The sequence below is a fragment of the Rhododendron vialii genome, chromosome 1a, assembly GCF_030253575.1.
Source record: "Rhododendron vialii isolate Sample 1 chromosome 1a, ASM3025357v1".
In the NCBI taxonomy this organism is placed as follows: Eukaryota; Viridiplantae; Streptophyta; class Magnoliopsida; order Ericales; family Ericaceae; genus Rhododendron; species Rhododendron vialii.
Window position 1 is genome coordinate 39,248,133 of NC_080557.1, and position 72,089 is coordinate 39,320,221.

At 36.2% G+C, this 72,089-nt stretch overlaps 4 protein-coding genes and 1 pseudogene across 6 annotated transcripts in view; all 5 read left to right on the top strand.

Annotated features, from left to right (window-relative positions):
- Nucleotides 1–1,818: 1,818 nt before the first annotated feature.
- On the top strand, nt 1,819–12,770 carry LOC131329472 (T-complex protein 1 subunit zeta 1-like; annotated as a pseudogene).
- A 1,450-nt stretch (nt 12,771–14,220) lies between these two features.
- Nucleotides 14,221–24,745, top strand: LOC131329543 (protein SUPPRESSOR OF K(+) TRANSPORT GROWTH DEFECT 1). Of its 3 annotated transcripts, XR_009200802.1 has the most exons (9): nt 14,229–14,908; nt 18,157–18,262; nt 21,681–21,879; nt 23,215–23,283; nt 23,373–23,447; nt 23,562–23,660; nt 23,785–23,940; nt 24,329–24,580; nt 24,672–24,745. XR_009200802.1 is itself a non-coding variant. In XM_058362757.1 (8 exons), exons 1-8 carry the CDS (start codon nt 14,431–14,433, stop codon nt 24,452–24,454), a joined length of 1,308 nt encoding a protein of 435 aa, XP_058218740.1. In that variant the 5' UTR covers nt 14,229–14,430; the 3' UTR covers nt 24,455–24,745. The 3 variants fall into 3 exon arrangements, 2 of the variants coding, with proteins under 2 accessions (XP_058218848.1, XP_058218740.1); XM_058362757.1 differs by having other exon boundaries at nt 24,329–24,745; XM_058362865.1 differs by lacking the exons at nt 23,373–23,447; nt 23,562–23,660; nt 23,785–23,940; nt 24,329–24,580; nt 24,672–24,745 and having other exon boundaries at nt 14,221–14,908; nt 23,179–23,220.
- An 18,100-nt stretch (nt 24,746–42,845) lies between these two features.
- Nucleotides 42,846–51,552, top strand: LOC131329667 (alcohol-forming fatty acyl-CoA reductase-like). Its single transcript, XM_058362988.1, has 10 exons — nt 42,846–43,056; nt 43,156–43,259; nt 44,017–44,219; nt 44,363–44,463; nt 45,862–46,054; nt 48,989–49,150; nt 49,438–49,519; nt 50,156–50,428; nt 50,632–50,759; nt 51,161–51,552. Exons 1-10 carry the CDS (start codon nt 42,861–42,863, stop codon nt 51,312–51,314), a joined length of 1,596 nt encoding a protein of 531 aa, XP_058218971.1. The 5' UTR covers nt 42,846–42,860; the 3' UTR covers nt 51,315–51,552.
- An 8,929-nt stretch (nt 51,553–60,481) lies between these two features.
- On the top strand, nt 60,482–60,946 carry LOC131331470 (uncharacterized). The gene has a single exon (XM_058365435.1). It carries the CDS (start codon nt 60,482–60,484, stop codon nt 60,944–60,946), a length of 465 nt encoding a protein of 154 aa, XP_058221418.1.
- A 5,673-nt stretch (nt 60,947–66,619) lies between these two features.
- The window catches only part of LOC131329727 (alcohol-forming fatty acyl-CoA reductase-like), a 7,333-nt gene continuing 1,863 nt past the window's right edge, over nt 66,620–72,089 (top strand). Inside the window, exons 1-7 of the mRNA XM_058363116.1 lie at nt 66,620–66,965; nt 67,068–67,171; nt 68,119–68,321; nt 69,383–69,483; nt 70,331–70,523; nt 71,112–71,273; nt 71,963–72,044. Of these exons, the coding sequence (XP_058219099.1) occupies nt 66,887–66,965; nt 67,068–67,171; nt 68,119–68,321; nt 69,383–69,483; nt 70,331–70,523; nt 71,112–71,273; nt 71,963–72,044 (924 nt within the window). The 5' untranslated portion in view covers nt 66,620–66,886. The remainder of the gene's footprint in view (nt 66,966–67,067; nt 67,172–68,118; nt 68,322–69,382; nt 69,484–70,330; nt 70,524–71,111; nt 71,274–71,962; nt 72,045–72,089) is intronic.

Sequence of the window (72,089 nt, forward strand, 5' to 3'; positions counted from 1 at the left end):
CTATGATATACATATATTATGTTATATTGCTTTCCTAATTTAGTGGGATTGGATTTGATTGTTTTTCCAATTTAGTGGGATTGGATTGGATTGGATTATTTTCCTAATTCAATGGGACTTGGTAAATTTTAATATGATTCATTACTTATTTTTAGGAATATAACATGATAAGTTGACCACATATTTGCATTTTTTCTTCATTTTTCAAGTTGGCCAACCAGATAACAGAAAGTCATATTTTTCATTGCTCTTATTACATGGAACATGGCTAAATTACCGTAAAAAAAAATATAACATGATATATTCAAACCGTTACATGGTTAAATTACCATGACGATTACGACGTGGACACGATTAATATCTCATGATTCGAACAAATATTTCATGGTAAATGGTTCAAATAAACAAAAAACCATTCAATCTGTGTATCGTCATGGAAACCTTCATTAATAAGAATACCCAAACAAGCCATAAATAAAAAAAATCAACGAACAAGACGAGAAAATAAACAGGAATATTCAATCGCCGATTCATGGTTAATAAACCATGAATACCCAAACCATATAAACAAAAAAAAAACTTCAAATCACTACATCTTGAAGATTTGCTCCGGCGACAACGATAACGCCCACTTCTCCGTTAAACTTCATTGACGATAGAAGATGATTGATTGGCGAAAGGGAGGAGGGAATCGGTCGACAGCAACAGTACCGAAGGGAGATTTCTATCGGCTTCATTGATGACGACGGAGGATGATTGATCGGCGAGAGGGAGGAGGGAAACGACGGCGATAGAACGGAAGACGTCGGACGATGAGTGGATCGCCGCCCACCGGAGGACGTGTGAATGGCGACGGCTGTTTATGGAGGACGAATGGAGGACTTTGGAGAGAGAGAGAGAGAGAGAGAGAGAGAGAGAGAGAGAGAGAGAGAGAGAGAGATGCTTACTTATATATAATCCCACCCGAATTTTTGGGATTCATAATTTTAGGGATTGAACGGAAATCGTGGGACGGGATGAGAAAGATTATGTTTTGGTCTCATTTTCTGGTATATATATATATATATATATATAGGGCACTTTTGGTATAAAAAAAACAGGGATGAAATCATAACTGTTTAAAAAATGGAGGATGAATACTTAAGTTGGATGAGATTTGAGAATGGATAATTAAGCCTCCCAATAAAAAATTTACTGTTTTTTTTTTAAATTTTAAAAAATTAAAGTTCTGATTCGGATTGATAACGGATTTAATCCGATCCGAATTTGGATTACCGAATTCAGATTATTGGATCAACGTTATTAGATTCGGATCGGATCCAATCTATTGAGAGGCCAAGGTGCAATTGATATTTGGCTAAGTTTTACAAACTCCTTTCCATTGCAAATAATGGTTCTTAAAGGTGAGGAACAGAACCCAATTTCCATCACCCTACGATTTTGAAACTCCATGTAAATTTATTTTTTTTCTTCGTTTTGTGTATTTTGTTCTTCTTTTTTAAAATTTGGTTAAATTCGCGTGATATTTTTTGAATTAATTATCTATTTCGAAGAAAGGAGTTTAAAAAGTATAAAATTATGACCAGAAACAAAAAAATGTCCACAAATGACGAAAAAATATATTAAACAGTGCTATCTTATTTAAATTTTTTTAACATCAATCCACATTTTTAAATTTTTTTAATTTATGTTGTTGAGACGAATAATTAACATAAAAAATTACGATGAATAACTAAATAAAAAAAAAACTTAAAACTTTCTTCCCACCCTACTTCTCGCTTGAATCGCTTCTCTCCCGCTTCTCCCTCTCCTCCCTACTGACGCAGCCACCCATCCGCAGCCCACGATCTGCTTGCTCAGTTCAACTGTTCTCTGGTAATCACTCCCACTTGCTTCATTTACTTGATACAGATTAAACACTTCTGTATCAGCGTCGTTTCACACAAAATACGCTCCGAAAAAACACGATCTTGGCCTTCAAATTTGTTACCGTACAAACCCTAAATCTCCGAACACGCAAAAAGAGCTTCAATTTGTATCCGTCTTCTGGCCTCTCTGAGTGTATGTATTTACCTGTGAAAATGTATCTCTCTCTCTCTCTCTCTCTCTCTTTCTCGCTGCCTCTCTTAGTAGGATCTCTGAGAGATAGAATGTTTTGCATGGGCTACCTTACTGTGAAAGGAACGAAGGAGAAAGTCCTGGATTTCAAATTGCAGATTGACGAGTTTTTGACGGAGTAAAATCGACGCTGATACACACGTCTATCCAAGTACGTATATACATAGGCTCTGTTTGTCGGTTGTTCTGTTCTCATTTCTGTGCTTATTTTCTAGCAGCGAAAAAATGTCGGCTCTGAGTGTTGAACCCGAACGCCTGAACAGGTCTGCCGTGCTGCACATGAATATTAATGCCGCCAAGGGCTTGCAAGTCGTTCTCAAGACCAATCTCGGTCCCAAAGGCACCATCAAGATGTGAGTGTGAGCACTCATATGTCTTTTTGTTTTTAAAATGCCACATTTCATCTTATTTTTTAGCAACTTTTTACCTACTTATTAGTTAGATGCTCGTGATTGGTATCGTGTTGCGCAAAAACTTTGTGATAGAAATCTAGTTTGTCATTGGGAAAATGAAATAGAGGCTAAAATCGGTGATATATTAGTCTAAGATACCCTGGTCCGTAAAATGGTAACTTAGAAAGAATATATTTTTATTCGAATTCTTACCTTTTTAAAAAAATGAAAAGGACTTGTTGATATCTAGTATCTTGCGGGAAAAAAAAAGTTTGAAATCTTTTGAACCAAAATACATTTTTTAAAGTTCTTATTTTGTAGACCCGACAATTTTTCTGGGTCGGACGGAGTATTAGTTTTAGTAACCCTTGTCTTGCATTGTCTCATTTTCTCTCTTTTTTTAGGCATGTTGGTGGATCAGGGGACATTAAGCTCACTAAAGATGGTAACACACTCTTGAAAGAAATGGTTGGTTCTCTAATATCACTGTATCTCACAGGAAACCTAGATTTCCTGATCTGGTTAATTTTTAGCTGGTTTGCAACTTTCTGTTTGATGATACTTCTTTTCTACGCAACTGAGGGTAATACGAGTGATTTTTGTGTTCTTTCGGCATTGAGGTGTGGGATGGTCAAAATGAGTTCTTCATCTGTGAGAGGTTGTTATGGATTAGAAGTCGTAGTAATGAAGTGTCACTTGGGCTCCGTTCATTTGTTAAGAAATTAGTGCATGAAAATTATTTCCGAGAAAATTATAGCGAAATGAAACAAAGAAAATAAAACGTATTTTTCTTTATCCGTTCATTCAATATAACAAACGTAAGAGAAAGTTGAAAAGTATTAGTTTAATTATGTAGAAATCAGTTTAGCAACAAGATTCCTGCAGAATCTTGTGGTTTTTGCAGGACAAGTTAGAGGGAAAGGTGATCCTAATGGGATGTGAGTCCGACAACTTTCCTAATAACTGAACACATTAAAAATGCAGGATAGTTCAACATTCCCATGCTTTCATTTCCTTTCCTTGCAACTGATTGGGGCGTTAGGGAAATCAAATCATTACATGATAGTACAGTATTGTCCAAAGCCGGTGAATTAGTTGTTCAGTTGAAGAACAATATGGATGCAGTTCTATCGTTGTGCATACCAATAAGGTTTGCTCTTGTTTAATTACATTTTCATCCCTTTTAGTGTGTTAGAGCGTATCCTTAGAAATTTCCATAGTGAGCTATTTCAGCTTCATTTGAAGCATGAATAAATAGTTGAAGAGCAACGAAGGCAAAGAATCATGATGTCAAAACTTAGCTGAGATAGTGCTAGTTTTTTCTGCTTATTATTTTTATCAGCAAGCAATAAACAATTATCAATAATATGTGAAAAGCACAAATGGTAGGGGACAAGATAAAGAAACCCCTCGAAACTGCATATTACAAACTTCTCTCCAACCTCTAGAAATTAGGAACAGTGGAATTCCCTTTAAGGAGGAAAAGCCAACACCCAAAATGATGACAGATAGCAAATCCTACCCCATAAAGCTTCAATTACGTCATATTTTTCCTTTAACAATCCTTGCATTGCATTCCGACCAAACAACTGAAAATTTTGAGAAAAGGCACAATTCCAAAAAGATTTAGCTTTCTTGTTGTGTCCAAGCATTTGGACGCAAGGTACTGGAGCCACCCTACTAATATACAGCATTTCCATCTTATTTTTGGTGCTTTGGTACCATTGATTGAGTTTTGCAGCTTATTCTTGGGGTACAGGAAACTAAAAGCTTTTTTATGTTTGCAGCAAATCCAAAATCCAACTGCAATTATGATTGCAAGGACTGCAGTTGCCCAAGATGATATTAGTGGGGATGGAACAACTTCCACCGTCTTGTTCATTGGCAAACTTATGAAACAATCTAAACGTTATATTGATCAAGGTCAAAATTCTGCTTTGATATAGCTGTACTCTTACATTCAATGTGTCCTGTTTTTATGTTTTATCTTTGGTTTCAAAGATCATGGACCGATTACTAGAGTGTGCCAAAACTTTAACTAGTTGTTTTGCATGGGGGTGGAATGCAAACCTATTTTTTTCATTTCTATATGTTTCACTATAATTTTAGGTTGCACAACATAGATGCTTGATTGTCAGCTTTGTAGGGTGAAGCAATTGCTATAAGTATATTTATTCCCTTGCTTCATCTTGTTTGGTTTTTATATAACAGTAATTTTTTTCTGTAGGGATGCACCCTCGTGTACTGGTTGACGGTTTCAAAATTGCCAAGAGAGCAACACTGCAGTATCTTGAAAAATTCAAGACCCCCGTAGTGATGGGCGATAAACCTGATAAAGAGATACTGAAGATGGTAGCAAGGACAACCTTAAGAACAAAGGTTATTCATCTTTTTATCTTATTTTTCTTGTTTCACCCTCCCCTTTCTGGTTTAACATCATCAGTGTTCTGTTAGATTTTTTATTGTTTCATGTTGTATTCTCACGCAGTTGTATGAAGCACTAGCAGATCAATTGACGGACATAGTTGTAAATGCGGTGAGTGTTCCCGGTGATTTCGCTTTGCATTGTGGTAGAAAAAACTGATTTCTGGTTCAGGAGTATTAGGTCGACTTTGTACTACTCCAGTTATTTCTGCGTCTCGTGATGGCTATCTCTGTAGATCTCGTAATCTTGTGCGATTATTTACCATTTTTTGGTAGTCTTGAAATTATCGTCACCTTATCCGATTATGATGCAACTATCCGTGTGTTGACAGGTACTTCGCATTTGGAATCCTGAGGAAGCTATTGACCTGTTTATGGTTGAGATTATGCACATGCGCCATAAGTTTGATGTAGACACCCGTTTGGTAGGTCTAAATTTTCTTGTCGTCCAGTTACATCTGCATTTGTGTGTGCGTTTACAAAGTTGGATATCCTGTTATGCCAGCTATGGTTTCAGGTTGCAGCATATGTTACTTATTTTTAGAAAGGGTACTTCTATGTAGTAACAGAGTGTCAAGGGAAAAATATTGTTTAATTGCTCAACCGTTGAATCGTTGATCAGGAGTTGTCACAGATTTCACTTATGTTATCATTCACCATAAGCTTTGGTTGTTAATCAGTTTGTCGCTCTGCTTGGTGGGATTTAGTTCCTGAAGTAGTTAGCAACTTTGGGAAAACATATTGTAGGGAAGAATTTTAGTTCTGTTTTGACAAATATGCCTGGTGCGGTTCTCCGGTATTTGTGAAGATCCTGTCAATTTCTTTGATAGAGTGAAAACTGAGAGTATTTTCTTCCCTTTAAGGAACTACTGAACCTATTTGTATTTATGTTCAAACTTCCTATGTCCTATCCAAACAAAGTTACACAAAAGAGAACTGTTTATTTTAGAGCCTCCTTTTTTCATCATTTTAAGGCTGTGTGAGATTATTGCCTTTTCTTGATTGCATATTAAGTTGTTTGAGAAGTATCTCCAAAATGCATACTTTTTCAATTTTTCTCTTACAGAATAATCAGAGAATGCAGGTTAGTTGTTGAGTGCTCGATTCTAGCAGATATTTAAACTGCTGAATATCGTATGTTTTGTGGCAATTGTTGAAGAGAACAAAGCTTTTTTCGTGTTTAAGTGGTCTTAATTCTTAGAGATCAAAGTAGTAGATGCTTAGTAAATGCATGTTAGATGCGTTTGTTAGAGATCAATGCTGTAACAAGGACAAATGGTAAAATGATTTTCAGTCTCCTTTGTCTTCTGCTCTTCCGTTAGCTGCAAGTTGTCGAGAGAAAGTCCCTCTGGAAGAAATATCTTGTGTGTAACAAAGTGGGCAACCCATGGAAGGCTCTGCCCATTACAATTATGGTTAACAAGGAATACTAAATTTTTGGTGCCATATTGTGCATGTATGGACAGGCGTTTGTGTATGTGTTTGTGAGAGAAAGAGAGTTTTTACCATGAGGTCTCATTTTCTCACAATATGATTAAAATTTTCTAGGTTGAGGGTCTTGTCCTAGATCATGGTTCAAGACTTAGTGCACGGAGCGGCAGCAGGAGTGAGGGAATGCAGAAGCTCCCAAGATTGGGAGCGTGTGTACATATATTATTAAAATATTGTAGCATAGAGTATTTCCTTTAAAAGTACAATCATTTTAGGAAGTAAAATAAAGGCCAAGTCCTCCATAAGGGTTTTCTTTTCAAGATATCATGACTTGGGCTAGATATACGAGTTCATCAAAGACCAATAATAAAGCCAAGTGATAAATCCTTGTTTTTTCATACAAAGATCATACAAAAGCTCCCATCTTTGTAAGGAGCGAGTTCCCATCTCAATGGGAGAGGGATCCCGTCAAGCTCCTTAGTTGGGAGTGCAAAAACGAGCTCCCATGGTGGGGAGCGACACCACTTTAGGAGATCCCTACAACTAAGGTTCAAGACATCCTGACATGAAGAGGAGAACTGAGAACTGTCATATCTTGACGTGCAATGTAGGCCTGGAGTATGAGAAAAGGTAAATGCTTTTAAGCCATGTTGGTAGGAGAGGGGCAAGGTGAATTTACTTTTCTATATGCAAGTGTTTCTGTGTTAACATGAAGAAAAGTTTATTTGGAAAGGAAATTCAAGTTCTTGATTTATGGAACCCTGAGGAGCTTAAAATTGAGTTATGGTGCAAGTTTATGAAGGTATGACTGCATTTGAGGAGTTATGGGGGAGTATTGTAAGGTTTAGCCGTTTAGGTCATCTAGACAGGGAAGCATTCTTGCCTACCATCTCAAATTTTCCGTTGTGCTGAGTTTTGCAATTTTTCGAAGGGGAGGTGGGTTTGCATAAGTCAATGTTACTACGTAACAAACTTTGTTTGGGTCATTAACAACCTCGAACTACTTATTAACTTCACACTCTTTCTTTTTTCTATCAACCTGTTTACTTAACATGCTTGATTAACTGTGGGCATGTCAAGGCTGACATGTATTCATTTTCTATCTCAGTGAAGTAAATGCAGGATTTCTCTACTCAAGTGCAGAGCAGAGTTGCAGTAGAAAGGCATTCAGTTGATGAGAGGGTGAAGAAAATCATTGAGCTAAAGAACAAGTTGCTGACTTTAGCATGTAGAACTACTCTCATATTGTTGTTAAGGCTTTCTAAGTTTGATGCCTCTAAACAAGACTTTGCTTGATGTTTAGGTTTGCTCCGGTAATGATAACAACTTTGTCGTTATCAATCAGAAAGGGATTGATCCTCCATCTTTGGGACTTTCTTGCAAGGGAAGGGGTAAGCCATGCTTACTCCCAGTTTATTGTACTTGTTACACTAATGTTGCCAGTAGTTATTTTTAGAGTAGTTTACTTTTCCCTGAATTTTGTCAGGTCTCTTGACACTCTACCCTGTGTGCAAGTTCTGCTGCTTTTGACGTCATATTCTAACCTTTCAGGGGACTCCAAATCTCATTTATAGTGTTCTGTCAATTACCATTACTTTGTGTGAACTGATAATCAGATTGCCAAATTGGTTGTTATCTACCAATGGATGTTTTTTTTTTGTATAGTGGATAATTCATTTTCTCTTTTCCCAATCATGTATATAGAAAGTGATAAAATAATGAGTGAAAGATTGGAAATGACAACAGTGAAGAAGAGAAGGCAAGATTACCTAACCAAACCAAACCATACCGAGTTTTATGTCCCAATCACTTGGGATCGGCTACATGAATCGTTTTTCTCCATTGAGCTCTATCATGGGCCACTTGTTCACACAAACCTACTATACTCGTATTGTTGCGCACCACAACATCTAATGTCAATTTAGGTCTACCTCTTCCCGTAGCATTGCTACCCAAAGCTATCCTATCCGCTCTCTTAACTACTGCATCTCCTGGTCTACGGTAGACATGCCCAAACCACCTTAGTTTATTTTCCCTCAACTTCTCTTCTATGGGTGCTAGTCCTACTATCTCACGAACCGTTTCATTTCTAATCCTGTCTCGTCTAGTCTTACCACACATCCACCTCAACATTCTCATTTCCGCTATACTCATCTATACTCATCTTGTTCACCTATTATTTTTTAATAGGCCAACATTCTGTCTCGTAAAGCATTGTTGGTCTAATGGCAGTTCCATAGAATTTTTCCTCAATTTTATGGATACCTTTTTGTCACACAGTACACTAGTAGCGCTCCTCCACTTGAGCCACCCCACTTGGATCCTATAGGTCACATTATCGGCAATTTCTCCATCTCTACTAATAATTGAGCCTAAGTACTTAAAATGATCACTCTTAGGTATCTCTTGGTCTTGGATCATTACTCTTTCTTCGTGCGCACTACTGGTACCACTAAATTTGCACACCATATATTCAGTTTTACTGTTACTTATCCGAAAACCCTTTTGACTCTAATTTTTCCCTCCAAATTTCTAGTTTTGTATTAACACTTCTAGTGGTTTCATCTATGAGGACAATGTCATCTGCAAACATCATACACCATGGGATATCTTTCTGAAATTGTCTAGTCAATTCATCCATAACTAAGGCAAAAAGGTACGGGCTCAAGGCTGACCTTTGATGCAATCCTACAGTGATTGGAAATTCACTCGTTTCCCCTACTGGTGACGGCACCTTCATACATGTCTCTAATCACATCGATATGCCCTTTGGTCACTCCCTTTCTCTCCAGAACCCACCATATGATGTCTCTAAGAACCCTATCATAAGCCTTTTTTAAGTCTATGAAAACCATACGGAGATCCTTCCTTTTTGCTTTGTGTTTTTCTATCATTTTCTTTAATAGGTAGATAGCTTCCATGGTTGATCTTCCAGGCATGAACCCAAACTGTTTCTCTGACACGGTAGTCACCATCTTTAAGCGATGCTCAATAACTCTTTCCCACAACTTCATCGTCTGACTCATCAATCTAATACCTCTATAGCTGTTGTAGCTTTGAATATCCCCTTTATTCTTATAGATATGTACTAGAGTGCTCCTTCTCCTTTCGTCGGGCATCTTCCTAGTCATAATAATCTTGTTAAACAACTTCGTCAACCAAGTCACTCCCAGGTCATCTAGACTTTTCCACACTTCAATAGGGATACCATCTGGTCCTAAGGCCTTACCCAGTTTCATCCTTTTCAAAGCTTTAACCACTTCGAACTTTTGTATTCTCCAATAAAATTCATATTCTATGTTCTCGCCAGGTACATACTCTTCCTCCCCACCAATGCCTCCTTCATGTTTCTCATTTAACAACTTCTCGAAATACGACTTCCATCTATCCCTGATCCCCTCGTCTTTCACCAACACCACCAAATCAATACATTTTATACACTTAACTTGAGAAACGTCTCTAGCTCTCCTTTCTCGCAACTTGGCAGGTTTATAAATAATTTTTTCTCCATCTTTACTATCGAGTCTAGCGTAGAAATTCTCATGGGCTTTCAACTTAGCATCCTTAACGGCTTTCTTAGCTTCCTTGCTAGCTTGTTTATAACCTTGAAATTTTTTCTCATTTCGGTCCTTTTGCCACTTTTTAAAGCAATTGTTCTTGGCTTTTACTGTAGTTTGAACCTCGTCATTCCACCACCATGTCTCCTTAGAAATTGGGCCTTTTCCCTTCGACTCCCCAAGAACTTCTTTCGATATTTTTCTAATACCTTCAGCTATGGTATTCCACATATTTTCCTTAGAAGGCAAGATTACCTCACCTCACCTAAACAACTAACAAATTATTTGCCGCATAGGCTAAACTATATAAAACAAATGTTTTTAGTGAATTTTATATCTTGTCCTATCTGTGAAAAAAAAACATGGTAGGAGCACTAGAAGGGCTTCTCTTCAGCTACAGCAGCTACAAATTCTATATTTAAATCTTGCGATTTCCATTCGTTAATTAGGTGGGTCTTTGTGAATTTAATGTCAAAGATTAGGTTTGTACGAATACCCCTCTTATACCCTTTAAATGGAGATACAATTGGGTATAGTTTTTTTCCTTCCTGATTGGTGTTGAAACTGAGCAAGTTTTTTGGTTAACTTCCCTTCTTTTTTCAACTTGCTAAATGATTTGTTTCTCAGATAATAGTTCTTAGAAGGGCAAAGAGGAGAAATATGGAGCGTTTGGTCTTGGCTTGTGGTGGGGAGGCTGTCAACTCTGTCGATGACTTGACTCCTGATTGCCTTGGATGTGCGGGACTCGTGTATAAGCATGTTCTTGGAGAAGACAAGTACACATTTGTGGAAAATGTGAAGAATCCTCACTCTTGTACAATCTTAATAAAATGTACTTGAAATGCTTTCCTAGCTTTACTGAGTCTACGATATTTAATTATACCATTTGGTTGATTAGACAGTTTATTTCATTAAAATTGTCCATAAATGTTCAAAGTCCGATTGCTTTTTGTCAAATACAGTAGTGATTCAATTCATTGCCATGCTTGTCTGTGCAGGACCCAATGATCAAACAATTGCCCAAATTAAGGACGCTGTTTGTGATGGCCTGAGAGCAGTGAAAAATACAATTGAAGATGAATCTGTAGTCCTAGTGAGTTGAAATCTTAAATCTGTGTCTGCTATCAATGTTGCACATTTTTCAACATGTGAAGCATTTGACTCGCTTTGCAATTCATCAATTAGCAAACTCTACGGCATGGATGAGCATTCACAGATATATTGTACTTAGAATATGCAACAAATAGTCAACTAAAATTACATTCCTTCGGGGTTTTATTCTTTTGTTTTATTTTCTTCTCTCGCTTGTTTTTGTCACGAAAAAGTTTTGTTTCTTGGTTTTTTAAATTAGCGATTTCTGATACACTCTGAATGGATCTCGAAGCATTGCGGGTGTTCATTTTTGTAATGTGGTAGGTATCTTTGTGTTTGCTGCATAAGGATGATGTGCTATATGGACACATACGACGACACTCAGGCATATACATATACATTTATTTCTTTATTTAGTTTTTTTTTTTCATGTGGAAATGGAAATTGTAATATGATGGAGAAAAGGCTGTATAAGTTTTTCCTGAATATTTAATCTTTGGCATTTAGTCCTGCTTAGCCTTGTCATAAAAAGCAGTGACTAACTGATTGCTCGCTAATCGCTATTTACTACGGGGAACTGCAGAATTGAGGAATGTTCTTGTCAAAATTAAGCCCCTATTCTACAGTTCCGAAGCTCTTGTTTGCACTCACCCAAATCTTCACATTCTAGGTTTTTCGAATGATTTTTATTTCTTCCCTGTATTGTTTTTTCAACTATGATATTTCTTGCTTCTTGTTCAGGGAGCAGGGGCTTTTGAAGTTGCAGCCAGACAATATCTAGTGAATGAAGTAAAGAAAACTGTTCAAGGGGTAATTAAGAATTTTGTTAATACCACGAACAGTCCCATTCTTAACACATTTTACTAAGCCCTTATGTATACATATGTGACAATGGCTCGTTTTACAAACTTGGAGCAGCGTGCTCAACTTGGTGTTGAAGCTTTTGCTGATGCCCTTCTGGTGGTTCCCAAGACACTAGCTGAAAATTCTGGCCTTGACACTCAAGACGTCATAATTGCTCTAACAGTATTCAATTTGTGGCTGTAATGATCCTTTTTCTTAAAAATTCCCTATGAAATTGATTCAACCTTCTCATGCTATCTGGATATTTGTATAGGGAGAGCACGATGGAGGAAATATTGTGGGATTAAACCAACACACTAGAGAATCTATTGACCCTCAGATGGAGGGTATTTTTGACAACTACTCGGTCAAGTGCCAAATCATAAACTCAGGGTACTTAGTAAATCATTTCTTCCTCGTGTTGTACAAGCATATCATAACGATCATTCATTTGCATTTGTACATTCCGACACTGCTAGCATCTTGTGGCTTTCCATCAGATCACATGTTCATAAAAAGCCTATTTTGCTTTCTGTGCGTTCTTCGTTTCTTTGGTTATGGATCTCATACAGAAAGCCTGTTTTGACACTTCCACAGGCCTGTGATCACATCCCAGTTGCTTTTGGTGGATGAAGTAATTTGTGTAGGGCGTAACATGCGGAAGCCAACTTAGTTGTTTTACGTTTGCCTATACTTTTTTACCAGGTCTCGTCTTCTTTGTTGGAGGGCCTTTGAATTGCCTATGTATTGCTTTCAACTGTATCTGCACAAATGAGACTGGTCGCCGTTTTTTGAGGTTTGAGGGCTCCTTGGTTTTGTTTAGAATTGGTGAACCCTTGGTGTTACCATATTCTCATATTTTGTTCATGGGTGCTTATGTAGGTTGTTATCATTTTATTAAGTACTTTTCAGCCATTGCTTTACCATGGTTGTTGCTCAGAGCCTATTTTCCCCAAGTTTACTCTGTTTTGTTAGCCTAATAATGGCATGCGTCAGAAATCGATCTGGCACACTTGGTCAAGTGCATAATGGGACTTGGGTCCTTATGTGCCCCCACGACACGGCAGGGTGCTGTGCTCGTTGGATAATTCCCGTTCCAAGCCAATGAGTTATGGACTTCATTTTGTTCGGCCCATCGAGCTTGTTGTCCGTGCCCAAAAGAGAGATTGATTGGATATCGATTCTAACATGGGAAAAAGTGTTTGCTCCTTTGGGTTTCGATATTTAGTCTCATTTTTGGCATGTGAGACTAGCTTGACGAGCCGAACAAAATGAATGGTTCGAATTGCACTCATAGTTAGAGATGGACCCGTCCAAAGAGCTCACCACTATGCTGTGCATAGCAGAGTCCCTAGCTGTTGCATTATATATTGACAAAACTGGCTATTTATTTTTGAAGTACAAGGTAAATTTACATGACGTGCATGCTTGAGCTTGAGAATTTTTTTCCTGTCAATTATACATGGAAATTCAATTTTCAAATAAATCTGGTTATGTATTTTTAGAGCCACAAACATCTGAATCTTGCCCTACCACTTGTTCCTGGACTAGCTTAATACGTGTAAGGCCAATTTAGGCCAATATATAAAATTTCTTACGGCTTTCATGTAAACTGCTTTTTTTTTTTCTTTTTTTTTTTTTGGGAGTAGAAGGAAAACGGCAAATTTTTCGCTTATTTAACATTTCAAAGAAACAAGAAAATTGAATAACAAAAGAGAATTGGAGAAATATGAATTGGGGTTATGGAAATGGTTTTGGAAACCCAACCGAACTAGTTTTTGAAATGAAAATGTTGCTTCCGTAAGGAATAAGGACCATAAACTGTCATATTTGTCCACGCGTGACTTCTATAATGCCTTCCTCGTGTTCAAATTTGAACAGTATGGATCCAGTTGGAATCCGGATTCAAACGCAAGGATTAATTTTTGTGCTAAGTTAATCCTTCCTTAATTGTTTTCCAAGGCATTAGAATTTAAAAATTCACACACAAACCCCTACATATTCTTCACTCCTACCTGTGTACTAGAGCCGCTAAACGAATTAAGCTACTTGAGTCTGATATTATGTTTTGTTTGTCAAAAAGCTTGATTAAAATTAATTTGTTACATAAACAAATGAAGCCACTTGTTAAGATTTTAAATTAAACTTAAACAAAGCTATTACTCGGCTCGTTCAGCATGTTATTTATAAAAAATTCAAGCTACTTGAAGGCGGTTCGTGTTTGACTTAATTAAATCTCGTTTGAGATTGACTCATTTTACAAATAACAAATAAGATAAGCGCAAACATACTTTTGAAACTCATTAATTTTTCGAACTAAGCTTGATCTACTAGTATTTGGTAGGCTCGTTTGGCTCGTTTATCTCCCTTAACCCGACCATTCGTTTATGACCAACACGTACAGCCCAATCAAATTTGGTTGGAAAAAAAAAACCCAATTTGATTCAAGACTTCAAATCGAAGAATCCCCCATCGATCTCTGACCTCTTCTCCACCTCCGATCAATCTCTCCGATCAATCAACCCAGGGTTTCCCCATTCCAATCGCGCACACGCACTATACATGTGCGAAAGATGTACAGTAATTTCAAGGAGCAAGCGATCGAGTACGTGAAGCAAGCGGTGCAAGAGGACAACGCGGGCAACTACGCCAAGGCCTTCCCTCTGTACATGAACGCCCTGGAGTACTTCAGGACCCACCTGAAGTACGAGAAGAACCCCAAGATCAAGGAGGCGATAACGCAGAAATTCACCGAGTACCTGCGGCGGGCGGAGGAGATCAGGGCCGTGCTCGACGAGGGCGGTAGCGGGCCTGGGCCCGCTGCCAACGGGGACGCCGCAGTGGCGGCCCGGCCGAAGACGAAAGGGAAGGACGGGGGAGGAGGGGAGGGGGAGGACGGGGAGCAGGCGAAGCTGAGGGCCGGGTTGAACTCGGCCATTGTGAGGGAGAAGCCCAATGTGAAGTGGAATGACGTGGCGGGCCTCGAGAGCGCGAAGCAGGCGTTGCAGGAGGCGGTTATATTGCCGGTTAAATTCCCACAGTTCTTTGTTGGTTAGTTTCATTTATTTTGATAAAAACTACTGATTGAATTGAATTGTATTGTTTGGTTAATGGTTTGGGTTAGTTGCTGTGCATTTAGTTTAGATGGAATTTGGTTGGTTTTGGATGTATTATTTAATTACAAAGCGGTAGGAGAATACAAGTATCAAAATTACATCAAACTGGAAACAAGTTCACAATCACTATAAACCCAACCCAGCCAATAACCACATTCGAGAGAGAAATAATCCGGGAATTACAAGCACATCCAAGTTCGTTTTGGAATTGATTAATATGGACTTGGCTTGAAGGAAATGAGGTGTAAATAGGATAGATATAACCTCTTTTGGTAACATGCATGTGAATTGTTTCAAGTTCATTGGGAAGTTGCTAGAGCAAAAATCTTAGTTGATCCAGTAACATATGGTTGGAAGTTGTACCTAAGAAGATAAAAGGCTTTATTAAGTGTCGTTCTTTTACTGTTTTATGCTCCAATTACAGTGGGACATGCCTGGGATTTTCTATCATTTATTTTTTCATTCTTAGCTCTACAAATGTCCACTATTCCTGCAACTCTATCCATTGATTGTTTAAATTTTTTGGGACTTAGATATGGATGAGGCCAAAGTAGTTGAATATGATGGCGCTAATTTTTTTTAATCGGTCGTGTTCATATTTGTATTCTTGTATGTGGCATAACCTGTAGCTCCAATGGTTTCCAAACAATAGCATAACCTACTCGCGTTTGTGGAAGGACATGGATATCATTATGTATATGAGTACCCTGTGAATTGTTGTATCTGCTAAGTAATTATCTAAATGATGCATGTTCTTTATATCACGTTATATTACCAGCCAAAATGAACACATGTTCTTCAATTTTCATATATGATGCATAAATCTAAAACACTCTGATTTCTAAGTGTGTATTCGTTCGACATTAGCTTGTTCATGTGCTGGCCTTGGCATTTTTGTGATCATCATTGTAGCACTTAGACAAGCTAATGCCAAACAAAAACACACATAGAAATCGGAGTGTTTTAGATTTATGAATCATATATGAAATTGAAGAACATGCCTTCATTTTGTTTGGTAATATCACGTGTTATCAAGAACATGCATCATATAGATAATTACTTAGTAGATACAACAATTCACAGACTACTCATATTTGGGCTACATATACAAAATGATATCCTTGTTCTTCCCCCAATGCGGGTGGGTTATGCTATTGTTTGGAGACCACTGGAGCTACAGGTTATGCCACATACAAGAATCACAAATGTGAACGCGACTGATTAAAAAAAATCGGCGCCATCATATTTAACTGCTTTGGCCTTGTCCATATCTAAGTCCCAAGAAGTTTAAACAAGCAGGGCATAGAGTTGCAGGAATAGTGTACACTTGTAGAGTTGAGAATGAAAAAATAAATGATAGAAAATCTCAAGCATGTCCCATTGTAATTGGAGCTTCAAACATGCCAACGGCATGCATGACTCTTAAAGAATCATAGTTTGTGTGCCCTTTAGAGACCCGGCATACCAATGAGTAGCATACCCTCTTTCTTATTATTAGTAAGATAGGGTGAGCAGAGCGTACGGGCTTTCTTGGGCCCAGCTAGAGTACACATAGATATGTATATGCCAGTTTGATATCTTTATACGTGTCTTAGAGTTAGCTGTTTTGTTTAAAGTAGGAGGCTGTTACATTGTTGTTTCAGGATAGCTGTCATTTTACGCTTAATTCTATTCCTGGTAAATTCCCACAGTTCTTTGTTGGTTAGTTCAATTGTTTCCTAAATTGGAAATTGAATTGTTGTTTCTTTATGTTTTGGGTTGTGAGTTTGCTATGTATTGGTTTTGGCTGTGTTTGGCTAGTGGTTAGGTTGGTTGCTATGGTTTTAGTTTTGATAAAATTTGATTGGTTTTGGGATAAATAAATCTCAATTCTGGACCTTCTTGAAAGAAAGGAGGTAGAAATATTGTTAATATTAACTTCTTTGGGTGACGTGAGTGCGAACTTTTTGAATTGTGAGGTATTGCTGAAGGATAAGTATGTACATGAACAGTTCAATATTGTGAATGCTTTATCTGTACCAGGGTTGTTGATGTGTTAGAGTTACATATTTTCTGTAGCCTACGACTCTATTACACTGTTGTTTCAGGATAGCTGTCATCCAGTCATTTTCGATTAATGAGTCTATATATTATCAAGGTACAAGAACTCAAAATGAATTGTTCCTTTCTTGTAGATTGTGAGTTTGCTACGTGTTGTTTTTAGGTTCTATTTGTTTACTGATTGAGCTAGTTGCTTCATTTTGAGTTTGGATAGATTTGGTTGGTTTTGGAATTAAGTAATCAAACTGAATGGGTCTGTTTGTTTATTGAATATGTCTTTTTTCGGTTTCACAAGCATGTTGGTTAAGTTTTGTGGTCTTGTTCAAGGATGGATGTAATACCAACATCGCGCTACATATAGTTGTCAATCCATAGTTTTATGCTTCAGATCATCTTCGTCTTGAGTTCCTTACAATAACATGAATAGGACTCTCACCCTGACCACTACACAGAACTCTGACCTTCAATGCACAACCCACTTCTGTAACTACATGTTTTCAAATTCGAAAGATCTTTATAATTATAGACTTATAGAGCGCTCTACTCTGAAATAATTGTAATGTAACTTGGTGGCAGTCTTGTTATAACAAACCATTGTGCATTGGTGATATTTGTTTCTTACTCCATCTCACACTAGCTTGTTTTAGCATTTCATTTTTAAGACCTATGGACTGTCAATAAACCAGTATAGATGACTTCCACAAGTGACTTCTCAAGGTTAATGCCTATTCTTGGAAGAGGAAATCGAGATGATTATGGACCTAAACAGTTGTAAGGTGGCATCATGACTTGACTGATGTCTGCTTAATATCTTTTATACTTTGCAACGGCCTGACAAAGGCTGATAGGTAGAACGCCTTGTGATTAACTGCTTGGACTCATCTTGCATATGTGTGTGATGAGGTGCTTCATTTGTCACTTATGGGGATAAGGAGATGGGGCAAATGGTGTTTTTATTCTTTTGCTGCTGATGCAACATTTTTCGCTTAGTTGTGGTGTAGTTTTGAATGGTGAAATCATGGTTTTGCTAGCTGATCTTGCGTTATGTTTTCAATAGGTTTGGGAAGCAACAATACATCTACGGTATTTGTAGCCCATAAGTTACCTGGTCCCGCAATATTGATTTTTGCTCGTTTTGTTTAGGCAAGAGGCGACCATGGAGGGCTTTTCTTTTGTATGGTCCACCTGGAACAGGGAAGTCATACCTAGCCAAGGCTGTCGCAACTGAAGCAGACTCTACCTTTTTCAGGTAAATTATCCGTCTATAAAGATTCAACTACTTTGCTTGCCTTCAATCAGGACTGGCCACTTTTTCTTTTCTTTTGATTTCCCTCTTTAGTTGCTTGTGGCATATGTTGCTTACTTATCAACAGAAAACTATGAAAAGAAAAGGGAGGAAAAAGACCGTTGTGGACTTGTGGTACCTTTATCTAGTCTTTGCAGATGTTAGTGTGTATCCATTGATTTGGATATTTGATGACGCAAAAAAAGCTTGATGTCATGAAGGAAAACATGCCTCTTAGAATGATGTTTTGGAAAGCACGCTTTATTGCTTCTCTTTGGGATTTATATGTGTTTGAAGGTATTTCTTAGGGATGAATCTGTACTCCTTAGTGGTTGGAATCAAGTACTTTTGCATACAAAATCACCTCTAGCTAATACATACCCTTTCACTTGATGGCCATTATTGGTAATCTAGGAGGCTTTCTAAGGGTGATGTGAATGCTTCGCGTGAAGATGGAGCTTTTGCGTGTCTTGAGGGGCGTCGTAATATTGCGACTTCACAATTCCATTATTTTTGGGAAGGATCAAGGTTTTAAATATCTACAGTTCTGTAACAGTTTTTGAGCCTTCCAATACTGTTACACCCTAATATGACGGTGAGATGGAAAATCGAATTTGTATCGGTAGGTTCCCGTTATGTATCGGTACGCTTCCGATTTACAGATGGACCAATTCTCGGCCGCTACGGCCGCCTCGAGCGTTACGGGTGATTTAGGCACTTTAACTTTTCTTTTGTTAAAAGTATTTTTTTAAGAAATTCACGACCACGGCAACCAATTTCAGTTATAAGTCTTTCGCTACTCCTGTTACTGGTACATATCTCAGGGTCGTTATTTAAAACCTCAGGGAGGAGGGATTCTTTTGTGATTGTTACCTGCCTTAATTTTAGGAGCTTAGCCAGGCTTTAGTTTTTGAAAAGTGTTTTTGAATTATGAGCACCTTAAGCATGTCTAGGGCGAGGGTAAGACACTTCTATTTGAGGCATTTACTTTTAGGTAGGAAGGTGCTTGGTTCTCATTTCCTTATGGAATTCTGATGGTTTTCGCAATCAAGCAATTAGGCGGTTGACTTTGTGGTCAAGTAGGTCTTTTAGCCTTCAGCAATGAGTCTTTGGAAGGAAAATTGTAAATCTTGATTTTACAGGTTTAGTGTTTATCACTTAATGCAACACAGACAATTCTAAGAACTAAGAAGGTGGTGATACGTGTTGAGCGAACCTCCAATTGTGTCCTATTATTGTGGATTTCTGGGCCTGTACTTTCTGATGTCTTCCGACTTCGATTTGGGGGCATGGTTCCACGGCATAAGTTTCTTGAGTTTTTCAATGTTTGGAGAGAGCGACAATATTTTGGTGGTAAAACTTCTTGAGAGCAGCCACTTTGTGCATATATGGCCAAAGTTAGGTCTGTCTCTGGTCCTCCCCTGCCCATACCCCTATCTTACATGGGTACTGTTATTGTTATTGTTATTATTATTCTGGACCTGGACATGCTTCGGATTCTATGGGTGCCACACGTTTCAGTGGCTTATGAATGATTTTTAAACGGATTTTTAAGCTTACACAATGAAACCTCGTATTTATTTTCAAACCCCTGCAATTCTTCTTCTGGGAGATGTGTGTCTACATGTTAAGCTGGACATGTGCACCCATTCCCTATACTGATTTAGTCTGATATAATGGAATTCCTATGCATAAAACTCACATTTTGGCATGTTAAGTCATCAATTGTCCCAAAAGCTGAGGTTAGGAAATGCACTCAGCAATATATATCAATCCACCCAATCCCTCATTCTCTTGCATCTGCAAACCCACTTGCGCACTGAGATGAAAGCATGGGAGCATAGAGGGAACCATAGTGCAAAGGGGATAAGTAGGGTATAACTAGGGGAAAATATAAACAGAGACTTGCCCCCAAAACCTCCCGTAAACCAAAGCTTTGATGCCATGTTAAGTCACCAAAGAATTTGTCATTGCCTCCATTGCTTCCTTCAATTGATTCATTACTTGTGTTCGTTTATAAACACCACTCTACGCTAAAACTTAAATATCATTTGAGACGTGAAATTTATCCATGTTGATTGACATACGAATTACTATGAATACAACACTGAAATAGGCTCTTCCATTGACTAATGACATCCATACTTGAGTCTGTAACGTAGCTGTTTCCACATGAAGAAGACCAACCACTTCCTGAGGTGCACTCCACCTTGGACAATACATAGTTCTGACATCCGCAGCTCACTTGGCACATGCACAATTTCCCAAACACCTGTCTTTTTTGACGTGCACAATTCACCCACATGCACAAAAAAATGACCACTATTTGGGTAGCCCTTGACTAAAGGTGGACGCACTTTGGGGCACGTGGCTAACATGCCCCCACTCAAAATATTGAACAGTGTATACATCTTCAGTTACTATGTAAGTGTCCTACGAAATTAGGGCATGCTACCTTTGCTCATAATTCAAAAAGACAAAAAGGAGCCATTTGTTTTTTGTTTTAGCTTTCACTTTCTAATGTTAGTTGATTTACGATTATTGGGTTATAATTTGCGCGTCTAGTTGAGACTTTTAATTCTTAGAAATACTCCCTCCTTCCCATTTTGTTTGTCCATTATTTTGTTTGTCTCTTTTGTGTCTATTGCGTATATCTTAATGTTTTCCATGATTTCGACAACTTTGTATTATAGAACAAATTGAAATGTGCCATATTGCATATTGTTGAAGATTCACATTTGAAAGATATACGCAATAGTTGCAAAAGAGACATAAGTTCCTTATGGACAAATAAAATGGGACAGAGGGAGTATTTATTTTTAACGTCATGGACCGCCACTAAATGTGGCCCCATATTGCACTTAATGGGAAGTGTTAAATTAACCATCAAAGCCTTCAAGGCTTACACAAAGATTCAATGTGGAAACTCCCAAAACAAATTTTTTTCTTTTCAACCAGTCGTCCTCCACCCCAAAACTTGTCTGCCTTTACAATATCTCAATAAGCCTCATCAACTCTGCAAACCCCAATCTTAAACTTTTCTTCATAGAGAAGGGAAAGAAAAGAAAAGAAAAAATCTCCTTGCCTACACGTACTTTATTTGTTTTTTGTAAAAGTGTTGAGCAAATTCTACTTTCCTACAAATGCTTCTGTGGTGCTCTTCTTTACCAGTTCATAGGCAAGACATAAACGCAAGTATTCTACTTCGGTGCAATATATCTAGGACACACACAATCTAATCTTGATAGAGGTATTTTATCTGTTTGGCTGTCATAAAATGCAAGCACACACTTGTTTCGTCGGTGCTTATTTGTTTTCTACCATTTATGTTCATGAACTTAGGCCAACAAGTTGGCAAGTGCCAACTGCTGTTTTTGTGCAGTATTTCTTCATCCGACCTTGTTTCTAAGTGGATGGGTGAAAGTGAAAAGCTAGTCTCAAACCTTTTCCAAATGGCTCGTGATAGTGCACCTTCAATCATCTTTGTTGATGAAATAGATTCCTTATGTGGCCAGCGTGGAGAAGGCAATGAGAGTGAAGCTTCCAGACGTATTAAGACAGAACTTCTTGTGCAGATGCAGGTATGTGTTTTACAGAGTTATATTGTAAACTCCACGTTTGAGCAACATAGGAGGTTATTCACCCACTCAACGTGGACACCAATTCTCCCCTACTTTCTCTCTTTCTCACCAGGATCCAGCTGTTGTCCTCCCCACTTCAATTGACTCTATGCCATCTAATTCCTACTATCTTCCCAGACCATTCTCTCACTATATTTGTCAGTCGACATTTATCAGGGAACATGTCAATGCTCTTGACTATTTCAGTTTCTTTCGGTCTAAATTTCTGCTGGTTCTTTTTTGTGCGAACAGACGCATGATTGTCTTTCTTAGAAACTAAAGGAAAACAATGGTATACCATGCTACCATTGGAGGCTTAATCCATCTTCTTCCAACTGTTTTTACATCCATTCGAGTTTATCGCCCTCATGTACCAAGGTAACTCAGTGTAAAGGTACCTTAACTTCTTAGATGACCTGGATTACGACAAGGGTGACTATGATTTTACCTTCATTCTTCACCCAAGGGGAAGCTTCCTAGTGTAACTTTTTCATATCTTCACTTGAGAAGAGGTGAACAGTCTTGAAGTTTGCTACTACCTCTGTTCTAAAATGTTTGTCCTGTCCGGAAAACGAGAACTTAAAAATATTACTCCCTCCGTCCCAAATTGGATGTCAATTTTTGATATCCGTGTCAATTTCAACTCCTTATATCTTTCAATATGGATCTCAAAAAATATGCAATATGGATCTTGTTTGATAGTTCTCGATTAATTCTATTATACAAAGTTTTCAAACTTATGAAAAATATTATAGATTGAAAGATATAAGTGATGAAAAATGACACGGATTTCAAAAATTGTCATTCTTTTTGGGACGGAGGGAGTACATTTTTTCAAGAAAAAAATTGAACTTTTTTCATGAATTAAAAGAACTCGTTGGTCTCTGGTAAATTGTTGAAAATGTTTGAATTTTTCTTTAGAAATTCATGTTATTTTTAGGTTATTGTTTTGTGGACTGGACATACATTTTGGAACGGAGAGAGTATATTGTAAAATAAGAATACTTGTTCTTTGATGGATAATGTATGCATGGCTTGGTTAATAGTGAAGTAACACCTTTGTCTTCTTCGCATTGGTTTAGAGGGGATGCGAGTAGAAAGTCGTTGTTTCCAATCCGTACTATTTTATTTTTGTACGGCGATTTTTGCGGTTTAAGTTTGGCATTAAACAACCCAAACCTATTGGCAGAAACCATTATCTTTCATCACTTTCTGTCTCTTCTTCTTTCTTTTCGGATTGTTTGTCCTCTTTTTCCCCAGGGCTGCACGTTATCCTTACCAAAATAACATCTCCAGGGTGTAGGACACAATGATGACAAAGTTCTGGTTCTTGCAGCAACAAATACTCCCTATGCTTTGGATCAGGTAAGGGGATTTCAGAATGACTGTTCTGTGATTTTACCTATCCCAGTCAAGATTTTTATTATGTTGTGGCTAATAGATGGTTACTCCAGGCCATTCGGCGTCGGTTTGACAAGCGCATTTATATCCCCCTTCCTGACGTGAAGGCACGACAACACATGTTCAAAGTAACAAACTTGTTTCTCATCAAAATTCAACAAAGTTTTGACTATGCGTTCATTTTTTCTGTATTCTGGGATTCGTATAGCATCCTATTTGGTAGTGACTTTCTCGTTCTGCAGGTGCATTTAGGAGATACCCCTCACAACTTGACGGAAAGTGACTTCGAACACTTGGCTCGTAAAACAGAAGGTTTTTCTGGTTCAGATATTGCCGTCTGTGTGAGTGCAGGGTGTAATGAGTTGCTTTACTATTTTCTAGATTTCTTGAGTCTCTCTCTCTCTCTCTCTCTCTCTCTCTCTCTCTCTAATCTTTTAGGTACTTTTTCCTTTGTTGCTTTATTAGGTCAAGGATGTCCTCTTTGAACCTGTACGGAAAACCCAAGATGCAATGTTTTTCATAAAGACCCCTAGTGATACATGGATTCCATGTGGACCGAAACAACCAGGTGCTGTCCAGACCACCATGCAGGATCTTGCTGCACAAGGACTTGCTTCAAAGGTACAGCTAGCTCTTCTAAAGACAAAATCGGTGTAATTTTTGTCCGGTTTGCTGATAATTCGCTATGCTAGTTTTTCATGTTGGATATTTACCGATAATTTGGTAAGAAAGTTCTGTCGGAAGTTAGGTTAATAACTAAAAAACATCTTTTGAGAAGAAAATGATTTCCAGTTAATTTAATGCACCTTTGTTAGAGTTTACACTTGAACTTGAGTGGCAGCCCGTTGTTTTGCTACTCTTTGCTCGGTTGATTAGGTAGTGGTTTCAAACCCCACTAGCGTAGTATTGGATTCCCCCATAGTTAAATGGGAAAATAACCCCAGAAACTGTTTAGAAGAAAAATTATTTTAAGTTCCTGGGCCCTGCAACTGAATGCTTTTTGGCGCAGATCACTCCACCACCCATTTCTAGAACGGATTTTGACAAGGTCCTTGCAAGGCAGAGGCCAACTGTGAGCAAAGGCGACCTTGGGGTTCACGAGAGATTCACAAAGGAGTTTGGAGAGGAAGGGTGATGGAAAACGGATGCACATTGACTCATTCCTGCAATTTGTGTAGTTGCTGTCGATTTGTATTTTATACATTGCTGCTGGATGTGGAGAGATGTATTAATCTAATCTAAAGCATCTTCAATTAAAAAGGTGATACGACTTTAGCTTTTTCTTCTGTATTGAGAGGGAAACCGAGGTCGGATACTTTTTAAACATTCTTGTTTTATTTGATGTAGAACAGGGTGTTAAGAATATTGCCTCACAATGTTGCCAACAAAGATGTGTATGAAATGGTAGTTGCCTTTCTATTTGGAAGATTCGGGCAATGAAAAAGTTCTATCAACCAAAGGTGCCAATCATGTGTCCAAAAAGTGGTTGGTGCATTTCAAAATGTACTTCATGAGTTCTAAACACTTGGGTAGTTTGAGAGTATTAGTATTGTTTATTATCTAGTTGTTGAGCTTTGGAGTTTAACAATTTCTATTATTGGCTCCCTCGCGATTGTAAGGCTTTTGGAAAAACCAAAGACACACAGAAATGTGCAAGCACTTGAGCAAAACCGAGTGAGAGTTCAAGCGTTTGTGCGCTCTGTGTCTTCGTTGAGCACAACTGAAGGTTTTCCTGCTATGAGGTTTTGATTAGTAATGTGCCGATTCGATTGCCAGGCTTTTAGCTTGTATTGTTGGAGTCTCTTAGGGATATGAGTATTGAATTTTTGGATGCATTTCTAGATATTTTCGCTATGCCTAGGCATTTACCAAGAAGAAAAAATGAAAAAAACCAACTACATTCATGGTTGAGTGTGAATTGTCGAAGCAATTGAATAGTGCCCACAAGCTCAAATCTTCTACTGAGAAAACCACAAAAACAGAACTCAGACAGATTTTTTTTTTCTTATTTTATGTTGCAGTAGAATAAACAAAACTAAATCTAGCCTTTAGCTGTCAATCAAGTTGGGTCAGTTACATGCTTTAAGGTGCTTTGTCTAGCTCATTGTGTTCCGTGATTTTAGAAAAATTCGGACTCTTTTAGTGATCTGAATCTATTTTATGCTTTACAGAGCTTTGTCTAGCATCTCGCGATCTGAATCTATTTTATCTTCGTATTGGTGCTAGTAATCCTACCATTCCACGATAGGGTGTTAAAAAAACATTTCTATTATTAACATTAGAAACATCAAACGACAATTATTCATCATTGCTTTCAAGTTATCAAAATTTTGTGGGACGAAAAGTTTCTATTTCAGATTGGCACGAAGTGCAATCAAATTGCCAATCTAATCAAATGAGAGTATAAAACAATCGCTCGTTTGTCGACGAGATATATGCTACTCCCTCCGTCTCAAAAAGTTGATGTGAAAGGTATAATGATGATATCTTTTTAATAAGTTGGAGTTACAATGCAAGACACTTAAAAAAGGGACGGAGAGAGTATTACTCAAGATAGTATATCGGAACTACTTATATCTGGTGTTTGCCATCCGGATATAACATCGGTACCTCCCCTTGTCCATATTATATCCGCCTTCATCTCTAGTTTTTTAATTAAAAAAATTCCACATTTCTTTTTAATTCTTATCAACATACTCATATCTACCCAAAACAAACCAATCATGTACATATTACCTCTTCTATAATTACTCAAACAAACCATCTACAGTATAGTCCACCTATATCCATCCAAGACTAATTTGGTCGGCAAACAGTAACATGCACAGACGTCCGATCACATTTTAATATTGTTATGTTTGTGGTCTTCAGATCATTTTGTTTACAAGACTCAAAAAATATTCGCCTAATAGGTTTATCCCCTCTCTCCTAATCACTTCTTAGGCAGTGTATCTCTATATTTTAAATGTTGCCTTTATGATTGAATAGGAAAACTTCTTGAAATTGTTACAAATTACATTTATTGGCTAGAGTAGTCGAATAGAGCAGTTAACTTATTTAAGTTGAGACTATATTAAGTTCTGATGTGCCTTTAGGCGAGGACAAGCACTAGTATCGTACAAAGGTCATGTTTGATTTTCGAATCAATTAAAAATAGGAGTAAACGAATCAAATGCGTGCTACAAAGGACAACTGGGTTTGGGGTGTAGGAGGTGGTGTGTGGGGTGCTCTGATATTTTGTTGAGCTAGCTATGTGTGTGTGCGTGTGTTGCTGCCGGTGGTGGTGTGATGGTGGCTGCTCTGTTTTTTGTAGCGGCGGTGATTAGGGTTGCTTGGATTAGGATTAGGATTTGGTTTTGGTTCTTGGGCTGGGCTTATTATTTCAGTTGTGGGCATTGTGAGGCCTTTAGGTGATCGGGCTTATGCCCCTAAGGTGTTTGGACCTCGGTCCACTAGTTTTTTTCTTCAGCCAACCTTGGTTGGATTCATCTCCCCCAACTTAATGTACCATTTGTCAAGTTTTCTTAATAAAACTTTTCTTGCCTATAAAAAAAAACTAGTTTTCTTATTACTTTTCCGAAAGTTTACGTCCCGCTGCGTGCTTTGAGCGCTAAACTAGTACTCCCTCCGTCCCAAATCTTGGTCCTTTACGATTTTACGTGTAATTTTCAAAGGCCTATATCTCTTAATGCATATTGTTTGAAATATGTATTATGGATCTTGTTTGATAAATTTCAATTATTTCTATAAAACAATATTTTTCAAAAACATAAAAAACAATATACATTGAGATATATAAGCCTTTGAAAATTGCACGTAAAACCATAAATGATCAAGAATTTGGGACGGAGGGAGTACTTAGTAAGAAACTAGTGGAAAATGTTTTGGGCTCATTATAACATTGCTAAGAACATTATGTCGCCTCTGCATATTTCGTAATCTTATTACCACCGCACGAAAAATAACCAGGTCAATTCTAGAGTTATTTTCTTAATCATAAAAGTTTGAAATTAAGCATCAATCTTCCAAAGAAAAACACGAAATAAATTCTTATTTTACAAAAAAATTATCAAATTAAATTATTCACGTCGATCGGCACGACAACATCAAGTTGAAGGCATATATATGGTTGAAGTTTTTGTGCTAGCCTCACCATAAATTCATGCTAATATTCCTCTCAATTAACTTTTCTTTTTACCTAGCTAGCTAATTGGACCTCTTAATTAGTTGAACTAATTATGTCCATATTTTGTTCTCACATGGTGCTCTATATATGTGGTCCTTCACCTGAAAACCCCCACATGGGTATATTCGGATGACTTGTACAACTCCTCTGAAATTGACCTGTCACCAAAGGTCCAAAGCTAACATGCATTAAATATTAATTTACCAATAATCCCTTTGCTTTTCACTAATCATTCTAATGGTTAATTAATTAATCCAGAATATTCCCATTCTCCAAATCTTAATTTTAATCCACTCCCATCCAAAAGAGCTTGACCTAATGATTCCCTAACAAGATCTTTTCCTTGCAAAATTAAAAAGGGTCCCCAAAAAGAATAAAATCCAAATTTGATAAAGTGATCCTTGGCCGGCCTGCGATAGTAATAAAGCCTTGATTTACTTTTGTATATACTAATTTGAATAGTGGACATGCAATAAATTGTACAAAAAGTGGGGACTTTAGTCTTGTGGGTACGTGGCCATCTATTATTGCAACTATATATGCACCCACCAAATTCAAACAGGAACTGCTAACCTAATTATTTTGCCAAAGAAATTAAACATTCTGGTGAAACATTAAATGGGTTCACAAAATATCTTTGAATAGATAGATAGATTTCGTGATGACTAGCTAACAAGACACAGTTCTTTGGACTTTTTAGCCTTTGTTCAAATTTGGTTTTTTTGTCCAATATTGTTTAATGCATGCATGCATGCATTCTGATAATTAATATTTGTAGCGTCTCTCCTCTCCTTGTTTATAAATGTTGTTTTCATGCCAGCAATGTTTCACAAAACTTGTAGCAAATCTTATTCAAATGATTGGAAGCTTCCTGTGAACACTAGTACGTACTTTGAATCATTCAGACAGTACCGGTCTCAGGATGTCTTGAGACTGTAAAAAGGATGATGTCAGGATACATGTAACTTAATTGATGTGTACGCACACGAGCAATCTAAAATTGAACCCATTCCTCCGTTTACATGTGTTCCGATAATTTCCGGGTTTGTCGTATTTTACCAATCTAAAATTGTTTGATTCATTGTTTGAAAACAAGAGCAGTGCTTAGACTAGCCACGATGTGCTAATCACCCCGCGACCCTACCTATACGACTACTCACTAATCATTACATATGAAATAAAAGAAAACCTAATTCGAGACATGCTTCTTTTGCGCGATGTGAAAAATAATCAAGAGAAAACAACTAAATGAATACCAACGAACAACTTTAATGAAGAACAAAAATTAAAATGAGTTTTTTTTTTTTGCTCGGCAAAATTAAAATGAGTTATCAGAATGCGAATAATTAAATAAAGCTACAAAACTTAAAAGGAAAAACAACTTACGAGAAAAACTAAACAATATTCGGAAGAAAGAAAAGCTCGCAGCCACCGGCCTTTGTTTCCGCAGCCCTCGTCCTTTTTTTCTTTTCCACGGCAGCTAGCCTTGTGCGCAGCTTTGTTTCTTTTTTTTCCAGCACCCTCGTCACCAGTTGGGTGAATTGTTTATATAGGTTAGACTTTAATCACACAAAAAGGTTCTTTGGACTTCATGAAATAAAAAAATAAACCATTCAATTTGAATCATTTCGCATTTTAATCTCAAACTTCTTTAAAATCTTCTTTTTATCCAAAGTATTGGACAACGGGCTTGAGCAACCTATAAATATAAAAAACACATAATAAGAACCAGTTAACAAATACTATAAAAGATTAATAAATGTAGATTGGAGAGCCAAAATATGTATATTTTGGCACTTATCATTCAATAAAGTGCAAGATTTATGTGATGTGGCTGTGTTTGGTTGGGAGTTTAGTTTAATTTAGTTTTGATAGTGGGTGGAGAGAGAAATATGGTAATGATTGAAGAGAGAGAAAGAGAGATAGAGAGATGAGAAAATAATAATTGGATAAATAGAGTAATGATTTGAGAGAGAAATAATATAATGATTAGAAAACAAAACTAAAATGGGAAACGAACATAGCCAATTTATGTCATTCTAGGAATGATCGCATCTAGTTTGTGAGATTTTTGAAAATATTACGAGATTTCATTGAGCTTTAAAAACTTGGAGATAGAAAGTCGTGGCAAATGCATACTTTTTTTTTAATTTTTTTTTATTTGAGTTCAATGTGATATATTTGTCTACTGTTCTGGAATCAACACGGTAATATGAATTTCAATTTCTTGAAGATATTGGAGAGATGGAATAGAGTTAAAATTAAATATTTTGCAAATACGAACTCAAAAAAGTGACCCGATAAAATAAAGCAAAATAAAAAGAACAAGCAAGATTAAGATTAAGGGTTTTCCGAGTTTCTGACACGTACAAGCCCATAGCAAATGTAAAACAGATACGACGACAGACATCCCTATATATCTTGAGCGGTGCATGTGTGAAAGCTGAAATACCAAGTCAAATAATTTCTTCCAAACAGCTTAATTAAATTATTCAGAATAATTATCCAAATATCTCTTCCTAAATATCTTCCCTTAATCACGTTTCCTCCGCCCGCAAAGTTTAGTAACCCACCTTTTTTGAAAGCCAAAGTAAATTGTTTCGTGGAAAACATAAAAGAATCCCAATAGGTCCAATTGTCATTGAAAGATTTCTCCATATATTTTGACTAACATCAGTGGTGACTTCATAATTTTTCTGTAGAATATTCCAAAAGAAGTTACTCTTTTTTTTTTTTTCTTTTTTATCGGCTAAAAAGTTACTCCTTTCGTCCATGTTATACAGAGCCGGCTTATAGCCAAGGCGAGGGAAGCGAGCGCTTCGGGCCTCCGAAAAAAATTAAAAATGAGGGCCCCCAAATTTTTAAGATTCCTATATATATATATATATATATATATATATATATATATATATATCAAAAAATTGCACTAGACTTCTTTACACAAAATAGGCCAAATTGAAATTTAGGAGCCACAAAATAAGCCCAAATTGTGAAATTATTCATTAGAAACACTAATGCATTAAAAAAAAGAAAATAACTTAAGGGTCGGCAGGAACTAGCAAGGAAGATATAGCCAATCAAAAAAAATCAAAAAAGAAAAAGAAGATATAGCCGATCATAAGGAGTAAGTACGGCAGGAACTAGAAACGCTTCATGCTTGAGGAGTCGAAAGGGAGGGAAGACAACAACCAACGACTGTGGACGGAAAATACTTGCACAAGAAATTCCTTGAGGCCTCTCTTTTACTATCTCCAACTCTCCACTTCTACCAAGTAAGTTTTTTATTATCTTAACCAGTTGACCTAATTGGTAAAATTTGTAGATCACTTTTGTATGAAAAATATAGGGTGGCCTCATTCAAGAGGTTCGCTTCCGACCTCCAAAACTTATGAGCCGGCCCTGATGTTACGTGTTCATCGAAAAAGTTAATAATTGTATAACTGATTAAAGCAATTCAGTGCATAATTTTTTGAGAAGAAAGGATAATTAGAAAGGAAATTGTGGAAAACTCCAAAAACTTAAACTGCAGTAGCAAATGAACAAGAATCAATTAAATAAGTAAAATGGATATGATATCATGCATGAGTCAGAAGATCTTCGATCTTTTGGACTACAAGTTCATGACCGGGTATTCAAAGCTCTTACACATTGTCTTGCCCGTAAAGTACACTTATTTCCTGTTTTATGAGACATATCATTCTCTTATAATACATCATTTTTAATTCAAAAAATAAATACTTATTTAAAATTTAAATACTTACTTTAGTTAGTAGAACACACCATATATGAGAGTAGCTGTCAGACACAGGTGTAGGCAAAATTTGGGAGGTCAGGGTGTTCACTTGAATACCCAAGGTTGTATATATCCTGAAGTTTTGGTTCTCAAAATCCTTGCGTATGGTTTTTAATAATTTTTTCTATCTAGCTATCTCTCTTCACTCATTATCCCCAAAAACCTTTCTTAAAATCCAAACCAAACATACAGGGTTCGCAAAATATCTTTGAATAGATAGGTTGGTAATGACTAACAAGAAACACTTTTTTACAAATTTTTAGCCATGTTCAATTTAGTTTTTAGTCAATTATTGTTTCCAAAAGCATGCATATATGCATTAATCTCATAATGTACTGTCTCCTAGCTATAAATGTTGTTTTCATGCCAGCAATGTTTTCATAAAACTTCTAGCAAATCTTATTCAAACTAGCTAGAAGCTTCTTGTTAACACAACTATATTTACTTTGAATCATTCGCCGGTCTAAGGATGTCTTGAGTGAGAATGTCTTGAGGATTAATGTAAAAAGGATGCTGTCAGGATACATGTGACTTGTCGTGCATGTACACGGGCATCCTGTTTAATGAAGTATTAGATTTATGTGAAAATGTCATTTTAGGAATGAGTCTAGCTTGTGATATTTATGAAAATATCTTAAGCGATTTCATTGAGCTTAAAAAACTTAGAGATTAGAAGTCGTGGCAAATATATATATACTTTTTGTTTTTTATTTGAGTTCAATGTGATATATTTGTCTTACTGTTTTGGAATCAACACGGTAATATATATAAATTCAATTTCTTGAAGATGGAGAGATGGAATAAAGTTAAACTGAAATGTTTTACGAATAAGATCTCAAAGTGACCCGATAACATATAGGCTCCGTTCAGTTGTCAGGAATGTTGTACCGGAAAGTTATTCTCGGGAAAAGTTAAGTAAAGTGAAATAAAGGAAAAAGAAATCTATTTTCCTGTGAGTGTTCATTTGACAATTTTTTTTTTTGTAGAAAACTAAAGTCGAGTGGTTCATTTGCCAGAAAAAGATACTTATGAGAAACTTCTTTATTTTTATTCTCATGGCTAATTTTAAATAAAAGTAACTTTGAGAGCTAAATAATAGCCTATCATATTTCAAAAATTAACAAATACGGAAAATGTATTTTATCTAATGCAACCCCTTAACATGAAATAAAAAAATCGACTTGCAATTCCATATTCAATTTGCTATATTCTGAATGGTCATGCAAATCCTTCATTTAAATTGACATTCTCTGATAATCAACCGTACAAATGAAGTTTAAAAAATAAGTAGATGATAACTAAATAAATAAATATTATACAATTGTGCTTGATTAGTTGCCGATGCAAAAAACTCACTGAAAATTAGTTAATACAAAACAAAATTGAAGACCAATGACAAGATAAATAAATACTTCCAAAAAAAATAAACTACCAATCTTTTTCTAAAACAATTATCTCAGAAAGCACCATAGTAGTCGAAATTATTGTTGCTCACGTAAGTCTCAAAAAGTGTCTTTCTAAGAACCTAATTCGTATTTTTTGGTATTGGCGTCATTCACTTTTATTCTTACCCGCCAATTATTTTGGCCTCACAATGAAGAAAACTTTTCCCGTGACGCAAAATCCTATGTTTTTGGCCGGATTACTTTTGCAAGAAAGTAAATCTTGCAAGAAAACTGAAAAACAAGTTTCTCACTACTTTCTTGCCAACTGAACACTACAAAAGTTATGAGAAAGTTGATTTTCTCATCCTTTCTTGTACTTTCTTGGCAACTGAACGGGGCCAAAGCGAAATGAAAGAACAAGCAGGGTTAGGGTTAACGGTACTCTGAGGCCCTATTTCCACTAATAAAAATCACTGAAACTTAAACGTATTTTATCATCTCGTTTTTCACTAACAAAAAAAGTTGTCAGCAAATATTGTTTTTGCTACAGTAACTCTACTCACAAACCATCAATAATTTATTCACTATCAAAAATACCTAACTTCTCGATCGCAAATAAAAATCTATAAATTTTTCCCTATAAATACCCTTTTGAGTCTCCGACACAAGCCCGTAACAAATGTAAAACAGATACAACACACATCCCTTTCTCGAGCGGTGTGAAAGCCGAAATACCAAGTCAATTACAGTAATTTCTTCGATCGGCTTAAATTATTCAGAATAATTACCCAAATCTCTCGTTTTTCTTAATGTCCCTTCCTAAGTACTCCATCATCCCTGAATCACGTTTCCTCCGCTCTCAAAGTTTAGTAACCCACCTTTTTGAAAGTCAAAGTAAATATTTTTATTTTTTTTATAACCAGATGTCCGGGCCAGCTTGCACGCATCTCGACTAATTTTCAGAGCCTGAAGGTAACAACCAAGTATAACCCCTAATGGTCTCAAGATTTGGAATGTTTAGCCTCCGTAGAAACGAAACCTGTGATCTCATAGAGGAACACTTGTTGATTTCTCACAGCCACTTGGCAAAGTAAATAGTTTCGTGGAAAGCATAAAATTAAGAATTCCCGGTAGGTCCAATTGTCATTGAAAGATTTTTTGCCATATATTTTGACTAACATTATTTAAATTTATTTGTTGTTGGGCAAAACTTACACATTGATGGGGAGCTTGAGCGTTACTCTTATGTTCAAGCTTAGGAAAAAATATCGGACGCTTAGTTAGTTGTATCTTTCAAACATACTCGGACGCCTTAAACCTTGCTAACATTGAGCAACATTACGGGTACAATTTTAAAATACAATTCTGAACATAACTTTGTTCGGAACAGATTGATGCGCATGTGCACACATACACACAACGGCTCTAGACATAGTTGTTTCCGAAGTTGTGATTTAAAATCGTGATTTTAGACTTTTTAGCTAACATTCTACGAGAAAATTGACATGGTCTGAATTTGAAGGTGTGTAAACTAATCTGTTTCGGCTTAATAATCCTACAGGATTATTTCGTCTTCAATTTTTTTCCCGGCTTTGTAAGTTTTGCATCAAATTTTTGAGAATTATTGGTTCGTTTCGATGAGAGAAATCTAAAAGAGAAAACAAATTATGATCAAAATTGTAAAAAAAATTTACTAATGGCAAAAATGATCCAAAACATCCCGTCTTTTTTGAATTATTTTTGTCTTTATTCAAAAATCAGCTTGGTTAATAATTATTATTTTTTAAAAAAATTCTCTCGTCGAGACGAACTAATAATCTACAAAAAAATAAATTTGCCGCAAAACTAACAAACGAGAATATTTTCGAATAAAAACAGAAAATAATCCGGCTTAATTTTAAGCCCAAACAGGCCTAAGGTTTATCTGGTAACCTTATCAATATTTTTTTTTATTTTTTATCTTTTGCTTAAAATATTAACACACCAACAATGATTAACATATTATCTTTTGCCCATAAAAAACAAAACATATTTGCGTGATGTACACGTTTTAATTAATTTGTTTTCAAACATTTATTTAGCTAGCTAGCTAGCTGTAGGTGGGAAGGCTGGCCGGTTGGGAGAATGCAGCTGTAGGTGGGAGACTGGGAGGCTGAGAGCAGCTCAAGGGTCACCCAAAGAAAGATATGGTTTTAAGTGGAAATTTTCGTTTTGAATTCCTCAACAATTTTGAAAGCTACTCCACAAGTACGTAGTACCCCCATCATTTTCTCAGAACCGAAAACATCTAATGTATACCCACAAGTCCATATCTCAATACCTTAAAGTTCCGGTCTTGAAAGCGAAAACTGAAAAATTCGAAATGGCGTGGCGGCCGGCTAGCTCCAGGATTAATTTAGGTCGGCGGTGACAAAAAGGTTTAAGAAACTTTGTATGTATATATGTATATAAAATATATACTGCGAAATAACAATATTTGTTATGATTGAAATTAAGCTTATCATACTTAATTTATTTTGCTTTGTTGAGCTATATACGATCTGTTTGCTCATAAATTTAAGTGAATTTTTATTTACTCCGGCTTTGTGTGAATGATCCACGGCAAACAGTATAAAATAGAAATCAAATTAATTAATGTAAAAGCAAAAAAACATAAACTTAAAGTACTTTTTTTTTGAACCCAAGGGTACACTTGAACCTCATGAATTACTACTACAGCCGCCCCTTGGGCGCTGATGTTACGAAACGAAACATGAACTTGTGTTCTCTCTTCTCCGGCCATTTTTCCCAAATTCCACAACGTTATATTAATTTTCTTAGAATAGAAAACAATTAACAACGACAACGCCTAGATCTCAAATTTTAAAATTTCTAAAAGCGAAAACGATAAAAAAGAAAAGAAAAAGGGCAGTGTGATCACTAAACGTAACAAAAACTTGTGTTCTCACCTCTCCGGCCATATCATGAATTATAGAAATAAATCGAGTTGCCGTGTTAAGATGTGAAAAATCCCCACCCCACATGCTGATGCTGGTGCTGGTCCATAAGAAAAATGACAAGCGTAATTAATTTGTTGTTTTCCTTTTATGTTTCGCCTCGAAGACTTGAATCAATGCATGCTCATTGATAATATTACTACTAGATAACCCCCATCCGCCAAATGTGATGTGGCCCAAAATGTTGGGTACTTCGATTGTTGGATTATTTGTGGGAAGTATTGGGGGATAAGATGAGATTATAAGGGGGAGAGAGAGAGGGGCCCACAAGATATAAATGATAAGAATTATTTTTGATCGTTGCATATGGAGAGAAATATAATTCGAGAAATGGGGCTAGTTTAGTGCCACCTCTTCATCCGACAGTACGAGGGATAGTTAATACCCTACGCGGGGTACTAAATGGACAAATAGTCTATCCTTGTCCAATTAGGCCCTTAGTCCTGTTTGGCGTGGGCGGCCAAACACTGATTTACTATGAGAAAGGGACACATGTGGGCCCCACCCTTTAATCTCACCTCCCCTTGGCCCTTTGTCTCACTCGCCTCTCTCATCCTACAATCAAACATACAGTATCTGTTATTCCCTCTGTCCCAATTTATTTGTTTCAATTCTATTCTAACTGAATAAAAAAATTAGTTACATCTTTAAATTGACAATAAATTTTATATCCAATATAGATCTTACATTATAAATTACAAGATATAATCAATTGAAAAATGACACGAACTCTCAAAAGTGACAATTAAATTGGGATGGAGATAGTATGTATTAACCTTGGCGGATTTAAAGAGGAAATTAACAGGGTGTCACATGCCACCTTGAGTTTTATCTATTTGCATTTAAGCCCCATAGCATTTGTATGATTTTTTATTTACCTCCACATATAATTACACTAGCGCTCCTCGCAGATAGATCTTATTAACCCATCGACTCTCATAAGTCAGAAAAGAAAGAAAAAATAGACCTTATTTCTTTACCATTTTTCTCTCAAACATCACCTCTACTCGATTTTTTGCGATTTCATTAGACAAATTTTTGATTACTCATGCATATTTTATAATTAAGCTTTCGTTTGCTCAATTTTCAAATTGAATCTTGCTTATATTGCGTTCTTGAAAGCCATGTCTTATGTTCCCTAAATTAGTAATTAAGCTTGCTTCTTACATGCTTTTGCTTCTTCTTATTTTTTTTTTTAAATTCAATTTATTAGGAATAACGAAATATGCAAGTGTTCCATTAGAACAATTCATATAGAAATTAAGGATGTTGATTTTGGCGCTCCACTTTTGTACGCAAGTGCTTCACTTTTAACTTCATGTACAAAGTGGAGCGCTTCTGTACAAAAGTAGAACGCGAAAATTAATTTCCATAAATTAAAGGTCCTCAATCATATGATCAAGGAATGCCGGGTGTCTTCGTACGAGATAGATACCACTCGGTACGATCCATTATTATTGGTTCTATAACAAGATAATGTTTTCATTTAATTTGTTACTCTTTGAATATCCATGTGTTTTTATATATAATCAAATGTTTTATAACTGCTTGAGGAGTTGGGTTTTTTTTCAAGGCCTGTTTGGTAATACAGTAATTGCTTATTTACTTATTTTGCGTTTGAATCAGACATAAAATAAGAAACAATCCAAAGAAAATAAATAAGTAAAAGTTAACAAGCAAAGGTTATCAAACGAGCCCCGAAATAATTTCTCACTATTTTACGAGACATCTTAGTATCTTACACACTGGCGGAGCCAGAATTTTAAACCCGGGGAGGCCAGCTTAGTAGACACATATTTTTTATTGGAACGTATACTTGTCATAAAATGTTTACTTTTCAATACATTACATTTGTACATTGAAATAATTATAACCTAATGCAGTTAAAGTATTCTCCAACTTTTGGTTGTTCCCCTTCCGCTTTTCCCGGGTCCTTAAAGACTTATGAATGTCATGGGTTGGGAATCTGACTTTGCTTGATTGCCAATTTTTCCTCGTTGTGAATCCATTTCTTTGGATCCAATTAATCGTTGTAACTTGTTTCAATGATTAATAAAAAAAATTGCCGATGAAAAAAAAATAAAATTTAGGCGACTTCAACTGTCACGTGCTTATTTTTTTATTTATGAAAGAATTTGATAAACGAGAATGTAAAATAACTGGATTTTTATCAAATCAAATCAAAATTATTAAGATTATTATAAGTAGTATACATGAATAATTATCAATAATATTCAAAATCAGGTATATATAAAATAAAAATAACTCGATCGATAGCTTGGGGGGCCAGAGTCGGAGGTTCCAACATAGCTCTGCCCCTGATCTTCCAACAATAGCTCCGCCCCTGATCTTAAAAGCCCTTGCATATTTATAGCATCCCTGGCCTCAGGGACGGATTCAAGAATATAGCTTAGTGGGGGCACCTGTTAATTATAATAGCGAAAATTTATTTTTTTATTCAACCACAGTAAGATCGTACACAATTAAGGCATGCATTACTAACTACAAAAGTTTATAACGTGTACTTTAAGTTAAAATAGATAAAAATGAACACAAAAAATCTAGGACAAAAATTTTAATGGTTGAACTACGTACCTGCCTGGCCTATAGTAGCTATCCCAAAAGAGACGAAACTATATAGCACATGGAAACACATGCAGCTAGCTATCCCATTGGAAAGAAAAAGCCAACAATAATTAATGGTTGAATTGCGTACTCTAATGGCTAGCTAACGCTCAATTAATTTGCATTTTGTAGTACTCCATTGTTAGCATTTAGCAAAAGATAAACAAACAAAAATAACAGCAAACCACCAATGGGTTGTCAACATGGTAAGGGCGAATTTGCGCTTGCAACATAGCAGGGTTCGATTCCATTTGGAGACAAACCATGATTTAAGTGGGGGGACCATGGCGGTGTTTTGCTGTGCTAGTCTCTCCCGAGGTTTGAATTGCGCAGTCGGGTTCAATAGTGGCTCAGCTGCAGGGTTGTTCCTCGGTTAAAGAAAAAAGAAAAAGCAATAAAGTTACAAGTTGTATCAACATCACTTTCATCATTAAACAATATTGCCTACTTTACCCCCATTGACCCCAATGAGTCAAAGGAAGAGGAAGCATTAATTTGGATACACGAACTCAGGCTCCGTTCCAGAAATCTTCTTAAAAAATAAGCAGTTTTTTTCACATTTTCAAAGTAAAAAATAATGTAAATGAAAAATAATATTTAAATTTTTTTTGCATCGTATAAAAAGATCTCGAACAAGATCCATATTGTATATTTTTAGATTTTAATAAATTCATAATTTTTTAGCTTGAAATTGTCTTCTTAAAAAATACGAGTTTTTTTTTTTAAATTTTGGTACGGGGCTTCATATGTATAAGTTATATTGAAATCAAGATTGACGTCATGAATTTACGTTCACTTGTTATAAAGTTCTATACAGTTTAAGAGATGCCTACAACGTACACACCTAAATATCGAACGCGCATTGTAACATTGGTTATATATGCAACTGATACGTACGGCCTTAAAGACTGAGCTCGATCGGATGTTTGGAAAAACTGATATAGTTTGATGCTGTTGCGTATGCTGGTTTTCTTCTGATGTTGGTTTTAGTGTTTTGATCAGGTTTTGAAGATATATAATGGCTGAGCCCTGGTTTCTGAGTTTCTGGTTGTGGTGCGACTAGTACTGATGATTGGCCGGGGAGGTGGTTTAGAGGAAACTGTTTAGGCTTTGTTGTTTTATCATTGGTGTAAACTTTAGCACTCCTTACATAATTTTTGCTTGGGTTGGCTCCTTTGCCTACTTGGACATATTCTCCTTTGAGGGTAGCGGGTGGCATATGATTGTTTGGGCTAAAACATAGTTGGGAATTAGTCTCGGTTGCGACGTTATCATGCTCACTATCCTCTTAACTAAGCTTTGTACCTTCTCTCAAAGTTTAATAAAATCGTTTCCTTGTTGAGAAAAAAAAAGGGGCATTCTTTTGGGATCATGCATTGTACATATCGCAGGAGTCTCTGTAACCATTTTAAAGATCAATGATTTTTTTTTTTTTTGTTAAAAAAAAAACCTATCGCATGAGTCATATATATTAGTAGATTCAAGATCTATCAATTACGTGTGATGAGAAATTGTAAATTATTTCAAACCATTTTTTTTCTTGAATCAATTTCCTTACTCTAAAAGCTTAAACTCTACTTATAGTTTCTTTCCTCTTTTTTTTTTTTTGTAGAAGAGTAAGAAATTCATAAGTAACAATAAAGTTACAATTGATCACTGTGCGCAGCTATTACAACAAGAAAAGAGATCGAAGGCCTAAAGCACAGCGACAACATTGCAATAACAAAAAGAAACGTGGCAAAAAACAAATAGCACAGCAAGACCTTGCCTTTCAAACACTATCAAAGGGATCGAAAAACATTCACACGTAGGTGGGGAGACTTGATCTCCTGACCTTCTAATGAAAAGAGCAAGAGCCCTGGCCAACTGAGTCCCAATTGATTGAGAGGACACTTATTTAGGTAGGAGTAATACTAATGCAGGTGTCCGTACACACACGTTACTTAAGATAATTCGGTCCCGCTAATGACCGCTATAATGCACCCCATAACCTCGTAAATGGAGTAGTATTATATCATTTTATGTCCATTCAAGCTCTGCATAAGGTATTTAAAAGCGTTTTTCCCTGTCAGAACATTATTTCCCCGTGTACGACTACTACTTTATTTTGGGAGCCAACTGTAGTTGTTTATTTGACATTTTTACCCTTTCTCACAACTTCTTTGGATTGCTTTGAGTTTTTTTCTTTTTCGGGAATAATGTCTGGATGAGCTACATAATGATATCCGATTGAGTTGATTTTTGGTACACTTATTCTACTCGAAGAGCTCTGTGAAGTAAACGATTTTTTCAATCATCCAAACGAGAACGGAGCGACAGCGATTTGTAGTACATAGCACGCTGTGCAGCAATCTCATACATATAGGCTCACATGTAAGCTACAAATTCTAAAAAAGCCTTTACGTAAATCAAATTGAGATAATTTTTTTATAAGAACACATGAAAAAATATTTTAAAAATAAATTGTTGTTTGAATTATTATTTTTAATTCTTATTGAATTATTTTTTTGTGTTTGTTAATTTTGCACAAACTTTTATGTATAATTAGCTCATCTCGACGAGAGGAATTAGTAAAGTAAAATTTATGACTTTTAAAAGAAAATATTCAAGAACAAGTCCAAAAGTCAAGTTTTGGGGCTTTTTCTTAAATAATCCATATATATATATATATATATATATATATATATATATATATATATATATTGTTTGAAAATGCACGAAGTTATGTAAGGAACATTTAGAGTGGGACAGATGGAGTAAGAAGCTTAGTGAAACGGGGCTTAAAAGAGTTAAATATACAAAATCGTCTCGTCTTCAACTTTAAAAGGAAAGAAAACAAGTAAATCAAACTGAAAATAATAGTAGCTATGGGTCGAACCAGACATTCCAAAGTGGGTCGGGAGCCCTTATGGTCACGCCCAAAGGGGGTTGCTACGCCGGTGGGCCCCTCCTACCCTTTTCATTATAAAAAAAAAATGAAAAAAATAGTCAGTTTTTTTTAAAGAGAAATTACCATTATTGATGGAAAATGGAGAGGCTGATTTTGGTGCATTTATTAGTGTGTGGGTAGAGAGAGATTGTCAGGAAAGATTGGGAACAACATAAAGGGTAGAAATGTCATTTCAGGCACTTGATAGAAGTATAGCTGCACACACTGACATTTGAGTTGACTGCACGGCTAAAAGGCTGCAAAGATAGGCGCGTGAGGTTCACAAAGGGGCGCTATATTGCGGTAGTTAGCATTTGCCAAGATAATTTACCAGCTCCAGGACAGCCAAACGCTGGAGTAAATACAGCCAAACGCTGGAGTAATACATGTGCAGCGAGGTAGGTTGGACCCTTTAAACCAAACCATCCTTTGAACGACCAGGCTAGGCCTTTTGTTTGTACAGTATTTGTCTACTGTCTAATGTGGCTAGCTGCAAGATTGGTGGGGACCACCAAACCCAAAAGTTCTGGAAAGCAAAAGTGAAACTGGGTTTTGTTAATTTGTTTAATGTTAATTTAGTTTTCCATTCCACTAATTACTGTTTTTGAGAGATTCGAACCAATGATTTCCATAAAGCTTTATATCCCGTTCCGTTAATGTTTTAATTTTTTAAGTATTTATTTTTCGTTTTATGAGACAGATCATTCTCTCATAACACATCATCTTTAATTCAAAAAATAAATACTTAATTATTTTAGTTTGGAACACAGTTAATACTGCTCCCTTCCGAATTCTTAGTCTGTTATTTTATTTTGAGATTTTCAAAAATGTTTCATTTTTTAAACGTGGGAGCAGAAATTTGATAATTTTTTAAAAGTATCTCTCATAAGTGAATGTAAGTGTTGCAAAATAGATAGGATATAAGTGAATTTGCTTAGCACTCGTTTGGTTTATTTGTTTATTTTGAGTTTCAATTTAGACACAATTGTGTGTTGATTCAAACCAAATAAGACAATAAGATAGGATAACCAATAGGATAGTGATTTTGACACTTCTTTTATTCACAAATGCATTCCATTTTTTTGTCCTTTAGTGAAACTTTTATATGTAATTTTTTCACTAAAAAAAAGAAGTGGAGTGCAAATAAAAAAAGAAAGTGTGGAAATCATTTTCCTAACCAATAAGGCCATTACGTTATGAGTAATGATTTTCACATACTATTTTGTCTTCTCGTAATGTGAATTTACAACTCTTTCTCTCATACTTAAAAGAACAACATTGTAAATTCACATTATAAGAAGACAAAAAAGAGGGTGTGATTATAAATAAAAAAAAAGTGTGATAATCAAATACCTGAATTTATTTAGAACATGTTCCAATTTGTGTGGCTCTCTACTTTTGTTTTTGCTTACCGACCCAAAAAAGGTTGAGTACTAGTATAGGAGTATTTCCGGATGATTTTTAAAAGCCAAATAAGCTTCTATGAGAATCTAAAACTGGAACAAACATCTTTAAAGTATACATACTTTTATGGAAATAAAGAAAATTAATTAATAAACCAAAGAGAGTATCAAGGAAATCACCAATCAGCACTTGCGTGCACTCCATCACTTAAACACCACCCTATATGAAATGGAGCACACCCCTCAAACATTTTTCCATAGGTCTCTCTCCCTCCCTCCCTCCCCCTCTCTCTCTCTCTCTCTCTCTCTCTCTCTCTCTACCTGACCATTTTTCTTCTCCGATGGAGCTGGGTAGTGTCGTCCAGTTTCTCGAGAACAGAAACATTTTAGTCACTGGTGCCACTGGCTTCCTAGCAAAGAGTACTCTCTCTCTCTCTCTCTCTCTCATACACACACACACACACATTTTATGGTGAGGGTTTTAATTTTTTGTTTCGATGGATATATAATCTGATGTAGTATTTGTGGAGAAGATACTAAGAGTTCAACCAAATGTGAAGAAGCTGTATCTACTTCTAAGAGCAGCAGATGAGAAGTCAGCCTTACAAAGGTTCCATAATGAGGTAAATCATAAATAACACTTTGAAAACAAAAAGAAAAGAAAAGAAAAAAGAACCAGCATAATAATTTCATTCCTTTACCCATTGCAGCCCAGGCCATCTAGAGATCTCAAACCCATACCACATTCATTTTCCTTCCACTTTTGCATGGTAGCAAAATCAAACAAAATTGTTCAACACTCACACACCTCATTTTTATTCACTTTGATAAGGACCCCGTTACCCCTAACGTAAAGTGAGGCTGTCCATTGCCCTGAACCCCAACCGACCGTTCCTCATGGGACTCGAACCCAAGCCTCCACTAAGGAAGGCGTTGGGTTGGATAATGCCAACTGAGCTAAGAGAGCTCATTGGCTAAGTGAGACAGTTTACGATGGAAGTGTCCAAATGAAATTCAAGGTACATTTCTATAATTTCATTTTCGGAAATGCTAAAGAGACCCAGAAAATTTATCCAGAAATTTACCTACAAAGTGTGTGGACCAGATTTATTTCGAGTTTTTTTTTTTAATCTCAAGGCACCTGGACCACCTTACACGTAAATTCATTCTCAGTTTTTCTCACGGCATACTAAAGTTGACTTGCATCATGATTCATGACACACTCGAATTTTTTTTTTTTGCCTAAATTTCGCATTATGTTTCTATGCGCTATGAATGGAGAAGTTTTTCAGTGCCGGGTGAACACGGGTCACGTGGATATATTTTGTGATGGATTTTGACAGTTCTTACAAACTACTTTCATTACTGTGGGTATCGTAGGCCATAGCAAAGGACTTGTTCAGGGTACTGAGAGAGAAATTGGGAGGAAACTTGAATTCCCTTATTTCGGAAAAAGTCACTTTGGTCCCTGGCGACATAACATGTGAGAACCTGGGCGTGAAAGACCCCAATTTGGAGGAAGAAATGTGGAGGGAAGTTGATATTGTGGTTAATTTAGCTGCAACCACCAATTTTGATGAAAGGTATGGCCCACCACTTGGTAATCCACCATACTAATTGTACACTTATTTTATCAACACATTTACTAATTTCCATCCTAATAAATTAATTAATTAATGTGCATGTGTATTTGTGTTTGTCTTAATTTCTTGGGGACTTTATCTAGATATGATGTTTCATTCCAACTCAATACAATGGGGGCCAAGAATGTTTTGAACTTTTCCAAGAAATGTGCTAATATAAAGTTGCTTCTCCACGTATCTACCGGTGAGTACAGACTTTTTTTTCCTCAAGTTTTTCCAAGCTTCTTTGTGCTTTTTAAGTTTACCAAATTGCCATTAACAATCTTTGTTTTTTTTATTTCCCCCACCGATAGAAGAGATCATTTACTATTTTATATCATTTATGAAGTACAAAAGACAAACTCAGGACACTACATAAATGGTAAGAGTTCAAGAGATAACCAAGCCCAATAACTCAACTAATGCAAGAAATAAGTCCATTATAGACTAAAAATAAAGAAATAATGGAAAAGCCTTCAAAAGGAGGAACACTCATATGCAGGTGGAGAGATTCGAACTCCTGACCTCCTTATGAGATGACAAAAATCCTAGCCAACAAAAATCTATTATTTAATATATTAGCTTTGCCCATTGAACTGCTTCGTATAAATTGATGATGTTATTCGAAATTTTACCCCATGTAAATAGTTTTCAAGTAGAGGGCTGAGACGGATTTGACCAAGGGCGAAGCCACTGAGAGACAAGTGGAGTCACATGGCCGACTTTCTTTCCTATTTTAACTCTACAGTAGAACTCAGGAGCCGAGGGAGCATAGGCCCTGGATTTTTGGATCCTTTCACTACCCCTTCAGATGATATTAATTTATCTTTCATTTTACCCCTATCTTTTGTATAAAGAATTATAATAGTTCCTCTTTATGTTTAACAATTATCAAACAAACCACTTGTATGTTTAAAAATAATGAAAGCAACCCGTTACTTAATATTTTTTACAACCCACTCTCTTTTAATTATAGTTTTTTGTTACACGATTAATTTAAGATTATGCTTTTGATTATTTAATTTTTTATCTGATCTCTACTAATTAAGTTGCGTTCTTAAATGTTTGGGACTTTGATTTAAAATTTACTAATTGTTAGGAATTTTCGTTATGCTTTTGATTTCTTCAATTAATGGTGATTGTATGTTAAAAGTAGGAATTAAACACATCTCTATAATTTAAGAAACTAACCTTGTGCTTAAGTTTTGGTAGATATTTTGAAGATTATAATTAAGAAGTGCTCCCTTTACGCTTAATTTCTAGCTCCACAGACATAACTCATATTTTTAATAATATAAATAGCTATTGCTCTAATTTTGACTCCGCATATTGAAAATTCTAACTCTGCCTTGGATTTGATAGAACTATAATTGCATAGAAATGAGCCGAACAACATGGAGGAAAGGTGGGCCCAGACAGAGGGCCGGCCCTAGTTTTCTAGATTTTTGGGGCTTGAAGCGGATATTAAAGATGAGCTCCTTTTTGCATATTGGGACTATTCTAAGGGTATCGAAATAAGAAGGGCCCTAAAATTAGCAAATTTTCGGAAACCTAAAGCGGCTGCACTTCGAATGTTGATAGAGATGATCTTTTTTTATTGCAGCTTATGTATCTGGCGAGAAGGCGGGACTTATACTTGAAAAACCCTATTACATGGGCGAGACACTCAATGGGGTTTCTGGGTTAAATCTTGACACTGAGAAGAAAATTATGGAGGAGAGATTGAGCGAGCTCCGAGCTGAGGAGGCTACGGACAAAGAAATTACATTGGCTATGAAGGATTTGGGAATTCAAAGGTTTGATCGATGAAATCTCGATATAAGCATCACGGAGATTTTATTTACACTTGGATCACAAAAATTGCAATCACATCCATCACAACTACCGGCGTCAGCCTGATAAATCAAGAAAAAACTCATATTTTTTGGTCTTTTTCGTCATCCTTTATGAATTTTTGTTCAACTTTGATCTATGTTTTTTAGAAATTAATAGAAAGCAACCAAAAAGACAAAATAGGTTGACGTGGTCCACAGGGAGCTAGGGATAGAGTCAATGCACGTCTCACATATACAGTACTCACATGCTCCTTGTTTGAGGAATGGGTTGGACCCCATTCCAAATTATCTTCTTAAAAAATGTGTACTTATTCTCGCTTTACGAGACATGTCATTCTTTCACAATACACCACATTTAATTCAAACAATACTTATTCCGAAATAATAAGTACTTATTTTGAGAATCCAAAACGGGGCCTGATTAGTTGGCATATTGAAAAAAAGGCTTGTTGGTGATGCAGTCTAGGTACGTAGTAGTTCAATTGCTACATCACAATTAATTGTATACCAAACTGGAGAAAATATTGATGATAGTTTTTTCTCCATTAGGATTCCGCCAAAGAAAGGCAAAAAAGGGGTATGGGTGACAGGGTGAGAGAGGAGAGCGAAGAAAATAGGGTCTCATGAGGGCAAGTCGGCCCTGACATTTTGGAGGTTCAAGGAAAAATAAATAAATAAATAAGAAAATACGGCCTTTTATGTAGTTCATGACAAAAATGATGATGATAAACAATTTCAAAAGAGAAAAATTATTTCTCCATTATTCAACAAGATAAAAATTCTATAACTCTATATGTGTCATTACAGAAATTGTAAATGGTAACTTAAGGATCAACTCCTCTTGTATTTTTAGCGACAAAAGAACTAATTATGCTCGAGGGACACACGTGAAATGAACACAGGTTGAGGTTTCAATTGGGTATTCTTTTTAAATTTTTGTTTTCATAGTCTTGTTAATTTTTTCTTATTTTTTTTTGTTAGATTCAAGTTATATATTTTGGATTGATCATTCGCCTCAACAAGAGAAGTCTAATTAAAAAAAAAAAAAAACTTGATCAAAAGAAAAAAATTCACTAAAGACGAAAAAATACCTAATAACTAGTATTTTGTCTTTAGAGGTCGTTTAGATAAACTTTTTTCAAATTCGGTCCACATCTTTATACTTTTTTGATCTCTCTCACCTTGATGAATGTATAATCTCAAAAATTATGATGAAAAGCTAAATTTACTTCTAAAGAAAAATACCAGATTAAAAATTTACCGAGAATGTATTTCTTTTAAATGTCTATTCATGATTATTGTTAGTTTTTTTGCTGATTTAAATAAGATGTGCTAATAAACCCAATAGATAGGGTACATTAATTCTACAATGTTGTTTGGGACCAAATTTTAATACAAGGTCTAATAATGTTCATGTTTTTTTGTAGGATGGATCGAATAACTTTAGCAAAAAAAAGACACTAATAGGGGACCATATTTTTATCTTAATATATATTTGTCGTTGGCTTTTGCGTTGGATGAGGCTTTGACAAATAAATCGTACTTCCTAATTCTGAAATACTAATAATTTGTAATATTAATTTATTATATTTTATCATCCACCTTCTGACATATCTATTTGTGTTTCTGTATTGAGATTAAATTATTTACACCGAAGGTATAAACATTTGTTTCCTTCAAATCAATTATATTGTGTCACTTTGCCACGTTCTATTAGTTGGAACCATTGTTTTGATGATGTGGCGCAATATAATTCATTTGAAGGAAACAAATGTTTATACCGCCGATAGATATAATTTATTCTCGTATGTACTTTACTTTGACTTTTGTTCGGGTAGAATTCTTGCAAATTTTAGTTTATTAATATGTAGCAAACAAAAACCCTAAACATAAGAAAGATTTTGGATAGGAGAATAACATCATAAATTTTAGATGCTAATTGAATGTGTAATTCCTAGCAAAAATATGTATACGTGGAATCGATACTATAGTATAATTCTAACCGACCACACTACAGTTGTATAATGCGTGATCCGAGACGTTAAAAAGTGTGTGTACTGTTATATCTCTATAGGGCAAGGGTGCACTAGATCTCTGCAGGGCAAGGGTGCACTAGATGATCCCGTTTCCCAAAACTTAGGGCGTAGGAGAGGCTTGCATCTTTATATTTGCAGCTGTGAAGATTTTAATGGGGTAAAGAAATTGCCATAAATACTCCCACTAAGAGTCACCGGCCACACCTAATTATTAGACCAAAATACCAACATTTCATTTTAGGACTTTTGTTGCATAAAGTTTGTTGAAACATTTAATGACCTCTGCCTCATGAATGCTGATCACGAAACACATGCATGAACAATTAGGCCTTGTTTGGTCACTGATATTTTGGCTCTTTTCACTCGATTTTGCGCGATAATGTCCCTGTATGTATACCTCTTTTTATGGTCTAAATAATTAAATGAATCATGTCAGTTATTGATGTTGGGCTTGTGAAGTTTGAGTCGGACTTAAGTTTGCAACTTTGCTAATTATCCGGGGGTTCGATCTAAAGAAGAGTACTATGATAAATGATGACGTAAGACGCTAGAATACATAATGTGCTACATGCAGTCGATCTAGCTAGTGAAAATTGACGTGAGCCCTAGATATAACCAATTACTCGCTTGGGGAACCATTTTTCAAAGAAAATTCTGTGTCGGGCAATTTTTACTATTTGCGTTCTTTGCTTGATTTATTCTTCGTGTGATTGTGTATTGTGGGATTGGGTCGGGTCTAGAACATTCGATGATGAAAAATGGCTAGTCGACATTGACCAACTCGATCATAGCTAGACTCGATCTTAATGTACCGAAGCATAGATGATTAACCAATTTTATTTTCCCTCTGATAAAACAGAGCAAGGAAATATGGGTGGCCAAACACCTATGTGTTCACAAAGGCAATGGGAGAAATGCTTTTGGGGCAAATCAAGGGAAATATTCCTCTAGTCATGCTCCGTCCCACCATCGTTACCAGTACTTACAAGGAACCCTTCCCTGGTTGGGTTGAAGGCCTCAGGTAGAATTCTCCAAAACATTCTCTTTATCACATTTACAACGGAACTACTCGTTTTTGCAACAGCAGAAATGAGTAATTTCATTAACGAATTACAAAGAGATTAAAAGAAGGATGGACAGAACGATATCATTTCTGAAAGGACAGTATCCGAACTATGTTGGCATCCCGTAAATGTTTTCTTGTATTTGGACGCTAAAGACGAAAGAAGAAAACCAAGTGTTGTAGGATTCATTAGGTGTATTTTGCCCTTTCTGTGGAATATTTAGCAGTTGTTTTGATGATTGCAGAACTATTGATAGCTTGGCTGTCGGATATGGTAAAGGAAGATTGACGTGCTTCCTTGGTGATCCAGAGTCCGTAATTGATGTGGTGAGCATATTGGAAACTCAAATTTCTAACACAGTAGTCATTGTAGACAGTGTTCAGTTTGATAAATAATTCAAAATTTAAGTTCTCTTGAGCACATCCAATTCGTAAATATATATGTACAACTATATATATAATTATGTGCCTAATGTTCATCGAGGTTTTCAATTGTTTGGTTTTTTCATGTTCATTATCCACGCTTATTGGGCAGTGGTTAGAAGAACCGTAAAAGATTTAGAAGTCGATCCAATATTGCCAAAGATCAACTTGTCACGAGAAAGATTAAGTGGGCTAGTCATATTATTACCTCAAAATTTGGTTGAAGGAAAACTCGACACCCAAAGCTTAATTAATAAGAGTACTAATTAAGATGCTCATGTCTACTTATTTCTTGAATGTAATCTTCTACCTTAAAAAACAATCAAAATTGAAACATTTTAAGAGGAATAAACTTGAAGATATGCCCAATGGGCTCTAGCTAGCCCAGATGACACTTCCTTGACCCTCCTAATTGGGTGATCTTGGCTTCAAATTCGCTATAATCGAGCTAGTGTTGCGGTAGTGTGTTATTCCCCACGTCCCCTTTTCTAATTTCCCTAGAGTAGGAAGAACCTTTGACCCCCCAAAAAAAAAGTGCAGATACCAGCAGACATGGTGGTTAACTCAATGCTGGTGGCCATGGAAGCAAATGCAAATCAAGCATCAGACGATGTGGTGATTTACCAGGTGGGTTCCTCACTTGCAAATCCATTGAGGTACAGTTGGATTCAAGATTACGGGCATCGCTATTTCACGAAACATCCTTGGGTTGGTAAAGACGGAAAGGCTGTCATTGTTGGCAAGGTCACTGTGTTGAGCTCCATGGCTAGCTTCCGCAGATACATGGCCATTCGCTACCTGCTTCCACTCAAGGTAATTTGTGTCTTTTTCTGGCCAACAGTATTATACCTGGAAGGATATATGCTTTTTAAGGCTTGTTTGGATTCTGCCTTGGAGAATGGATTTACATGCGGATTTTGTGGTGGAAAAATAAGAGAAAAGAAGAAAGGAATTAGGGGGTTGTGAAATTAACCGTGCGTGGTTTATCTGTGCTTTTTTTTTTTTTTTTTTTGTAGGGATTACAAGTAGCAAATACAGCATTTTGCCAGTTTTTCGAAGGCACATATTCCGAATTCCGTAGAAAAATCAACTTCGTGTTCCGGTTGGTGGAACTTTACCAGCCTTATTTGTTCTTCAAGGGCCTGTAAGTAATTTACTCATTTGCAAATTTACAATCTTGGTCATCAATCGTCGTAGCGTTTTGAACGTAGAATTTGAATCCAATTGACATATTACTCTCTCGCCGTTCGTCTTATGTCATAATTGAACGTTTTCAATCCACGTTCAATTTGAACGAAGTTTGAACAAGTTCACTTACTACTTAAAATTTTTTTTTTTTCTAGCTTTTGATATATATATTTCAATTAAAATCAGTTTTTTTGGGCCTTTAGTCTACTTTCTAATTTGAATTGTTGTCCTTGGATGTTTTTTTGCTAAATCAATGAATATTGAAGTAAACTTCCACTAAAGCACTTCAAAATAAAACAAGTTTGATTCGAACGAGGCCCATCATAATACTAATAGTTGGTCTCTGTACGCATTCAGCTACGATGACATAAACACGGAAAAGTTGCGAATGGCAGCAAAAGAAGGCAACGTCGAGACAGATGTGTTCTACTTTGATCCCAGGACCATAAACTGGGAAGACTACTTCATGAACACTCACATTCCCGGTGTCGTAAAGTACGTATTCAGGTGAATGCGATGATCACCGCCGGAAGAACAACGTACGCACGTGTTGTTGAGCTTTGGGATAATTTGTCCTTAATTACATGTCAAACAAGTGTGTTTCTTAGCTTTGAAATAATTTTGATTTGTTGTAATAGGCAGTATAAGTTGTACTGCTGCAAATGTACTGTTGAATACTTTCCGATGAAAAGATGTATTAATTCAGTGGTGCTCATTAATATGAATTAAAATTTGTTGGCTTGAATGAATTTGAAATTTATTACTAGTAGAAGGATGAAATTTGAGGCCCCATATGGCTAACTTTTCGAGGAATTCTTAGCGCCGTCATTTTGGTTGTTTTCTTTAAATTCTTACTTAGATTTGGATCAAATTTTTTTACAGTCCATCGTTCGTCTTGATGAGAAGAATTGGCAAAACATAGAAGTATAGATGAATATTGTGAAAAAATCATATAAGATGACGACAAAAACCCAAGGGGGCATGTTTCATTTTGATTGTGTACAAACGCTGGAAGGAGGCGAGGGGATTATGGTTTGGGCTAAGCGATCGACCCAACTGCTAGAGTTGGGCTTAACTAGAAAGAGAAGGCATGGCCCATGCCAGGCAATGGGTTCGGCCCATATGTTAACGTATACCCACGTTATTATTTATCAAAGGGTACACTTAGTTCGTAAAATTGTGTAATGGTAAGGAGAGAGTTTTGTTGATCACAAAAGTAGGGGGAGATTTTAGTCCAAAAAAAAAAATCATAAAGCAATTACTGAATTGGCAATATACCCCAAATTATCGTTTTAATAAAAAAAAAATGGCTTACGTAGTTAATGTAATTTTGTAATGCTAATAAGAAGATTTTTCTTTACCCTTTGTAAATGGAGAAAGCATGGTTAGAAAATTAGAGGTCGGTCCTACTTTTTAGCTTCGATTTCTCAATTTTAAATATTGTTGCCGAACCTAATTAGGTTTTGTTATGTTGCATGATGACCTTTTTGTCCCTGTGAACTATGTAAACTGTATATGCGAATTATGTGAACTGTATATATGACTCGAGGGGTATTTTTTTGTCCGAGATAATGGGCCATGAATATATCGGGTAGCAATAATTTGCTCGGACACTAATTTGGGCGGGCCCAAGCCTAATTTACGGGGTCGGCCTATAAAAACCCCATAATATGTTTGCACTGAGCGTTTTCATTCATTGGGCAGGGGAAATTGGACCTGGGCACGTTGTAGTTGAGGATCTAGTAGCAGACCTGGGCCATCTCGCTTGAGAAGAAATAACACATTAAAAAATGAATCCACTTGGACCTCAGTCACGTATAAGTTCTTCAAAACGGCATTCAATTCTTGCGCTTTCGATTATCGTACTCACAAATTTTAATTGTTTGAGAAGTTTTTAAAAAATGTTTGCACATTCGCACTCTTACACCCACTCGCACATTAGAGTCTTGGACCAAACAGAGAGCTACGGAGTCACATGTTCTACCCTTCGCTCAGTTTGCTAGGCGAAATTCTCGAGGCAAATTAATGTTTTTGTGTGAATTTTTTTTTTTTATATCGGTAAAGATGGAATTTTATTATAAAAAGGGGAAGGGGAAAGGGGATCCAACAAAGAGTTGGAACAATCATAAATAAACCTGAACGGAAAATGACGGCCAATAACATGTTTGATAATTAATATCTGCCAAGGACATTTCGAGCAAAAGCCCAATCACCTCAGGGTCTACAAGAGATCACAAAATAGAACATTAGAGCCCAACCCAACACCCAAATAATGGGCCGTATGGATTGATAAAACAATGATTACTTTAATTACTTTTATGAAAAAGTGTAAGGATGAGTTCACGTACGTGCACGTTAATGTCTAAACGGTATTTTTGGTATTTTAGACACAAAAAAAATACCCACTAATATTCAAGAAAACTCATTCAAAAAAATACCCACTAATTTTGGTATTTTAGTGAAAACAAGTGATATTTTGATGTCTATCGAACACCAAAAAATGTAGTGTGAACTCCGTCTAACAATATACACCCCTATTTAGATGTGTACAAGGTGTATACATCCATTTTGAAATTGTCTAGAATTTATAAATTTGTCTACATCAAGTTGAATTTTTGTCCATGAGGTCGTATCAACAATACTGAGGTTAAATCTTTATTTTTAGAAGAGAAAAAAAAAAATTTCTACAAACCTTAAGACTGTAATTATGGTAACGTGAGATTACACCAAAATGAATAATTTCATATAAAATTTTCGTTAAAAAATTTACTATCATTTTGCCTTTTATTCCGGCGTTATGTTAATAGTTGGAAAATATTTCCACAGCATAAATTTTCTAAAAAACACTTATCAATCAGGTCGTGGTTCTGATAAAAATAAAAAATAAAAATCATGTTGTGGTTCGTACCATGACACAATTTGTGTTTCTCTCTCCCTCCCCCTCTCCTGCGTTACTAATCTACTAATTAACCCAATTTGTGTTTCCCAAGTTGGAACCCAATCTCTAATCTGATCAAGTTCTAAGCCAGTAAAATCTTACACACTACTTATTCGCAAACATCGGGGATTGTTCGGTTTGGGTTTTGAGGGAGATATTTCAATAGTGAATGGAGAGTGATAGAAAAAAAAATTATTGGGGACCATGCGCAAAGGGAGAAATTGGGTTTTTTTTTTTTGAAACGGCAAAAATTTATTAAAAAACTTGATAGGGGTACATTAAATAGAGGGAGAGGAAAGGGAATCCAACCAAATGTTGGATAAATGGCCAAGGCCCGAACACCAGTAGGGCAAAATCCAAAAAATGGGCCACGCCCGAATGCCTATGGGCTTAATATCCCCAAATCAGACATTACAAACCAAATAAAAGGCCTAACTATCTAAATATGAAAATACAGCTCACACCAAAACTAACCCTAACCAATCCAACCACCCATCAGGGCCATCACCGCACAAAATCGCCGCCATAGCCACAACCAAAACAAACCATACAACGACCGCTGACGCTACACCCCGAGTAACCGGCTCCCACAAGAAATGCCGCCGAGAAACCGCCAATTTGGTCCTCACAAACGGCTGAAAAATCAAAAAAATAAAAAGTGGTTATTTCTCAAAATATTTGGGTAAAAGTAAAAAAAATTACTTTTCCGATTTCTCTCGTTGAGACGAATCAATAGCCAACAAAAATTGGGCTCAAAACTAATGAATGCAAAAAAAATTTAAATAAGGACAAAATTTTCAGATTTAAGTTAAGTTCAAGAAAACGGGGCCTTACTGATACTTTAGGGCTTATTTATCTTTTTGGTCCCCAAAGTAATAGCAAGTGGCCAATTTTGTCCACAATCTAAACATTTGTCCAATTTCAACCCCAAAGTTTAAAATGTGTGTCAATTTGGTCCCCGATCTAGACGCCATCCATTTAGGCCGCTAGAATAAGAGGCTTTTTCGGGATTTCACCCCTTGCCATCCTCCGTGTCGCTCTCTCTCTCTCAATTCAGCCAACACATACCCAACATACAAACCCCACTTTTTAGGTTCCAAAATCAAAAATCGCCACCACTCACCATCCCAAAACCACTTTCCCAAACGCCTCCCATGATATCAACATCGAAAACCCACCTCAACAAAAACAAACCCATTTCAAAGAAAACCCCAAACCCGTAACAGAACTCGACCGATTAGAAGATGAGAGGCTAATTAGGCACCAGAGGATTCACGTGGAGGTTGGGAAGAGCCACCAAATTTTCTACCCGGCCCACCGTGCCTGCGGCAGAGGAGGCGGGGATGCGTGGTCAAAAGGTGTCGCATTTGGGGTGGGGGCATTAATTGTGTCATGTCCCGCTATCCCTAGACCCTTTATTAGGACATTGCGACAAGTGACCGGCCAACAAGGCTTTCTTACATAACCAAATAGGCTCAAGAAAAAGTGCTCTAAATAAAATAAAATAAAAATTAACCAAACATTTGCGAAAGCGATTAAGAAAACTTCCGTTAAATTTATAGGGTCTATTAGTAAAAGTAACCATAAACAAGTTTAAGCAAAATAAGCACAACCCATTTGGTGTAGAGTGTCCATACATCAAAAAAATCCACATAAAACCATAAATACAATGACATAAACATCCAAAACCTTTTTCCTAACATGTATACCTTAATTACATACATCACTTTGCAAAAAAATAGACATAACTTTGTCCATAAAAGATACAAGTACAAATCATGCCTAAAATATAAGTGTTCTTTCTACTTCCATTCTATATGCAAAACGACTCCATGAAGTCCAAACTTGCACAAAATATCGCACTTTAAAACATTCGAAGCTATCACACCTCATTGCCTGAAAATGGTAAATAAACTGTCAGCTGAAAGCTCAGTAAGTAAAGTTCATACTCTAATTTGGGTTTTGAATATTCAACACACATATAGCTCACTAGTTACGAACATTAAAAAGAAATCCAAAAGATATTTTACATGACAGCATAAAGTACTCGAACACATTTACTTAGCCAATATCGCCAAGCTTATCACATACATATACATACATGACACATATCGGGATCCCGGCCGATTATTGGTACCCATCGGCAAGGGCACATACCTGGATATTATAGAATCCTCCAGGAAGGCACATAATGGATATTATAGAACCCTCCAAAGGGGCACATAATGCTGGCTATTATAGAACCCACCAGCGGGCACATACGGTAAAGCAAGGGGCATGACATACATACTTCGTAAAACAAAACTTGTAACGTACATACTTCGAACATCTTAGGAAATACATTAAGGAACATTTTCATTATAACATAACACTCAAAACACTTAGACATATCACTTCATAACATAAAAAATCAAGTCACACTTCATAGAAAAGAGAGTTCATAAAATTTCTCATTTCAAAGTATAAAGTTACTCACTTCCTTTGCACTTCAGTAAACATCAACTTGTATCCCTTATATCCTTCTCTTATTCACCAAAATCCTACATATGTATATGAACATACATCATTTACACAAAGAACTCATTAAACGATGCACATGGATGATTCCCTAAAAAAAATGACAAGTTTACCATGACCTACTCTTATAATTCTTGAGGATAAACCACAATGAACTAGGTCTTGAAAATTTTAATGCATAAAGGGGACTTATATGCACATGGTATCAAATTTTCTTGAGAATTTACGTGGCCAAAAACTTCCCTTACAAATTAGAAGAACAAGGAACGAAACTACAGAATTCAGCACAGTCCAAAACAGAACGCAGCTTAGTAAACGAATTGTTTAAATTATTCTCTTTGAGTTTTACTCTAATTTTTGGACACAATACACTAGACACATATGGGTACCTCACATAAAAATTTCAGAAAATAACGTGATGAGAAACTAGGTCAAACACACCAATAACTGAAGGCCAAAACAGAGATTCAGCAATAGCAGTAAAACAGAGTGCAGTCTAGTGCGAGATTTTTCTAGACTTTGTTTTAAGGAATATTAATCCCAAATTTTTACACGACATTGTAGACTCATTGAGGAACATCTCATAAAAATTTCGTAATTTTTGAGGATGATTTACTATGTCTAAAAATTCGTGGCTTAGGGTACAAAACCCAGTAAATTTCTGACAGATTTTTCACAAACCCTCTTTCTTCAAAACTAGGGTTTATTTCTCTTCTTTACCAACTAAAACTTAAAAAATACATCCAGCAACCATTGTTCTATCATGATTGAAGCAAAATACCTTGATCTCAAAGATGTATACACAATTTTACATACATATATGCACATTCATAAAGAATTAAGTCAATATATGGAAACTCACCAAATTCTAGGTTTATATCATGGCTTGAGAGATTCCAATACTTGGCTAAGAGATGAACTTAAGACTTAATCTTGCTCTTGGTACTTGATTTCTCCTTAGATTGAAGCCCTAGAAGTGTATGACATGGAGGTTTTTAGAGTTCTTGAGAGAGAGAGAGAGAGAGAGAGAGAGAGAGAGAGAGAGAGAGAGAGAGAGAGAGAGAGAGAGAGAGAGGGAGAGAGAGAGAGATATGCCGTATTTTTTTTTTGATAAGTCAATCAATTCATTACACGATACCCAAAGGTAAAGCCCGAAGGTTACAACGATTTCATCAAAAAAATATAGGAATGAACCAAAACTACTAAAACCTAGACACGAAGTACATCCACTAGGAGGCTCCTAAGCACATACTGCCGAAGGCAGACCATACATAAATGCCGGGCAATGAACCCCGTCTCTGATTTTAGTAGTAGAGTTCAAAGGGACACCCAGCTTAAACCATAGCCGTAAGCACGGATGAAATCAATACCAAACCAGAACAAAACAAACTAAACAGACTGAAAATTATTCGCCCACCAACCACGCCCACCGGATCTGGAAAATCAGATCGGTATTGTCCCCGGACCGGGGAGACCGGCTGGGAGAAACCAAGCTAAAGACAGCTTGTACTGGAACCTCCGACCACGGATCTATCACCAGCGAAACGCCACCCCATACATTGGAGACTTATTGCCGGAGGGAGCCGAGCCACCCTACTTCATCTTTCCGTCAGAGTTCTCCCAAAACACCAAACCAGAGGGTGATGGCGGCGGAGGCGGAGAGGAGATGATGAGAATGCGGTGGTAGCGGAGGAGGAGGAGGAGGAAGAGCTGTGGAAAAGGAGGAGGAGGAGATGAAGAGGCGAGAAAGAAATCGGATCTGGTTTGGTAAGGGATTCGACGGGCGACGAAGTGAGGAGGGGTGGCCGGCAAAGGAGGAGGTGGGACAAGGAGCGACAGCCCAAACCCCCCCCCCCACCCCCCCCCCCCCCCCCCCACACCAAAGGAAAACCCTAACTGGAGAAGTAGAGAGAGAAAGGAGAGAGCTCCTAGAGAGAGAGAGAGTCGTAGAGAGGCGATAGAGAGTCATGAGATATGTCGTATATGAGAAGAGAAAAGGGGCTGATTTTTTTTATCTCACTTTTAGGGTAAAATAATCCTATGAGGTGTGGTGTACAATACTCCATGTGTCACATTATATAACTTTGTGTAATTACAATTATTTCTCACATGAAATTTCTAGTCACATAGATGCACATAACTCATAAATAATATACATGATATAATGCGAACATAATTTGTGTATTACATAGCACATAGAGGACACGTAAGCTCTTAATACCACATAACTTAACACCTAAAATTAACTTATCTTTAATAAAGCATGATTAACGTAATTAAACACCTTGGGTGTTACAAATTGGTACACGTTGAGAGCTTGCGGAGTATTCTAATGGGTTTTGTGATGAGAATGTGATTGGGGAAGGTGGGTATGTGTTTGTTTACAGTGGGGTGTTGAAAGATTAATACCCGTGTGGTTGTCAAGAATTTGTTCAATAACAGTACTTTTTTTGAAATGATTTTTAAACTCCTCCAAAGGCTATTGTTCGATTTTGCGTGTCTAAAAGCAAAATCACTGGATTAAATGGTTGAATCGTGGATCTTGAACACTGAATTGAGGGATAAAGGAGTCGGATTGAGGGTTTTCAACCTTAATCAAAGTGGTTTTGGTTGAAGGTGGGAAAGTGGGTTTCGGATGGTGAGATTTGGTGGTGGAATGGGCACAGGAGGGGGAGGTGGTAGCCGCAGTGGTGGGTTGATCAGAACTTGGTGTCGGGTTAGATTTGTGTAGATTTTAAAGCATTTTTAGGTACTTGTACATGAAATTCTAAAAAAGCCCCTTATTCTAACAGCCTAAATGGACGACGTCTAGACTGGGGACCAAATTGACACACAATTTAAACTTTGGGGACGAAATTGGATAAATGTTTAGATTGAGAATGAAATTGGCCACTCGCTATTATTTTGGGGACCAAAAAGGTAAATAAGCCGATACTTTGGATTGCATTAATGAAGTTGTCAATGTCAAGGTTAAGGATGATATTTTTTTTTCCGATTAAAGTGGTTGAAGATCCTTGTGCAGAGACTTCTTGGGAAAATAGAATAGTCTCTAGTGTCAAGATTACAGGAGAAAAGTCGATCTGGGTCTGAATCTAGGGTTGAGAATGAAGAGGATCACTCATGCTTTTTGGAGGTGGAACAACAAGATGATGCTTTGGCTCTTGAGGAGGCTGTTGGTGCTGGTAATGGAGTGGCCCTTGCAAGGACCGGAGAGGATGATGTTCCTAAATCTAATTCTAAGATACTGTCTTTCACAAGCTCTTGTGATGAAAAATTTGCCAATTGTGGGGGATTCATTGGGCCTTGATTCTCTTGTCAATGAGACACAATGCCTTTCTATTACTAGCACTTCTCCTCTTTCGAGGCCCATTGTGAAGGATAGGAGCGCCGAGTTTAATGTCCCGGGATTAGAAAGATCCGTTCATCAAGCTATTCAAAAATTGGCGAGAAGCAAGGTTGAATACATCGAAAAGAAAGATTAATTAGAAAAAAGAAATCTCTCTCCGAATTTGGGTTAAAAAAGGCTGTGATGTTAAAGAAGTTTAAGAAGGTGCCATCTTCTTCTCAAGACATATGCAATAGAAATTCCCTCTTACTTAAGTAAGCTCGTAAGTTTTTGGATATAGGCGATACTTTGGGCATCAAATATTATGGCGGGGAGAGAGAATATTAAAAGATATATAGAGATGGAAATGTAGGATGGTGAGATTTCGGATAAGGAGCTTCAAGGTATCGTTGATGGTATTGATGATTCGTGTTAAGAATGACGAAATCAATTCCAATTGATTTGTGTCACATGTAAAATATGGTTTCCATATCTGTTGTATAGCTTGATTATGGGATGTAATTATAGGATTTGTAGGCATTATTTCAGAGATATTATAGACATGATCCTAGGGATATGATCTATATCTGTGTGTATATATAATCCAGCCTCACGAATGAAAAGGTGAGAGAAAAGTCTTCTACACCTATTTGATTTCTTTACATGGTATCAGAGCATTAAGCTCTTGGTGACCAAATTTCTGCCCACTCCAGCAAAACTTAGTGCTTCCGCTTAGACCTTCTATTCTTTGCAATAATATGGCAAACAAAGAGAAGACTTCATCTACATTTGAAGATCCCAAAACCACCTTTTGTATCTTCATCACTCTAATCATCCAAGAGTGGTGTTAGTATCTCAACTCGTTACTGAAGATAACTACAGTACATGGAGTCGAGCCATGATTACGGCGTTGAGAGCAAAGAACAAACTTGGTTTGGTTGATGGGTCAATACCAAAGCCGAATGTGGCGAAGGAATTGCAGCAACGGACTCGCTGCAATGATATGGTCAAGTCATGGTTGCTGAATTCCCTTTCAAGGGAGATATCCCCAAGTGTGATTTACTACGATCTTGCTCATGAAATTTGGGAAGAATTGAAGGAATGCTTCTCAGGAGTGAGTAGTCTGCATGTATCTCAGATCGAGCGAGAAATTCATAACCTTGCTCAAGATACTTTGTCTGTGGTGACATATTTTACTAAGTTGAAGGCCCTCTGGAATGAGTTATCAGCCCTTTGTCCTATACCTTCATGTACTTATGGTGCAAGGAATGATGCTCTCCTATATCAACAGAGACAAAGAACTATGAAATTCCTCATGGGTCTGAATGAATCATATTCACTGTTCGTGGGCAAATTCTATTGATGGACCCACTTTCCTATGTCAATAGAGCATATTCACTGGTGCTTCAAGAGGAACAACAACGAGAAGTATCATCCAATAGATCTTCTACCCTTGATGTTGCAGCCCTTACCGTAAAGGGAAACTTGAATGTCAACAAAAAATACAGGAAAGAAGAGAATTGAAAAAAACGAGCGTCTGAAATGTGATCATTGTGGATGGGAAGGCCATATGATGGACAAATGCCATCGGCTTCATGGCTATCCTCCGGGCCATCGACTTCACAAGCCAAGTTCGAAGGCACGTGCCAATCAAGTTTTCTTACCTGTTGGTGAAAAGAATGAGTCATCAGGTGGTGTAACTTTTACTCTAGAACAATATCAGCAACTCTTGGTCCTTTTGAACACTGCCAACAAGTCTCCTTCAATAGCACACCATGTAGGTAGCACATCTTCAAAGAAATCTCTATCTGAATTTGGGTTAAAAGAGGCTGTGATGTTAAAGAAGTTTAAGAGGGTGCCATCTTCTTCTCTTTCTTCTCAAGACATATGCAACAAAAATTCCCTCTTAATTAAGCAAGCTCGTAAGTTTTTGGATATAGGCGATAATTTGAGCATCAAATATTATGGCGGGGAGAGAGAGAATATTAGAAGATATATAGAGATGGAAATGTAGGATGGTGAGATTTCGGATAAGGAGCTTGATGGTATCGTTGATGGTATTGATGATTCGGAGGAAGATGCCTCCATCTCTATGGAGTTTTGAATCTGTTTCTTCTGTGCCTTTTGGTTTTCGCCTGTTGCTCTCTTTTTTTGCTGCAGTTGTTGTGGTCATTTCGATTGTTTCTCTTGCTGGTTGTGCTTTGCCGATTTCTGCTTGGTTTTGTTGGTCAGAGGATGTCTGTTGTTGCTGGTGTGAGTTTGCTTAGTGTTGTTCTCCTAGTGTTTCGGTTCTTGGATTTAGCTGCGGGGGTTGAGCGGTTTTTTTTTTTTTTTTTTTGTAGCTGGGCTTTTGGTGCTTCTTCTCTTTGTTGGTCTCTTGCCAATGTTTTTCTTTGGATCTCGGGTTGTTTTTACTTGTCCTTGTCCTTTTAATCTTTGTATCTCTTTCAAAGATTAATAAAATTTATTTTGCTGGTAAAAAAAAAAAGAGAGTAGGTTTTCTAAATTCACCTATGTACATTAACAGTTCGCAAACTAAAAAGAATACTAATGCCCTACTCGTTGTTGTGAGTTGGACATAAGCAATTGTAGAGAAGTAGACTTGTGTGCGAATTGTGGTTTGCGTAAAAAGAAAGCACATCTATATTATAAAACAGGACGGTCTTCTACTAAAATGTCTATTCATACAAACAAAGCACCCTTTACAACCGTTCGATCATACTTCCTATTAACTTTGTAGCCGTCAGATCGAATGAATAGAAAATGTCATTTCATACAAACAGGGCACCCTCTGCAACCGTTCGATCATACTTCCTATTAACTTTGTAGCCGTCGGATCGAATGAATATTTCCTAATATGAAATTAGTGACTAATTATGGTAATCTATAACTAATGAAGTTATCTTAATCCTAATGCTATAATCCGCAAAAATTGTATATTCCGGAAAGGCATGATTGTATAATCCTAATGCTAATTGTATAATCAGCCAATTTTCAGGGAATGCATGATTATTTAATCAGACAAAATTGTATAATCCTAATCCTAATCCTAATCCTAATGCTATATTTCGGAAATTAAATCAATCATGTCTTTCTTTTATTGACTAATCATAATCCTAATCTCAACTCTTTCTTTTATTGACTAATAATAATATTTCGAAAATTAGTGACTAATCCTAATGCTATAATAAAAATAATATTCTGGAAATTAGTGACAGAGAAGTTTTTGAATCCCTAAATTCCCTCCTATATTTTCTTGGAATAAATTGAACTTCTACCAAATCCTGATATCCTGATTTATTATGAGGGTAAAAAAAAAAAAAAAAACTTAATCCCTCGGTTAAATCAAGACTTGCTGTTGATTGACTTAAAGATCTGATTTTCGTTGATTGACTTAAAGATCCGATTGCCGATTGTAATGATTTTCGATTGTAATGACTTACTTTTTTTCTATCCAATTTACCTATTGCCGATTGTAATGATTTCCGAAATTGCCAATTGTAGTTGATTGGAATGATTTCCGAAATTGCCGATTGTAGCTGATTTGGGTGTAATTAAAGACTTGATTGTAAAGACTTGTCATTGATTGGGTGAGTATTTTTGAAATACAAATGGATGATTTATGAATTTGCCGTTGATTGGGTGAGTGCTATAATAGAAATACAAATTGGGTAAGGCAAATTTGTTGTTGATTGAACAATACAAATTGGGTGAAATAAATTTATCTCACTCTCTCTCCCTAATCGTTTCTCTTTCTCTCTCTCTCTCTCCCTGAACGTTTCTCCCTGACTCTTGCCCTCTCTCCAATTCTCTCACCACAGATATGACTTTTTACTTCATTTCATTCTTAATTTATGGAATTTCTAATAGAGAGATGGTTAGTTTGTTCTTAGAGGCATTCAACGGGAAGATCATGTGCAACCAAAGTGAGTGTGATTTATATAACTTTTCTATGCTTTTACTTTGTTACATATCCAAAAAAAAAATTTATGGATTTATGTGGTTTTAGACATCATTTACAGATTTGCTGAGGTTCTTCTGAGCACACCAAACATCAACCAAGGTAATGGCATGAATTTAATCTATTGTTATGTTTGCTCACGCGATGTGTGATTTTTCCCTAATCTTAATTTGATTTTTGCCTAATCTTAATTTGGTACAAGCTTTTGTTAATTGGGAACGGGCTTTCTCTATTATCTATTGACAGATATCAATGTTTGGATTGTCCTATTCATAATCGCTTTCTGGGGACACATCGTAGGCAAGAAAAATGGTATACAACCATATGTTTTTATCATTTTATTATTAGTTATTTTTTTCCCTACCCAAAATCAATATAGATTTTTTGTTTGCATTGATGTTTGGATGGTGTTTTTTATTTTATCAAAGTTTTATGCATTTGAGTTTGTGCGTACAAAAATTAGAAATTGAAAAATTATTTGCTCTTCACTTGCTGATTCAAGTTAAACAAGTCAATAAATATGTTTGGATTATTATTTTTCGCATAGTTGAATTCATTGGGTAGGGGTTGATATATTTGGTTGAATGTCCAGTATTTGTGTGCATGTGCTGATCGTTCAAGCCGTGCCTGAAGGCACGGGCATCCACTAGTACTGTATTAATATACATTGATATATATTTCCTCCGTCCCATAATATTTGTCCGGTTCGTAAAACGAGAACATAAAAATAATACAATTTTTGTAAGAAAAACTCTAATTTTTTTCAACAATTCACTAGATATCGACAAGTTCTTTAAATTTATGAAAAAAAAATTGAATTTTGAATTTTTTCTTGAAAAAAATGCATTATTTTTTAGTCCTCATTTTATAGACCGGACCAACATTTTGAGATGGAAGGAGTACTTTGAAGTTTTTGCACAAAACTATACGCATAGGTTATAGAGTTTTAATGAGAGAACACTATCACCAAAATGGATGAGAGGAAATCTAAATAAGACAAAAAATTTATTCGCTTATTTTTGTCTTTATTTAAAAAATTTAAATTTTGATCATAACTTTTTACTTTTTAGATTTCTCTCGTCATGACAAAGCAATAATCTACACACACACAAAAAATTGACGAAAAACTAAAAAATGCGAAAAAAAATTTAAATAAGGACAACAAAAAGCCATCTGACTTATTAGGCCGAATGACCCCTTAGTATTACTTTCCTTGCCAAATCCTTGTCTCCATTTTTTAAAAAAAAAATCTAATTTCTCTCTGTATCTCTTTCTTTATCAAGTTAATTGGATTACTCTTCATTAAGCCATGTGATTAAAAAAGAAATAAAAAAGGAAAACCTAATTACTATTGTTTTCCTTACCAAATTCCCCTCTTTTTGGGTAATATTTAATTTTTCTCTCTATCTCTATCTTTATCAAGTTTGATTACTATTCTTCAATAAATAATAGCTATGTGATTAGAACAGAAACAAAAAAGAAATATCTAATCATTGCTTTCCTTACCAAATTATTTGCTTCCTCTTTTCTATCTCTCTCCAACATTTTTTTTTTGAACAGCGAAACAAAAAAATTTATTAATAAGAAAAAAGAATTGGTGTTCCAAATGAATAGTAAAAAGAACTTTTAGAAAAAGAAAGTTTTTTAAGCTCAAAAATGATGTGTTTACGCAAATAATTTTCTTACCAATATAGATCTTGTTTGATAGATCACATTGAGATCTTTTAAACGGTGCAAAAAAAAAATTAAAAAATTATTTTTTATTTTCATTATATTTGAGCTTAAAAAACCTTCTTTTTTTAAAAGTTCTTTTTACTGTTCATTTGGAACACCACCTTACAAAGCAAAGCTCAAGTTGGCAAGAAACTAACAGAACACCCAATGGGCCAAGCCCAAATTACCAAAGGGGTCTAATATGTATAAATATAATAATAAAACCCACTTGATAACGATAGAGACATAGAGGGAAAGCCAAAAAAAAAAGGAGAGAGAGATTTAGTAACGAAAATAATAATTAGATTTTCTTTTTTCTTTTCTTTTTCTAACCACATGGCTACGTTTTTAACGAAAAATAATTCAATGGCGATAAATGCTGCTCTCATTAATTTGTATGCACATTTTCAAAGAAAACCACTACGTTTTATAATACAAATTTGGGATAATGTTTTAATGCGTGCGGATATTCAAAAAATGAGATTATTGTTAGGAGTGACTTTAGGCACGGACAAATCTGCTATTTAGCAAAATGAGACAAACAAAAAAAAAGAGATTAATGCTGCTACTTCTGAATTCAATGGCCAATTCATTTTTTTTTTAATCAGCAACAAATTAAATTTATTTATCAAAATTCGACAAAAGATATATCGAGGAGGCTAACTCAAGATACAAGGAAGGATTTGAAGCATAATGTATAAACTCAATAAACTCTTGTTTTGACAAATGAACACTAAAAAGAAAAAAGTGCAAGTGCTGCGATTAGAACTAATTAAGCCACAATAATGTATAGACTAGAATCCATTTACCACCGTAGCAACCTACAACATTTCCCTGCAATTGCGAACATGGAGTATATATACTCATCAAGCGGCCCCTATTTCCATCCCCAAACATTGGTGCGCTAGACGGCGGCGGCTACTTCTGCCTTGCCCTATATAAGGTTAATCGGATCTGTGTCCAGTGTCCAACTTAATATTGTTATGGTTGTATCATATTGTCTATTACTTTACACATGTAGATATATAGCGGGTAAATAAAGGTAGGTTAAATAAAATTTAACCGCACGCAAACCGACACGCTTAAAACTTAGGTTATACGTACCCGTCCAACTCAACCCACTCACGATCTCAACCCATAATTTTCAATAGGTTAGATCGGTTTGGCGGGTTGATGGAATTTTTTTCCCACCCTTCACTCTGGATATATAGTCCTTTCTTTTTTATCCTATTTTTGAATTAACCTCATCATTCTCCGACTCAATCTTGGGGAAATCTTTTACGTGCTGCCGCCTCACACTATTTTAAAAAGTAGCACTCGAAGCAATATATATATATATATATATTTTTTGGTAAAAAAAAACAATATGTTGTTGTTGTTGCAACAAGCCAAACCAAACTCAACACATTGACACCACTTTCTGGAGGGTAAGTGCAACAAGGTAAACAACTCATCGATCACTTCATTAAACAATTTTCATTTGAATTGGTTGGTCAACTCTAAAAGATGACCACAAACCTACTCCTTTAAATTGGAGACAATTGTTTACTTTCCATATCCTACCATATTCATTCTCTCTCTCTCTCTCTCTCTCTCTCTCTCTCCCCGCCTGACCATTTTTCTTCTCCAATGGAGTTGGGCAGTGTCGTCCAGTTCCTTGAGAACAAGAACATTTTAGTCACTGGTGCCACTGGCTTCCTGGCAAAGAGTACTCTCTCTCTCTCTCTCTCTCTCTCTCTCTCTCTCTCTCAAAGTACACACACATTGTGACAGTTTTATTTTGTTTTTTCTTGATCAATTGTTTCTGTAGTTTTTGTGGAGAAGATATTAAGAGTTCAACCAAATGTGAAGAAGCTGTATCTACTTCTGAGAGCTGCTGATGCAAAGTTAGCATCACAAAGGTTTCATAACGAGGTAAGACATTAAGCATAAATAACTTGCTCCGTATTGCCGGCATGGATGGCCTCCTTGGCTGCCCTTGACCGGACCAGATCGAGATCAGATTAGTTGAGGTGTCCGTAAGTTGTCTCAGACACCCTTGTTTGTCTAAAAAAAATAGCATGCTCTGATTTACCCACTACTGCCCCCATCTGGGATCTCAATCCCATATGGTATCAAATACTCCATTTTAGAACCATTAATGATTGAGTTTGGCGATGATAAAAAGCACAAATTAATTTTAGTAAGAGTTTTTTTTTTTATCAGCGAAAAGAAGAGATAAAATTCTTTTCACCAGCGGTAGAAATGGTTGGTTCTCCACCACTACCCATTGTGGATCCCACCATACATTTATTGTTATAATCCAAACCGTTGCTTCTGAAAATCGGAGGTCTGCCACGTAGGAAAAATGAGAAATCCCTCATAGAAGGCTCAAAATAATATGCAAAAATTCAAAAACAGCGATAATATGTACCGACGCTTTCCTCTACCCGGAACGTATCTAGGAAAGATAATCAAGAAAATAGCGCAAAATTTATAGATAGCCCTTTTACATATCACTGGAAAGTAAAGTTTGTGATCACCTTTATTACTTCAATTCTTTTACTAGAATCACGACGAGTAAAGTACCCTTCAAAAATAAAAATAAATAAATTCATGAGCACGTAACGTACCACTCTCCAACAAATTACATTTTGGTGCGTGAAAAATATTCGAAAAATTCACCCAGAAGCGATCGACAAAAAAGAAAAATCGAGTACACAAATTACTTCATTTCATTTGTTACTCACATGATACGCACCGATTGTAAAATCAACGCCATGCATCGATCGTACTTTCTGATCATAAAACTTCGATGAATTAAATTAAATTTGTGGGTTGTTGAAAATGACGGTGAATGATATATAATTCTATGAATTTAGGCGGTAGCGAAGGACTTATTTAGGGTTCTGAGAGAGAAAATGGGAGGAAGCTTGAATGCCCTTATTTCGGAAAAAATCACTCTGGTCCCCGGCGATGTCACATGTGAAAACCTGGGCGTGAAAGACTCCAATTTGGTGGAAGAAATGTGGAGAGAGGTGGATATTGTGGTTAATTTGGCTGCAACTACCAACTTTGACGAAAGGTATGTTGATATATCGGATATAATATCTTTTGCATTATTGTTGACAATTGTAGCACATGTGTGTGATTATTTACGACTATGAAAAAATTTGAGAAAATTTTATGTGACAATATAAAATAACTTTAATTTTTGGGCAGATCAAATCAAAATTATTCATAATTTTGGAGATTGTTATACTAGTTTTATAAATAATGACCTTATTACATGAACTGTATTTTGTTTTTTTCTTGAAACGGCAAAATTTTATTAGAAACTCGACAATAGGTACATCGAGAAAGAAAAAAGAGGGGTAAACCACTCGCTTCATGATGTTGATACATGAAGAGAGAGAAAGACCCGAGATAAACGCATCCAACAAAAAGTTGAATGGAACCCAAAAACTCCTCAACAACACTCAAACTGATATCCACCTAAACCCACAACACACAAAGATACAAGAACACCAGAATAGATCACAGAAATGCCTGGAAGTATTAGTTAAATATTTTAAACATCAGGAGGGATTGGGGCCATCCCGGAACTCCATATAACTCTGCCAGCGTTTCCCGACCACTTTTCGGACTTATAAATTCAATAATCCGTGCTGTTAAAAATAAATAAATTCAATAACATGTTCCGTTCATAATGTAGATCTCGTCGAAACACATATTATGCTTTAAAATCATGTCAATTGGTTACCAAATAATATGCGATCGAAACCAAAAAAAACAAATATAAACTAGAATTTTGGTGGCAGGTTTCGTTCCAGCGTTTGTAGAACCCAAGTTTGATTTTGAATTTGAACTTTTTTTTGTTTCGATTGCTTCTTAATTATTTGGTATCCAACTTAAGTGATTTTAAACCACAAAAACCTAAGCATTTCGACGAGATCTACAATACGAACGAACGAAACGGATTATTGAATTAAGTCCGTCAAGTGGCCGGAAAAAAGGCCAACTCACGTTATGTGGGCAGACTGCCGAGGAGCTGATTCCTTCTTATATAATCCTGTAAATTTTGAGTAATTCATCAAATTACACACTGACATATGCATGTGTGAGTTTTTTTTCAATTTTATTTAGATACGACATTGCGTTCGATCTCAATACAATGGGAGCCAAGAATGTCTTGAACTTTTCCAAAGAATGTGCAAAATTAGAGATGCTTCTCCACGTATCTACCGGTTAGTATATTTTCTTCAATTTTTGAATTTCTCATCAGGTTCTCACCTTCATGATTTCTATTTTTTCCGTTTAAACATCTTCTTCTTTTTTTATAGCTGCTGATTTTGTCGCTCCATTTTTTTTGTTAACGCCACTCCCCTGCAAGTGTATTTTTGGTGCAAAAATATACTTGCACGAAAGTGACTTTAACAAAAAAATGAGTGACAAAATCATTTCATTTTTTATTAATTACTTTTAAAAGTATATTGTACACAGGCCCCATGGGCAAGGCCCAAGAGGCCGCAGCCTAGAGCCTCCAAATTTTGGCCCAAAATTGGGGGCCCTTCTTAAATAAGTGTGTGTGTATATATACACACACGGGGTGGTTCAGTGATAAGTCAATATCCGGGATTGAACCCCTGCACGATTTTCTTTTAAGTGTTTTTTTGCCAAAAATAATCTAAGCTAAGTTTCGAACCCGAGTCAAGGAGGATAGTGAGGATACAAGGCAACCACTTTGGCTGCCGAAATCAAAGCTTTAAACGTGCTCTATAAAGACTAAGTAGTTATATAAAGAAATGTTTCTATTATTATTGTTTAATTCTACAAATATGTAGAGCCATATCCTCCGATTTGGCCTAGAGCCTCCAAATCCCTTAGGCCGGTCCTGATTGCACATAACTCCCCTATCTTTTGTGTGCTATAGGTCCACAGTTAAAGTTTTTCGATAAACTTCATTTTCCCCCTTTGCTTTTTGTGTACACACATGTGCATTTTTGTGTGTGGTTCTAGACTTTTTTGTTTTGTTTGTATAAAAATGCTGATCAGGAAGCAATTAACATTAATAATCGAGACGCTCATTTTCAGCTTACGTATCCGGTGAGAGAGGAGGATTAATACTTGAAAAACCCTATTACATGAGCGAGACGCTCAATGGGGCTCCTGGGCTACACCTTGACAGGGAGAAGAACATTATGGAGGAGAGATTGATTGAACTCCAGGCGAAGGGGGCTACAGATCAAGAAATTACTTTGGCAATGAAGGATTTGGGCATTCAAAGGTGTGATCCACCTAGCTAATTAATTAACCCTTGGTTTTTTTTTTTGTTAGTACATTTGTCGGAGCCTAATCCTAACAAGTTATATATTTTTAAACAGCGAAAAAAAAGAGATTTTATTAACCTTTGAAGAGTTACAGATTAAAAAAAGGAGAACAAGGCATAACAAGTTATCCCGTTGCATTTTTTTGCCCTGTCAATCGATATGAGATAATGAAAAAAAATCGTGAGAATTACATCATCAAACTATTCAAACTAAATAGTAACTAAATACATGAGAATGCATCCAAGAACAGATATTCACATCTTCACAAAGGGAATGCAACAAATTCAGTAAAGAAACTTCAAAATGGGGTGCTCTCAACGACCTGGCAAGGAAATCTTTGGAATTGGGCTTGTACGTAGAGAAGCTTCATTAGATGCTCGGTTGTTGTAGTAATAATAAAATCTCTGCTGATTGACAAAAAAAAAAAGAGAATCAAAACTTTCGCGTACTATCAATATCAATCAAGATGAGAAGGAGTCCATCTAAAATTTTCCATTTTTTTCATTGATCAATTTTGATTTTCCTCGATCTGGGTTAATTTACAGAGCAAGGAAGTATGGGTGGCCAAACACCTATGTATTTACGAAGGCAATGGGAGAGATGCTTTTGGGGCAGATCAAAGGAAATATTCCTCTAGTCATCCTCCGTCCTACCATTATTACAAGTACTTACAAGGAACCTTTCCCTGGTTGGGTTGAAGGTATCAGGTAACCCAGCTAATTACTACTATTACAAATTAATCTTTCTTTTCTTTTCATTTCATCTGGTAGGACGCTAAAGAAATTAAGGAAAGGATAAATACGAATTTATGCTCATTTGTGGGCCATTTTTGGACCTGCTTAGATGATTGGAATCGTTCACTTTTTGTAGATTGTCAAGAACATTGACCATGTTAAAAATCAAATTTGATATCGTTTAATATACTTTGGGTGCGCATTTGTCCTTGTCAGATTTCTTGGTGAGTTCCAACCTAAAACCTATTGACAATAGGTAGAGTAGCTTCTAGAATATATTAACTAAGTTTGGATGGCTTAGATGAGCAATATGAGATTAAGTCTTACAATCTTGAGACGAAAAGGTTTGTAAAACAGGGATTGATATATTGGTTACCCATTTAAGCCATTCATCTCAGGTTAAATGCGATATGAAATCATCATTTCAAACGATATCCGATCGACGTAATTTTGAACAGAGAAAATAATTCATCTTATTGATCACATCCGATTGAAACATTGATTTGACTTGGTTTGATTTGATACTTGATGTTCTAATTTTTTTGTTTATAATTTGGTGTTTGGGCTCTCTTAAACACAAATCAATTATTTTCGAAACTCTAAAGTTAACCACCAGATAAACTTTCAATGGCCCGAAACTAACATTGTCTTGTTGGATGCAGAACTCTTGATAGCTTAGTGGTTGGTTATGGAAAGGGAAGATTGACATCCTTCGTTGGTGATCGGCAAACTATATTAGATATGGTGAGTTATAATAAGTCATTTTCATATCAAATGTCCGTTGATCCC

What these genes read in the sequence shown, in the direction of transcription:
- LOC131329543 (XM_058362757.1), top strand. Translation starts at nt 14,431, where the DNA reads ATGTACAGTAATTTCAAGGAGCAAGCGATCGAGTACGTGAAGCAAGCG. An exon ending in ATTCCCACAGTTCTTTGTTG is followed by an intron (nt 14,909 to 18,156) that starts GTTAGTTTCATT and finishes CGTTTTGTTTAG; the next exon opens with GCAAGAGGCGACCATGGAGG. An exon ending in CACGACAACACATGTTCAAA is followed by an intron (nt 23,448 to 23,561) that starts GTAACAAACTTG and finishes CTCGTTCTGCAG; the next exon opens with GTGCATTTAGGAGATACCCC.
- LOC131329667 (XM_058362988.1), top strand. Translation starts at nt 42,861, where the DNA reads ATGAAATGGAGCACACCCCTCAAACATTTTTCCATAGGTCTCTCTCCC. An exon ending in TACAAAGGTTCCATAATGAG is followed by an intron (nt 43,260 to 44,016) that starts GTAAATCATAAA and finishes TGGGTATCGTAG; the next exon opens with GCCATAGCAAAGGACTTGTT. An exon ending in AAGGATTTGGGAATTCAAAG is followed by an intron (nt 46,055 to 48,988) that starts GTTTGATCGATG and finishes CTGATAAAACAG; the next exon opens with AGCAAGGAAATATGGGTGGC.
- LOC131331470 (XM_058365435.1), top strand. Translation starts at nt 60,482, where the DNA reads ATGATTACGGCGTTGAGAGCAAAGAACAAACTTGGTTTGGTTGATGGG.